General features: G+C 36.7%; 1 protein-coding gene and 2 pseudogenes across 1 annotated transcript; all 3 read right to left on the bottom strand.

Annotated features, from left to right (window-relative positions):
- Positions 15,844-16,906, bottom strand: OR4K6P (olfactory receptor family 4 subfamily K member 6 pseudogene; annotated as a pseudogene).
- OR4N2 (olfactory receptor family 4 subfamily N member 2) lies at positions 33,920-60,403 on the bottom strand. The gene is made up of 2 exons (NM_001004723.3): positions 60,329-60,403; positions 33,920-36,733 (listed from the first exon to the last, which is right to left on the bottom strand). The coding sequence occupies exon 2, from the start codon at positions 36,722-36,724 to the stop codon at positions 35,801-35,803; it is 924 nt and encodes a 307-aa protein (NP_001004723.1). The 5' UTR covers positions 36,725-36,733; positions 60,329-60,403; the 3' UTR covers positions 33,920-35,800.
- OR4N1P (olfactory receptor family 4 subfamily N member 1 pseudogene) lies at positions 66,755-67,919 on the bottom strand (annotated as a pseudogene).

Raw genomic sequence — 69,692 nt, 5'->3', positions numbered from 1 at the left:
CTGAAGTGTGGTTCTGTAGAGTCATTTAATTTATTTCTTCACTTTTTCTTTTTTTAATTGACTAGATTTTTCTGTTCCTTATTTACCTCCATTGAGTTTACATGATTTTAGAAGTTGATTTCTAATTATGGTCTAATAAATGAAACCAGGAGTAAATGTAGAGAGATGTAAAAACACTTCCCATTGTGCAAAAAATTCAATGTATACATGCACAAAGAAAATTGAGAGTTGTCTCAAACTAGATGAGCTTCAAACACTGAGACCTCAGCACCAAACTTCATTCCTGGCATAAAAGTTCCTTTAGTCATACTTCTCTCCCCACAGCAAATACATTGCCTCTACTTAAACAACTACTTTCCCCAGCTCATCTTAGAAGCTGAGATGATAGTCAGCAAAGTGCTCTTCCATATGAGACGTGGTCGGGGAATTGTGAAACTTCACTATAGGAAACTTGACAAAGAAAGAATGTGTTTGATATGCCATTTTTTTCTGGTCAGTTATAATTGTGTCCCACTCTTTTTCCAGAAAATCTATTTTTAAAATAATTTTACAATATTTGTTTCAAAATTTTCAATGGTTTTAGAACTAAAATACAGTGCAGTTTTATAACGTCACCCTTCAAGGTTTAATCTAAGCCCCGTCTCTTCAGGGAATCTTCTTCAATTCTTTTATTGACTTCTCTGTCTTTATTTTTTTCAGAGCTAATATGTCTTACATCATTGATTTTATGCATTGCAATATATTGTTACCTAAACAATTCTTCAGACTGTATTATTTCTTCTCATAGTTGATAAGCATTTTGAGAGCGGACTTTTCCCTTTCTTGTTTTTTTGTTTTGTTATTGTTGTTCAATTGTTGGCAAATTTGTTTTGTTTTGCTTCGTTTTTAGTATCTGCTATAGTATTTGATTCAGTGAACAGTTAAAGTGGTGACTTGTTACACTTTTTGAAGTACAGTAATTATCTTTTTCTAAATAAATGTCCTTTTTATATTTTCCTTATTGCTATTCCATTACTCTTTGAATATAAAATATAGTAATCATAGAAATGTTGAAGTGAAAAGAATTTCAGAGATTATCAAATGTTCCTGTCAAATTCTGTCATTAGCTATGGGACCCTCTGCAAGCCACTGATGTGATTAAATCTTCTCTGAGGTCCTTTCAAGCTCTAATATTCTGGTGTGTAGGATTCCTGCCTTCCAATTCATTTTGTCCAATGGTAGTTCACGTATAAAACTTCCTAAAAGCTGATTTCTAGGGGGGTGACTGAGAGGATCCCAAATAGGAAAAGAGTGGTGAGGAAGTAAGGGAAAGAGAAGCTGATGGGATTTCTATTAATATATGAAAGACCATAAAAATGGATGGAACCACACCTGGTATCTGTGGTCCTCAGAAACCCAGTCACCAGGACTTTACCTACCAAGTTTCTACAGAAAAGGAGGGATGCAGAGAGACATTTTCTAGTGTTTGCTTTTATGTTAATGCTAATGACCCCTAGTTTTCTAACACAGAGAAAAGCAAATATATCAAGAGATGTGTTACACATTCTGTATCATGGCCATGAAAATTTGTTAATTGAGTAGGAAATCACAGTTCTGTGAGTTCAGAGTCTGTAGGAAATGAGACCCCGATTTGATATCCCTCAAGTGGTTCTGGTGAACCTGGTTAATCACCATGTGTCTGTTAATGACACTGAGCTTTGAGAGGAAATGCCCTGAGAAGCCTCTGAGGCAAGACAACAATCTTCTTCAGGATGGAAATTAAACTGTACTAATATGTAACATATAATATTCAATATGCATCACACTCTGCCAGAGATGCTTAATTAATTATATATTAATAAATATGTTGTAATTAATTAAGTTTGTGTGTTAAATATTAATTGAATTCTTAACATTGTATGAGGTATATATTATTATTACTGTTATTATTATTATTATTTTGGACATGGAAAAATTGAGAAAAGTTTAAGTGATTTTTTTTTTTTTTTTTGAGACGGAGTCTGGCTCTGTCCACCAGGTTGGAGTGCAGTGGTGCGATCTTGGCTCACTGCAAGCTCCGCCTCTTGGGTTCGCGCCATTCTCCTGCCTCAGCCTCCCGAGCAGCTGGGACTACAGGCGCCCGCTACCGCGCCCGGCTAATTTTTTGTATTTTCAGTAGAGACAAGGTTTCACCATGTTAGCCAGGATGGTTTCGATCTCCTGACCTTGTGATCCGCCCGCCTCGGCCTCCCAAAGTGCTGGGATTACAGGCGTGAGCCACCGCGCCCGGTCAAGTTTAAGTGATTTAACTAACATTGTACCACTAATAAATTATGGAGCCAGGATTTAATCTGGACTTGCTTTCCTTTCTTCCTTCCTTCCCTCCTTCCTTGCTTCCATTTTATATTTCCAGTATGTTTTTAATAGATAATATGTTCCCATGTTTCAAAAATCATAGTACTGTTTTAAATACTATGAATACATAATAGTTGTATATATTTATACAGTACATGTGATGTTTTGATACAGGCATACAATGTGTAATGATCAAATCTGGGTTACTGAGGCATCTATAACCTCAAGCGTTTATCATTTCTTTGTGTTAGGAGCACTCCAGTTCAACTGTTTTAGTTATTTTTAAATATACAATAAATTATTGTTAACTATAGTCACCCTATTGTGCTACCGAATACTAGACCTTATTCCTTCTAACTGTATTTTTGTACCCGTTAACCATATCCTCTTTATATCTCCCTCCCCACTACCCTTCCTAGTCTCCAGTAGCCATCATTCTACTTTCTCTCTCCATGAGTTCAATTATTTTTAGCTGAGATATGAGAAATTGAGTGAGAACATGTGATAGTTGTCTTTTCATGCCTGATTTACTTCACTTAACATGATGTCCTTCAGTTCCATCCATGCTTTTGCAAATAACAGGATTTCATCATTTGTATAGCTGAAAAATATTTCACTGTGTATGTGTACCACAGTTTAATTATCCATTCGTCCGTTGATAGACACTTTGGTTGATTCCATATTTGGCTATTTGAATAGTGCTGAAATAAACATGAGAGAGCAGATATCTCTTCAATATACTGATTTCCTTTCTTTTGGATATGTACCCAGGAATGGGATTGCTGGATTATATAGTAGTACTATTTTTAGTTTTTTAAGGAAACTCCATAATGTTCTCCATAGTGGCTGTACCAGTTTACATTCCCACCAAGAGCATACGAAGGTTCCCTTTTATCCACATCCTCACCAACATTAGTTAGGAAAAAAAAAAAGAAAAAAATACAATGTATGTTTCTTTAGCCAAGCTGTTCAGAAGCTGTCTATTAAGCTGACTTACACAAATATCACATGTTCTCACTCATATTTGGGAGCTAAAAAAATTGAATTCATGGAGAGAATAAAATGATGGCTACTGGTGGCTGGGAAGAGTAGTGGGGAGGGAGAGGTAAAAAGGATATAGCTAATGGGTACAAAAATACAGTTAGACAGAAGGAATAAGGTCTAGTATTCGGTAGCACAATAGGGTGACTATAATTAACAATAATTTACTGTATATTTAAAAATAACGAAATGAGTTGAACTGGAGTGCTCCTAACACAAAGAAATGATAAACGCTTGAGGTTATGGATGCCTCAGTTACCCAGATTTGATCATTAGACATTGTATGCCTGTATCGAAACATCACATGTACCCCATAATATGTACAAAACATTTCAACTTTTACGTTATATTCAGAGGGTACACGTACAGGTTTGTTTCATGGGTATATTGCATGATGCTGAAGTTTGAGGTACAAATGATCTCATCACCCAGGTAGTGAGCATAACTGACTGCTAAAATATCACTTACATTTTCTTATTATTTTACCTGACAATACTTAAGGTGTTCCCATTGCCCTGTGCAGCTGAGATTATGTCATGAATGTTGTAGACCTATGGTAAAATACTTACACATACACCTAGTTATGTGCTGCATGTCTTCCTGACTAAATTGGAAGATTCTCCAGAGCACTAGATTTTGCCTTCCTTTGCATCCTCCACTACTATTGGCACAAAGTTGGTACATTATTTTTGCTGAAATTGTCATGTTCATAATTAAAAATGTAACTGTTTAAATAAAGATATTGATAAGAAATTCTATAAAGAAAGGGTGTATATCAACCTTGATAAGAAGATAAAACTGAAGCATGGTATAATACTAAAATAAAAATAAGGTAATATAATAAAAAAGAATAAATCAGAATAATATCAAAATATATAAAATTGAAAGTGTGCTTTCCATCCCTGCTCTTATCTCTCCAGTTTCCCTTGCATGTATGCATACACATGCACAAACACACACGCATCTGAATCTACTTTATTAATTTTATTTAATTTTTGTTACCATATCTGTGTTTTCTTTAACCAAATACAAGCAGATTTGGTTAGATTAATACTTTTTGCCTCTTATCATTTAAAATGAGTATTCGTTTTACATATCTGAACTTTTTTTTTGTTTACTTAATAGTATGGAAGAGAGCTTTTAATATCAGTACAGAGAGTTCTAATTATTTTTACCATTTCATATTATTTCACTCTATGGATAATTTATTTAATTTGTATCTTATTGATAGGTAATGAAGTTTTCTCCTATTTATTTTATTATAGTGCCACGATAAGTAATAGTGAACATATACCATTTCTTGCATATCCAGACATATTCATAGAATAAATCCTCAGTAATAAGATTTTATTTCAAAAGGTATGCACATTTGTAAATAGAAAATTGCCTTTATAAGTAGTTTAATGTTTATCTAAATGCCTAAATCTTTAGCTTCATAGCTTACCAGTCTCCTAACCAGCATCTTTTTCTTCTAAACTGATGGATGAGTTCCGCTTCTCAGAACACATCATGTTGTTTTACCCTCCACATTTTGCATATGCTCTTCCTTTTGCCTAGAATGCTCTCCCCTCAATCCTGCTGTCCTAAGATCCTATTTTAAGATTCTACTAGACTATCACCACATTCTGTTACATCAATTAACCTTCCTTTATACCTGTCATAATTGGCCAATCCCTCCTCTATATTCCAAAACTAACCTGCAGATACTTCTATCATTGCAGCTCATTTAATATTTCAACAAGTGCATGAGTATCTGTATGCCAGACCTTCTGTTACTTGTTGGCAATAGAGAGTAAATATGATGTATTTCGCTCTACCCTCAAGGAATTCTAGTCTAGAGGGGGGATATAAAGGTATTCAATAAAGGATAGCATAATCATTTCTAATTATAATTATGCTGTGCACTATTAGGAACATGTATAGAATAGCAAAAGAACATATAATGTTGGAACCTTCCCCGGTTGCTGTGGTCATTGGAAGACTTCTTGGAGAAATTCCATCAAGGTTTAGTCCTGAGGGTACATGTACAGGACACAGGCAGGTTGAGAAAATGGATATCATTACACAGATATAATAGCATTTGGGAAAGGCCCCAACAGCATGGAGCCCGGCACACTAGAAGAAAAGGGAAGTTAGTGTTCAAGGGGGAGAAAAATGCAAAATAGGGCTGTGGAGGTAGGCAGAATCCTACATTGTAGTAATTTGTTGCTTTCTATTTCCAAGCCTCACTGCTATTTTTTCTGTAATCCATAAAATAATGCCCATCACATTATAAACTTTTAGTAATAAATATTTGAGAATAAATAAATATATGATATTCATCAATAGTGGATGAAAATTGTCAAAACTAGTATCAGGTCAGGATACTTCACACCTGGAAAAACAAGTGCTGAGCAGTGCCTCCCTTGTGAGGGATATCTAGATCTCTTTGGCAGTCCTTCCTGCTCCCCTCCAGGTGTTCTATCATCTTAATGTCTAGGCTTCCACCAACTGCCACATCTGTGAAAATGCAAGAATTGCAATGCAGAGGAACAGATTTCTAGAAACCAATAGGTCATTTCAGAGTATGGGAGGTAAAGAGACTCTGAGAATTTGCTTCAAGACATAAGGTGATGAGGAAAGAAGGTAGTAAGAGGAAAAAGAGAGACTTCGGTCTGGAAATTACTAGGCTAATAGTCCACATAACTCCACATAAGCCAAGTCTCAGTATGTGGGTCAAACAAGCAAATTCAAAGTTATACAGCAGGGGTAGAAAGAGACAAGAAGAACAAGGGTAACTTTTCTTCTGTAGCTCCAATATAGTCTTCAAGTGCAGACTATATGTTTAGCACCTTTTTATCCACTACATAGAAAAATAAGATAAAACTTCCTCAGCAAATCACCCGAGAAGTCTGTAAAAAGTTCTCACAGCAGAAACTGGATAAAAGTTAAGCAGCTGCTGGTAGTCTGCCCCCACTTAATCAATGCTTCCCCATCACCTCTACAATAGGCCTAATGTTTTTATTATAGTAGCATCCAAGGCTCTGACCACCTCCTATCAGCACAGATTCTCTTTCCACTACTACTAACTTAATATCTTGTGCTCCAGCAATAGTAAACCAAATGCAGCTCCTGAATTCATTGGGCATTTTATGCTCCTCTGCCTTTGTTCATGCTCTTCCCTTCCTGGCTTATTTTACTCCAACCTGTCATCCAGATCTCAAATTCAGCACTACCTCTGATCTCTAAGCTTACTCTGACTTTGCAAGGGACATTCAGACTTGCCTTTTCCTAGGTTCCCATATCACTGAATGCAAATTTATACCATGGCAATTATCTTTCCTCTTGTTAGAATATAATCTCTTCAAGGATAGGAAAGTTGTATTATCATTTCTGTTTCCTCAGTACATCTCACAGATTCTGATATGTAAAAAGGGCCAAAAAACATTTCCTGGATTATCTTTACTGAGAGGAGCCTAAAAGGCAGAAAATCCAACTTATGACAGTCATCTCCTCCCTACTAATTCTGAGATACTTCATCTAGAGAAAAATCCCATCCTCTTATAATTAGACGTATCCTTGGAAGTGCTAGCATAGCTCTTCAATGTGTAATGAAATGCCAATGACTGAAAACAGATTTCTGCTAGAGTGCAAACAGAAAACGAATCAGGACACAAGGGGAGAGAGGTATAACACAAGAAGAGGATGGAAGTATAACAGATTCTATAACCCTGCTTGACCTAATGTCTCATATAGGATTAATTTGTAAGAACATTATATTCCTGGTGATTCAACGAATGCTATGTTGGTTGAGAGTAAGGCATGAAAGGCTAGGAACAAGGGTGGATTACAGTAAAGTGAGAGTTAGAGATGCAAAAAAAGTTGTAGGCATGGTAGTAGAAAGGGCATGTTCTGTTTTGCACCAGGCTGCTCTATTCATGTAGGCAGAATTGCTGGTGTAATATATATGAATGGAGTGACCTGGTGCAAAACAAAACAGAGAGACGAGGCCTCTGGTTGTAATTCGATCTACAAGCTCAGCTCCAACTTGGAATTCTGGCCAAATATTGTCAGGCTTGTTTGTTGTTTCATTTTTCATGAAAATAAATAAATCTATATTTGTTTGTGAAATTTTCCACTATCTAATTTTGGTAATTAACTTGATTTCTTTAAAAATCTTTGAGGGAACACAAAACATGTTGGGAATAGAGGACAGTTGTGGCTTGCAGCCTGCTAACTTACAAACTCTGCTTAGAAGATGATGAGAAAATTAGAATAGAGAAGCTAATTCACATTCCCCAAGCCACAAACCTGGTAAATGGTGAAAATTTAGATTCAAATCAGGCAATCCAGTTTCAATTATGGTGCTCTCGATCCCCACTGCAGGGGTTCCTAGCTGTGTGTGTGTGTGTGTGTGTGTGTGTGTGTGTGTGTGTGTATGTGTGTGTGTGCATATACAAATGCATCGTATATCCCTTTGGAAGTTTGGTGAAGTCTGAACCCTTCTCAGAATAATATCTTGCACGCATAAGATAAAATATACAGGGAATTACAAATGGCCAATAAATATATGGAAAAAATGCTCAACATCACTTATCATCAGGAAAGTGCAAATCAAAACCACAATGATAGGTTGTCTCGCCCTGGTTAGGATGGCTATTATCAAAAAGACAAAATAATAAATTCTGGTGAGGATGTGGAGAAAAGAGAACTCTTTTTTTTTTTTTTTTTTTGAGACGGAGTCTCACTCTGTCACCCAGGCTGGAGTGCAGTGGTGCGATCTCGGCTCACTGCAAGCTCCGCCTCCCGGGTTCACGCCATTCTCCTGCCTCAGCCTCCCGAGTAGCTGGGACTACAGGCGCCCGCCACCACGCCCGGCTAATATTTTGTATTTTTAGTAGAGACGGGGTTTCACCGTGTTAGCCAGGATGGTCTCTATCTCCTGACCTCGTGATCTGCCTGTCTCGGCCTCCCAAAGTGCTGGGATCAAACGTGAGCCAGAAAAGGGAACTCTTATACACTATTGGTGGGAATATAAACTAGCACAGCCACTATGAAGAATGATACAGAGTTTCCTTTAAAAAACAAAACAAAACTACAAATAGAACTACCATATGATCCATCCATCCCACTACTGGGCATTTATCCAAAGGAAAGAAAATCGATATATGAAAGAGACATCTGTAGCCTCATATTTATTGCTGCACTATTCACAATAACCAAGACATGGAATCAACCCGTGTCTGACAGCAGATGAAGAGATTTTTTTTAATGCAGTACATGTATACAATGGAATATTACTCAGCTATAAAAATAATGAAATCATGTTATTTGCAACAACATGTATGGGACTGGGGTACATTATGTTAAGTGAAATAAAGCAGGAACAAAAAGCTGTTCATCACATGTTCTCATTTTTATGTGGAAATTTTAAAAAGTTAATCTTGGCCAGGCACGGTGGCTCACGCCTGTAATCCCAGCACTTTGGGAGGCCAAAGCGGGCGGATCGCCTGTCAGGAGTTTGAGACCAGCCTGGCCGACATGGCAAAACCCTGTCTGTACTAAAAATACAAAAAGTAGCCGGGCATGGTTGCAGGCACCTGTATTCCCAGCTATTCTGGGAGGCTGAGGCAGGAGAATCGCTCGAAGCCCGGAGGCGGAGGTTGCAGTGAGCAGAGATCATGCTATTGCACTCCAGCCTAGGCAACAGGGTGAGATTCCATCTCAAAAAAAAAAAAAAAAAAAAAAACAAAGAAAAAAAAGTTCGATCTTACAGAAGGAAAAAGCAGAATAGAGATTACTAGAGGCTGAAAAATGTAGAGAAAAAAGGAGAAAGGGAGATATTTGTTAAAGGACACAAAATCACAGCTAGATTAGAGAAAAGTTCTTATGTTTTATAGAACTGTAGGATGACTATAGCCAAAAATAATATTCTTTATATGTTCAAATAGCTAGAAGAAAAGATATCAAATACTCCCAACAAAAAATGATAAATGTTTGAAATGATGGGTATGCTAACTACCTAACTACCCTGATCTGATCTCTACATGTTGTATGTATGACATCACTATGTACCACATAAATATGTAGAATTATTGTCAATTAAAAATAAATTAAACTTAAGAATATAAGAACACAAAGAAAATCAATTATACTAAACTGTAGTATTCAAATATTTTTTCAATTGTGATATAGTAATACAAGTGCTTTCTGAACACACTGAATAAGATCTAGTGAGAATCTAATAGCTAAACCAATTTTAAAATAGTAATGATCCATAAACAGAACTAAAAACAAAAACCACATCATTATCTCAGTAGATGCAGAAAAGGCTTTCAATAAAAGTCAGCATTCCTTCATGATAAAAACACTCAACAGACTAGACTTTGAAGGAACATACCTCAAAATATTAAGAGCCATATATGACAAACCCACAGCCAACATTATACTGAGTGGGCAAAAGCTGGAAGCATTCCGCTTGAAAACTGGCACAAGACAAGGATGCCCTCTCTTACCACTCCTATTCAATGTAGTATTGGAAGTTCTGGCCAGGGCAATTAGGCAAGAGAAAGAAATACAGGGCATTCAGATAGGAAGAGAGGAAGTCAAACTATCCCTGCTTGCAGATGACATGATCCTGTATCTGGAAAACCCCATAGTCTCAGCCCAAAAGATTCTTAAGCTGATAAACAACTTTAGTAAAGTCTTGGGATACAAAATCAATGTTCAGAAATCACTAGTATTCCTATACATGAACAACAGTCAAGCTGAGAGCCAAATCAGGAATGAAATTCCATTCGCAATCTAATAGCGAATGTCACAAAAAGAATAAAATACCTAGCAATAAAGCTAACTAGGGAGGTGAAATATTTCTACAAGGAGAACTACAAAACATTGCTCAAAGAAACCAGAGATGACACAAACAAATGGAAAAATACTCCACGCTCATGGATAGGAAGAATCAATATCGTTAAAGGGGCCATACTGCCCAACACAATTTATAGACACAGTGCTATTTCCATCAAACTACCATTGACATTCTTCACAGAACTAGAGAAAACTATTTTAAAATTCATATAGAACCATAAAAGAGACTGAATAATCAAGGCAATCCTAAGCAAAAGTAACAAAGGTGAAGGCATCACGCTCCTTGAATTCAAACTATATTACAGGGCTACAGTAACCAAAACAGTTTGGCACTGGTACAAAACCAGACACATAGACTAATGAAACAGAATAGAGAACCCAGAAATAAGACCACACACCTACAACTATCTGATATTTGACAAACCTGACAAAAACAAGCAATGGAAAATGAATTCTCTATTCAATAAATGGTGTTGGGATAACTGGCTAGCCATATGCAGCAGATCAAAACTGAACTCCTTCCTTACACCATATACAAAAATTAACTCAAGATGGTTAAAAGACTTAAATGTAAAACCCAAGACTATAAAATCCCTGGTAGACAACCTAGGCAATACCATTCAGGGCATAGGCAAGGGAAAAGATTTCATGATGAAAATGCCAAAAGCAATTGCAACAAAAGCAAAAATTGACAAATGAGATCTAATTAAACCAAAGAGCTTCTGCACAGCAAAAGAAACTATCAACAGAGTAAACACACAACCTACACAAAAGGAGAACATTTTTTCAAATTATGCATCTGATAAATGTCTAATATCTGTCATTTATAATGAACTTAAACAAATTTACAAGAAAATAACAACCCATTAAAAAGTGAGCAAAGGACATGAACAATTTTCAAAAGAAGACATACATGCAGCCAATAATCATATTTTAAAAACTCAACATCACTGATTATTAGAGAGATGCAAGTAAAAACCACAATAAGATACCATCTCACACTAGTCAGAATGGCTGTTGCTAAAGAGTCAAAAAATAACAGATGTTGTCGAGGTTGTAGAGAAAAGGGAACGCTTACACACTGTTGGAGGGGGTGTAAATTAGTTCAGCCATTGTGCAAGACACTGTGGCAATTCCTCAAAAAGACCTAAAGACAGAAATACCATTTAACCCAGCAATCCCATTACTGGGTATATAGCTAAAGCAATATAAATTATTCTATTATGAAGACCTATGCATGTATATGTTCATTGCAGCTCTATTCACAATATCAAGGACATGGAATCAACCTAAATGCCTATCAATGATAGACTGGATAAAGAAAATGTAGTACATATACACCATGGAATACTATGCAGCCATAAAAAGAATGAGATCATGTCCTTTGCCAGGACATGGATGGAGCTGGAAGTCATTATCCTTAGCTAACTAACACAGAAACAGAAGACCAAATACTGCATGTTCTCATGTATAAGTAAGAGCTAAACATTAAGTACACATGGACACAAAGAAGAACAACAGACAGTGGGGCCTTTCAGAGGGAGGAGGGTAGGAGGAGGGAGAGGATCAGGAAAAATAACCAATGATTAGTAGGCTTAATACCTGGGTGATGAAGTAATCAGTGCAGCAAACTCCCATGACACAAGTTTACCTGTGTAACAAACCTACACTTGTACCCCTGAACTTAAAAGTTAAAAAATAAAATGAAATAGTGATCTTTAACAATCCTGTGAGATGTCTGCAACAGCTTTTTATGACATAAATCTATTTGTGATGACATTATTACAAGTATTGATAATACTGATTACATTCATAATTGAAAGAAATGTTACAGGTCAATTAGATATTAGTAAAAAAAATACATGTGTGATTTTTTTCACCTAGGTCCCCAGACCTCCTGGATTCTATTCATAGACCTCTTGAGAGTATATGATATACAGATGAAGAATTCAACCTGTGCTCCACTGTTCCTCATGCTCACATTTATGTTTTGGAAATACTTCTTGCTGTTATGTGGAGAATGAAGATGGGAAACCATGAGGAGAAAGGTAGAGAGGCCAACTCGCAGGTCGTTGCAATGGTATTGACTAAGCAGTACTCTATGTACTACCCTATAATAGTATACTGTGAGGTGGTACTACTAGCAGTGGCAGCAGAGATGAAGAGACATAAATTAAGTCAATACATATTTTTAAAATAGGAGGACTATTTAGTGGATTGTATGGAGTAGTGGATGAGAAAAAAGGGGGAATCAAAATTGTGAATTTATTAATAGCTAATTATTTATTTGACTACATCCATTTTTCCTCTCATTCTACCTCCAATTTCTTTTCTTTGTACCTCTGACTCATCTTCCTTCTTTGATGACAAGGGCTCTAGAGTGAGTCACCTAAACTGCAGTCTGAGGAAGAGTCAAGGGTACTGCAAATGTGAGAGCCATATTCAGATATTGGCATGTGTAACATGTTGAAGAATGGCTAATCTGACATGCTGTATTTATGCAGAAATTTTAACCAGGCTCCATGAGTAAGGCTTTGAGGGCACAGTTCAGGGCTTAACTGATTCCCCCCAAATGAGCTCCACTACCAGAAATTCCCTGGTAGAGATTAGATATTTATTCTCCAGCTTTAGGACTTTATTAGTCAGATGAAATATCTTACTTCATGCTTTAATTTTATGGTTTTATTTTTAACAATTTCCTGAACAGTACATTCTACCATGTCTCAAAATAAAAAATTTATTATATTTTTATAAATCTGGACAAAGTCTGCCTTATTTATTAACGTGTTTTTAAAAAATTCAATAGATAACTATTAAGTCATTTACTTCTCAGTTAATATATATAAGACAGCTTTTCCATTACTATCTTTTGAATGGGTAAGATATGAGGGACAAAATACTTCAGAGTTTTTAACTATGTTTATTTAATTTAAAATCATTGTGAAAAAAACAAAAAACAAGACATTGACCTATTGAACATAGTGTATTTATTATTTTTCCCTTTTATGCAATCTTGGCATATTCTTCAATTCAAAATAAGAAACCCCAAAAGTATAATACTTCTTTGGAAAAATATGCAAAGGCCAACACATACAAAGGACAATGCTAAACAGAAATGCATCAAAGACTAATAATAATTGACAAAAATCCAGTATTTTAACAATAATTAATACTAGGTAAATCGATACATCCTATTACAGTATGAAATTCTGCCATTTAATTTCAAGTAAGAACCCTTATTTCCATTCTAGTACCTGCTATCTTATGCATGTTTAACACAACAGCAAAAATAACAAAAATATAATTAGTTAGTATTTATTAAAGCATTAATGAACACCAAGCATCGTTAAATATATTACATGTATTTTTGCTTAATTTTCACAACATTACTAATGGTTAAATATTATTACCACATTTTGTAGGTAAAAAAACTGAGGCTTAGAAACATTGAAAAAAACTTGCTCAACGTTGCAAAACAAGAAATTTGTGACACTGGAATCGACACCTACCACAGACTGATCTAACTGATTGCTGGATACATGTCCCTCAAAGACAGAGAAACAGATTTTGTATTTTAGTGGATCTCCGGCACCCAGCGAGGGCCTGAAACAGAGTAGATGTTCAACAAATAATTATTGAACTAAAGATTGACATTTCAGGAGCAGAGATTTATATCCAAAAACAAAGATGAGAATTTTGGCAGAAAAGTCAAAATGAGGTAAAAGTACATTTCCACCTTAACCTTTTTTTTATTTGCTTAGCTGACATAAGGAAGAGTTTATAATTTGTTAAAATGAACTAGTGTTTCAAAATTAAAATGTGGTTTTCTATCTAGCTCCAACACTACATTCCTTCATAAGCTTCTGCACATTATTTAATGTTAAATATTTGGCTTGGAGGTTGTGTTGAAGCATGTTTTACAATTATCTTGGACTTTTAAGTGGCAAAACTATTAATGCCATTTCTTTCTTTGCAAGGCAAAGTCGTGTTTTTCTCATGCTACTCGCTGTTCAAATCTATGATGACCGATTGCTTCCAGAACTCTTTTTATATACGTCAGTCATTTTAAGTAGACACATTTTTATCAGTATATCAAAATACCATGCAGTCTAACCTAGTTTTGTCACCCCAACCATATTAGTAATGAAAAACTGGAAAACGTTCTATTCGTTTTTCTGTCATATGTCTTAACAAGCTGCAGTCTTAGAGACATCCTAAAACTAGAATATCGAATTTAACCTGCTAGTGACTTTTTTTGAAAGACGTTATTCTTCAAAGGCATACTACTTTAATATAAGATGTATTTTGGGAAGAAGTTATGGGGAAATAGAAATGACATTTTTAGAACCCATTCTGTGTACTTTCCATAAAACAGTCATGATAAATATTTAATTTACCTTTTACAATCTTTTTAGAGATGAGAAAGGGAGAGAGGTAAAGTCAATCCCCAGGGATTATACAACTAGGAAATGACAGAATCAAGATTTAATTCCAGGGTCCATGTTTGTCTAGAGAAATGTCTTTGCCCCTTACAGTAATTCAGCCTTAAATCTGTCCTGTGAATTCTCTGGACCTTCAATACTTCAGCTGTTAGAAAATTGGATTGGCTGGCTGATTTCCAAAGACTGTCTTGTAATAAAAAATCTATTTAACATGATCAATAATATACCAAATTAGGGAGAATCATGCTATGTATTTCTTAAATTCTTTTTTTCCTTTCTTTCCACAGGTTACATTATGTTGAAAATTAGACACAAAGCTTCTTCTAAGACTAATAATATGCTGCAATATTTATTTTGGAAATGAAAAACTTATGATTAATTTAATAGCTAATATTTTTCCCAAACATTGAGTCTTGGTAGTCAATAAGTTCATCATACTTATAATTTTCAGCCAGATTTTGAAAGCCAGTCAGATTTGAGTAGTTTACTGTCTATGATTTAAACTTTACAAATTATTATTTGATTATTTGCTATATTAATTATGAAGTGTGACAGTGGTATAAACACCTATTAAGAAACTGTATTGTTAAATTTCTGAATCTTTGAACTGTTCTCTTATTTTCAAAGTTGACACAGAACTTGAAAAACTGAACCCCTTAAATCAAGATTGTTGAACATTACCTAAAAGAATCTCTTCACAGTATAAATTTTCCCATAAAAGTATTTCCAGTGTTATACTTGTTTTGTCCTACACTGCTAATTATAGTTCTAAATTAATCTAAACACCATCAGAGTACCACAAGGCTGTACAGAATGGGAATATTCTGGATTAGAAAACAGGAGATTCATATTTTATCTCAGGCTTTTTTAAGTAGTCTTAATCCGAGGTATGTTTGTAGGATCCAGAGGTCTATGAAGTCCTGAATTTATGTTCACAATTTTGATGATATGTTCATTTTTCTATGAAAATAACCTTTACATTTCACCAGATTATCAAATAGACCCATAACTCAAAAGGTTTGTAAACACTGCGCTAACTTTTCATCAAGATGTCGCACGTTTCTTATCCCTGACTTCTTTTCATAAATCTAAACTAAATGATTTGAAAAGTAAATTCTAAGTTTAATTTTTTGATTGCTCTAAGAGCATAACTGTTGATATTATATCTCACAAAGGAGATCTCTATTCATTGCATGAAGAATCACGGAGCAGTTTTCCCAAGACTGAAATACTGAATATTCAGTTTCTTCTTCATTGCTGTCTTCACTTCCTGGTTTCTCAAAGTATAGATAAGTGGATTCAGAAAGGGAGTGAAGATGGTATAGAAAACAGAGAGAATTTTGTCTACCAGGAAGTTTGTGGAAGGCCACACATAAATGAAAATACAGGGCCCAAAGAACATTAACACAACAATAAAATGTGCTGTACAGGTAGAAAGAGCCTTGGAGGATCCTGTGGAGGAGTAGTCCCTGACAGTAATAAGAACAATGATGTAGGAGGTGAGCAAAAGCAGAAAACTTATAAGAGCAATCACACCACTGGTTGAAATCATGAAGATCCCAAGAACATAAATATCCATACAAGCTAGCTGGATGACCAAAGGAAGATCACAGAAAAAACTCTACAACATTGGGACCACAGAAGGGCAAATAGAGGGTAAAAGCTAATTGGCTCATTGTATGCAGAAAGCCCACTGTCCAAGAAACGGCCACAAGCTCAACACACACTCTTTGGCTCATAATTGTTGAATAATGGAGAGGTTTACATATGGCAATATACCTGTCAAAAGACATGGAGATCAGCAGCACAATCTCAGTCCCGGTGAAGAGGTGCAAAAAAAGATCTGAGAAATGCAGCCTTCAAAAGAGATGGTCTTACGCAGAGCAAAAAAGTCCATAATCATCTTTGGTGTGGCAAAGGAGGACAGGCACATGTCAATGAGAGACAGGTTGCTGAGCAGGAAGTACATGGGAGAGTGAAGGTGTGAGGTGGATAGCACAGTGAGCAAAATCAGGCAGTTGCCCAACATGGTCATTAAATAGAAGACAGAAAATACCACAAAAAAGAATCTCTGGAGTTCAGGAGAATCAGTAAGTCCAAGTAACATGAATTCAGATACTCTGGAACAGTTGAACCCCTCCATTCATCTGCAGACTCGGCTTTATAATTGTAAAAGGAACAAAATTACAGAGTTTGAAAATGTGATATTTCTACAACCACATATTAACTTATCATTCGCTAAAAGATTGATTAACTAGAATCCAACTAAAAATTCTCAGGGTAAACATTTTTGGGGGGAATCACTTAACAGTTGCTACCAGATATAATCTGAAAAGTTTAACCTCTTGGTTTTGACCAGCATCAGTACACGTTGAGCTGTAGTCATCACATGCCCACACAATTATATACCTATCTGAATACTACTTAACGAGTTATATAATACACATTTATTGAGGCAGATCATTACATTTGTGTGCTTTACTGAATAAGGCATATAAATAAAACTAAAAATAAAATAAGTGTTGAACTCTCAAAGGTTTCTCTTACACACAAAAATGTGAATATTTTGAATCGACTATTGTTAAACACTAGACTTAACTAAGACTTTACTATAATGATTTCAGAAGATCCATTTAATATCTTATGAGGGTGATAAATTATTTAATTTTTAATTTCTTAATTCCATAAGACAACTGATAACCAAAAGGCATACTTGTAACCTACAAGAGTTATTCTCCACTTCTGGTAATTTATTATTTCATAGAAACATGTTTTAAAAAGAGAATCTCCTTCCTTTAATTCTTTTCATTCTACCCAAAGCTATATTTTAAACTAGAAAAAACAAACAAAAAAGATACATTAAGAACTCAGAATTATTTTTCAAAATTAATTTTTTCATTTACAGTGCTTCCCAAGTTCTAGAAATTTTATTTCCTATGGAATATCAATGTCTTTACCAAACAGTCAAAAATGTGGTACAAAGCAAATGAAACTTAGCCCTAGTAAATGAAAGTTAATTTTGTGACCAGGTAGGGTTTACTTTGCCAGCCACCTAATGAAATTTAAGCCTTTGACTACAGAAATTTTAGCTGGATAACTGGAAAGTTGTCTGGGTTACCGGAAAATTTGATGAGACCAAAATTAATTAAGTAAAAAAATATAGTGTTAGATCAGGCATTTATAAGTCTATATGCATCTAAATCATTTTTTTAGCTAAATTGCTTTTTTCACATGGAAAACTATATGAATTCCCTTGTTATATTACACATTTGAATATTTCACTTTATACATTTGAATATTTATCTAGTTTTGATAATAATTTAACTATAATAGATAATGCAATTTTATCTAATCCTGTATTCTAACTTATCCGTCTTTGAAAATGCAATATTTCATTCCTTCTTCAATAAAAGTTTTCAAGGTACACTAAAAAAGATTTCATTATGTCAGTGAAACATGGTAAACGAATGTCAAAAATTTTAAAATATCAATATACTAATATTTAAGTTATAGTCTATATTAATATGCTCAGAAAAGAATAAAATCATTGTTATAAACTCAAAGAATGAAAAAATGGAAGAAGAGTCAAAAAATGGGCCGGGCACAGTGGCTCATGCCTGTAATGCTAGCACTTTGGGAGGCTGAGGCAGGCGGATGGTTTGAGCTCAGGAGTTTGAGACCAGCCTGGCCACCATGGCGAAACCCTGTCTCTACTAAAAATACAAAAATTTGCCAAGCATAGTGGCACACACCTGTAATCCCACACCCGCTTCTCGGGTGGCTAAGGCAGGGGAATCCTTTGAACCTGGGAGGCGGAGGCAGAGGCTGCAGTGAGCCGAGAACATGCCACTGCACTCCAGCTTGAGCACTGAGTACCTGTCTCAAAAAAAAAAAAAAAAAAAAAGAAGATAAGAACTATTTGACTTTTATTTTCTTCATTCTCTTCCATTAATTTATTCCCAATGATCCTTCCAAAAATTCTTGAAAATAAATAATAAAAAAGAAAATCTTGCATTATGAATGCCTGAGACTACTGACTATTGAAATTTTAGATTGTAGATCAATACACATATAAATTTAACTGTCTGACAGTGCCAATGTATCAATTCCGTGAAAAAATAAGTTTTATGATTATGTGCCCCCTTTTTTCTGAATTAACTGATTGGCTGATTAAATTTGCAGATTAGCTGACTGCTTTTAGTTAAAAGTAGTGGCATGGTTTCTAGTCTAAAGAAAAAGTCTTACCTGATTTGTAGTAAAAACTAAAACAAATGTTCCAAAACAATTTTGGCTTCTTTTTTGGTTAACTATCACAAATTTTACATTGACTACACATTCTGACTTTAGAATAGAAGGATTATAGCAATTGTTCTGTTGCAGCAACTTTCAGAGTCCAGTTAGAAGTGGAAAAATAAAAATGGGAAAAAACCTGATTCATTTTTAAAATTTTTAATTTGTTTTTAATTGTTGCTGTGCAGAAGCAAATGTACTGGAAATGAATTGTACTCAGTTAATTACAATTTACCGTATTATTCCATCCTTAACTCATTCTGTGATTGAACACTGAATATCAAAATTTTAAATATTACCTTCACGGCTAGGTGCAATGGCTCATGCCTGTAATCCCAGCACTTTGGGAGGCCGAGATGGGTGGATCACTTGAGGCCAGGAGTTCAAGACCAGCCTGGCCAACAATGGTGAAACCCCGTCTCTACTAAAAATACAAAAATTAGCCATGTGTGGTGGTGGGCACCTGTAATCCCGGCACCTGTAATCCCAGCTACTCGGGAGGCTCAGGCAGGAGAATTGCTTGAACCCAGGAGACGGATATTGCATGAGCCGAGATCATACCACTCACTCCAACCTGGGAGACAGAGCAAGACTCCATCTCAAAAATAAAAATACAAATAAATGTTACCTTCAGCAATATTTTTCCTTTAGATGACCTCATGTTTTCCCATGTGGAGGAAAATCTGGTTACATCTCCATTTATCTGCACATATTTAAACTGTTTTGTCAATATTGAAAAATTATTTTGGCCGGGTGCGGTGGCTCACTCCTATAATCCCAGCACTTTGAGAGGCCGAGGTGGGTGGATCACGAGGTCAGGAGTTGAAGACCAGCCTGGCCAACATGGTGAAATCCCATCTCTACTGAAAATAAAAAAAATTTGCTAGGCGTGGTGGTGCATGCCTGTATTCCCAGCTACTTGGGAGGCTGAGGCAGGAGAGTTGTTTGAACCTGAAAGGCGGAGGTTGCAGTGAGCCGAGATGGCACTATTGCACTCCAGCCTGGATGACAGAGCTAGACTCCATCTCAAAAAAAAAAAGAGAAAAATTATTTTTAAATTTTGTCGTAGAATGATATTCGAGAATTCTTAAAAGGAGTCTATTGCCCAGCAGTTAAGAGTAGTTAGGGTATTCTTGACTTCACTTATGTCTCAGTAGCCTAAGATTTGACCTCTACTTGTTAGAATTATATTAGATGGTCTATGTAAAGCTTGAAGCATATTTTCTGGGCAAAATTTAAGGAACTTTCTAGGTTTCAAAATCCAAATTTAAGAATGCTGTTCAGAAATAATCAGTGTGTTTTAATATTAATAACATGCAATAAAAATTCTAATCTATTTAACTTCAGAGGTTTAGAAAAAGACCATGTACTACCAAAATAATTTCATCTGTTTGAAATTGCATTTTCCATATGAAAATGGCACAAGTTCCTTTTATATTAAATGCATTGAAAACCCTCAGCTTCACACATTTGAATATTTCTATTTTACTACAATTTGTTTACTAATGGGAACTACACTTATATTGATTTAAACATATACATAAATTTATATTTATATTTTTTCTCCTTTTCATCACCAGAAAGAATGCTTTAATTCCTATTTAATGGAACCATCCATTTTTGTCTTTAAGTCATATATAATTTTTTCTTTACTATTCCTCCATTATTTCTGTTTTATATAATTATTAAATAAATGTCAATTGTTTTGCTATCTGAAGAATGCAAACCACAACTGCTTCTGAAGACCCTTACTATCATATCTAGCTTTTAACCTACCAGTTATGCACCTAGCATCAAAAACACCATTTCCTCCGAGGTTGACAAGCCTACTGAAATCACCATAGTTCTTTAGTAAGCGTCAGAAGCCTGGAGTATGGATGTATATTTTTCTCCTGTCTTTATATAAAACCCCTTAGAAAGCAGTGACATTGATTAGATCAGGGATTAAACACTATAATCTACTTGCAGTGGGAGTCATTAAAATGTTGACCCAACTTTTCACAGAGTTGCAACAAGAATTGTGAAGTGTGTCTTTGCTATTTAAAGTGGGAATGCACTCCTGTGATGTAGCAATGTTCATTGGAGAAAAGCACAACTGGGACTGGCCTAGGAGAAGAAAACATTGAAGCAGTCATTTACAGAGCATATGGGGAACAAAAAATTACTCCTTAATTATGGAAATATTCCCATATTTATGCCCCAATGTTCAAAATACCGTAATTGGAAAATTATTCTTTTAGGCTAAGGCAATTTTTCTCCAGCAAATACTTGCTTACTGGAAGTTGCGTATTAAAGGAAGAATCATGCATTAAAGTTTCTGACAATACATTAAAAAATTAGCACAAACTAATACTGATAGCTGTTTCGAGGGATAGGTGAATCATAGAAAGGGGGATGTTGGAAAGTCCATCATAGCCAGGAGAAGAGAAGAGAGGTAGTATGGAGTACCTTAGACGAATAGTGTAAAAATTAAATTATAGAAATAAACTTTAAACATTCAGTTCATTGCTTACTACAAGGAAAGTATTTAATATAGTAGAAATAATAGCAGAGATGTTTATAATAATTATCATTATTTTTGAAGTGTTCATAATGGATTATCCAGGAAGATATAGATGTGGATTCACAACCTAAAACCATAAACCAAGGGTCTTGCCATATTTACCTGCAGGTCAATCATTTATCTGTGGCTTGCTCTCTAAGCACAACTTGTTTCCCAAATACCTCAAAGACTGAACTCTTCACAACTGTCATATCCATCCTACATTCCCCACAGGTCTGGCAATAGAGCCCAAGAAAATCTTCCCTAGCTGACCACATTTCTAGCACTCTTTGAAATAAGGAAGCAAGTTTAGTTTTAAGATGTTTTTCCTTCTACGAAGAAAAAGGAAATGACTTTTTAAAAAATTAACAAAACTGGTTAAAGATTTAATAGTTTTCTAATTGTCCCTTGGTATCCACAGAAGATTGGTTCCAGGACCCCCGCTGATACCAAAATCCATGGATGCTCAAATCCCTGAGTTAAAATGGCATGATATTTGTATACAATCTAAACACATCCTCCCATATACTTTAAATCATCTTAGATTACTTATGATGCCTAATGCAATATAAATGCTATGTAACTAGTTGTTATACTGTATCACTTTCTGAATTTGTATTATTTGTATTGTTTTTTATTAATATTTTGGATCCACTATTGGTTGAATCCAAGAATATAGAACCCACAGAAAAAGAGGGCTAGCTGTAAATCTAAAATATGTATCCCATTGTAAAACAAAAAATAAGGATATATAATAATTATTAGAGTAATCCTGGAAAACTGTATAAATCCTGGAAAACAGGTATAATTATTATTAGAGTAATACTGGAAAAGGCAAGAGAATAAACAGAAAAAGAATAGAAATAAAAAATAATTCATAAAGAGAGAGCATGAAGGAGTTTTTTGGTATTAGTAACCTGTTCTATATCTTGGTTGCGGTGCTGATTACATAATCTGTATATGTGCTAAAATTAATGGATTGTTTACCAGAACAAAGAAAAGGTCCATTTTACTTTAAGATAATTTTATAAAGTAGAATTTTAAAAAGTAAACCCAGATAATTCAGTACAAGGGCAAATTTCAAAATGAGAATATAAATTCAATAACCTTCTTATAAATTATTCAACAATTAAATATATTTAACTTAAATATATTGAACTTAAATATATTTAATTGTTAAATAAATATATTTAACATTATATTAAATATGTAATATGTTAAAATGTAATATGTTAAAATGTAGCCAAAAAGAATCTATTAAGATGAACAATAGGCTATATAAACTAAATAGGAATAATCTTAAACAGAAATGTGTTGTTTATAAATGACAAAAGCTATACTATTCTAAAAAAAGAAAAAAGTTGACAAATAAATTTAAATACTTATGGTATTGGAGGAAAATGCAACATCATTCAACACATACATTTTCCCTCCTATAAAATAAAATTCAATAAACCATGAGATATTTTTGAGTTCACAAAATAATTTTCAAAATTTGTCTGAAGGCAAATCAGATTAAAGTATTCAAGAATTAGAAATATTATTTCATTTTGTTTGTTTGCTTTATGTTTTGGTTTTTAGCTAACTTAAACTTTTTTTATTCATACAAATTCATGGGATACGTGTGGAATTTTGTTACATGTATGTAATGCATAGTGATTAAGTCAGGATATTTAGGGTGTTCGTCACTCCAGTACGATACTTTTTAAAGTGTAGTTATGCTACTCTGCTATCAAACATTCAATTTATTCCTCCTATCTTATCCTTTAGTGCACTTCTCTTTGTTCTTTCCCCTGCCCTTTCCACTCACTCTTCCCAGTCTCTGTGATCTATTTTTCCACTCTCTACCTCCACGTGATGAAATTTTTTTAGCTCCTGCATATAAGTGAGAACACGGGATAGTTACCATTTTGTGCCTGGTTTATTTCACACCAGTTTTATCCATGTTGCTGCAAGTGACATTATTTCATTCTTTTTTATGGCTGAATAATATTCCATTGTGTATATACACCACATTTTTTGTTGGTTTGTTTTGTTTTCTGTTTTATTTTTTCATGATTTTTATTGCAGGATATCATCATGAAATATTCTGTATTTTGTATGTTACTGGCTTGATAATAGATCATGCTCAGAAATTATTTCAGAGCTTCATCACCTCTTCCAAGCACCACTTGGGACCTGAGTACCCCAAACATTGCTGGGTACACCTGCACATCATGCTACTGCCCCTGCCCACCAGCACATCCCTGGCTGCTGAGCTGTCCACCTTGCCATCCTCACTGGTCAACATTTCTGCATGCAGTTTGAAGAGCTTTGCAAAATCCCTCACCAACTTCACAAACCCTGAGTCTTTTAACTATCAGCTTCATAAGCCCAAACCCCCACTTAGGTTGGTTTCATATCTTTGCATTGTGAATAGTACTGCAATAAACATGTGAGTGCAGGTAACCCCTTGATATATTGTTTTTTTTTTCCCCTTTGAGTAAATACCCAGTAGAAAAATTGCTGGATCCAATGGTAATTTTATTTTTACTTTTGTAAGGAATCTCCATAATGTTTTCCACAGTTGCTATACTGGTTTACATTCCCACCAACAGTGTAGAAGAGTTCCTTTTTCAATCTGTTATATTTTGTTTTGTTTTGTTTTGCTTTGTTTTTGTTTTTGTTTTTAGTAATAGTCATTATGACTAGGGGAAAATAATATTTCATTGTGGCTTTGATTTGCATTTCTATAATGATTAGTGATGTTGAGTATTTTTTCATATATCTTTTGGCCTTTTGTATGTCTTCTTTTGAGAAATGTCTATTTATATCCTTTGGCCACTTTCCAGTGGAATTATTTTTTTTCCTGTGAGTTGTTTAGGTTTTTTGTAAATTCTAGGTATTAGCCCACTATTAGATGAATAGTTTGCAAATATTTTCCTCCATTCAGGAGGTTGTCTCTTCGCTCTGCTGATTATTTCTTCTGCTGCTCAGAAGCTTTCTAATTTAATTAAGTCCCATTTGTCTATTTTTATTTGTGTTGCTTGTGACTTTTGAGATGTTAGTCATAAATTCTATGCCTAGACAAAAGTCCAGGAAATTTTTCCCTAGGTTTTTTCAAGTATTTTTATAGTTTCAGGTCTTATGTTTAAGTTTTTAATTTACTTTGAGTTGATTCCTGTATATAGTGAGATAGTGGTCCAGTTTCATTCTTCTGGATGTGGCTATCCAATTTTCCCAGCACCATTTATTGAAGAGTGTGTCCTTTCCCCAGTGTCAGCTTTGTTGAAGATCAAATCTGCAAAAAAATTATAAAACCGTAATATCTAAGTAATATTGGAGAAGCACAGAAAACAACTGACAATTAATATAAGGGACTTGAGAACAACAAATTATATATAGACCAAGTATATATAAGACCTTACAATATTATACTGTGAATATGTTACCTGAATTGCCAAAAGGGACTTTGTAGATGGATTTAAGGTTGCTAATCAGCTTGCCTTACAATAGAGAGATTATCCAGTATTAACAGAATGAGCTCAATAAAATCACAGAAGTCATTAAAAGTAGAAAAGAGGTTTTGTAGATAGCAACAAACTAACTCAAAAGTTTCATGGAAAGGCACAAGACTTAAAATAGATAACATAATACTGAAGAAAAAGAGCAAATTTGGAGGATTCATACTGCTTGACATCAAGACTTAATATAAAGTTACTCTAATTAAGACATCATGGACTAGATATGGTGGCTCGTGCCTGTAATCCCAGAACTTTGGAAGGACGAGGCAGGAAGATCACTTGAGCCCAAGAGTTGAAGACCAGCCTGGGAAACATAGTGAGATCTCCCATCTCTACAAAAGAATTAAAAATTACTCAGGCAAGGTGGTGCACACTTATAGTACTGACTACTTAAGTGGCTGAAGCAGGAGGATCACTTGAGAAAGGAGGTTGAGATTGCAATGAGCCATGGTCACACCACTGCACCCTGCCAAGGAGACAGAAACAGTGTCTCAAAAAATAAAATAAAATAAAATAAAATAATAAAATAAAACAAAACAAAATAAAATAAAATAAAATAAAATAAAATAACAGTACAATATTGGTGACAGAATAGACATTTAAATCAGTGAAACAGAAAACAGAGCCTAAAAATAGACCCACAGAAATAGAGTCAATTATTTTCAACAAAGGTGCAAGGGCAATTTAATAGAGAAAAGATAGTTTGGGAACAAATGAATCATATACCTATTCTGTTCCATTGTTATATGTGTCTGTTTTGGTTACTGTAGCCATGCTGTTTTGGTTACTGTAGCCCTGTAATATAGTTCGAAGTTGGGTAACATGTTGCCTCTAGCTTTGTTCCTTTGCTTAGGATTGCCTTGGCAGCTTGGACTCTTTGTTGGTTCCATATGAATTTTAAAATAGTTTTTCCTAGTTCTGTGAAGAATGTCATTGATAGTTTGATAGGAATAGCACTGAATCTATAAATTGCTTTGGACAGCATGGCCATTTTACTAATATTGATTCTTCTTATCCACGAAACCTCAGTTTCATGAAATGGTTTCGGTTGAAATGGTATCAGCTCTTATTTGTACATCTGGTAGAATTTAGAGGTGAATCTGTCTGGCTCAAGGCTTTTTTAGGTTGGTAGGCTATTTATTACTGATTCAATTTCAGAGTTCATTATTGGTCTGTTCAGAGATACAAATTCTTCCTGGTTCTGTCTTGGGAGGGTGTATGTTTCCAGGAATTTATCCATTTCTTCTAGATTTTCTTGTTTGTGTGCACAGAAATGTTCAAAATATTCTCCAATATTTATTTGTATTTCTGTGGCGTCAGTGATAATATCCCCTTTGTCATTTCTAATTGTGTTTATTTGGATCTTTTCTCTTTTCTTTTTTATTAGTCTAGCTAGTGGTCTGTTTTGTGAATTTTTCAAACAATTAATTCCTGGATTGGTTGATATTTGGAATGTTCTTTTTGTGTCTCAATCTCCTTTAGTTCAGCTCTGATTTTGGTTAGTTTTTGTCTTCTGCTAGCTTTTAGGTTGGTTTGCCCATGGTTCTTTGGTTCTTTTAGTTGTGACACTTAGTTGTTAGCTTGAGATCTTTCTAACTTCTTGATGTGGGTGGTTAGTGCTATAAATTTCCCTCTTAACATTGCCTTAGCAGTGGCCCAGAGATTCTGGTATGTTGTATCTTTGTTCTCATTAGTTTCAAATAACTTCTTGATTCCTGTTTTAATTTCATTATTTACCCAAAAGTCAGCCAGGAGCAGGTTATTCAATTTCTATGTAATTTTATAGTTATGAGCAATTTTCTTAGTCTTAATTTCTAATTTTGTTGTGCTGTGGTCCAAGAGAATGGTCGTTATAATTTCAGTTCTCTTGCATTTGCCAAGGAGTGTTTTATGTTCAGTTGTGTGGCTTACTTCAGAATATGTGCCATGGGGTGATGAGAAGAATGTATATTCTGTTGCTTTTTGGTGGAGAGTTCTGTAAACATCTCTCAGGTCCATTTGATCCAGTGCTGAGTTAAGGTCCTGAATATCTTTGCTAATTTTCTGCCTCAGTGATCTGTCTAATACTGTCAGTAGGGTGTTGACGTCTCTCATTATTATTGTGTGTGAGTCTAAGTCTCTTTGTAGGTTTCTAAGAATTTGTTTGAATCAGGGTGCTGCTGTGTTAAGTGCACATTTATTTAGGATAGTTAGCACTACTTGTTGAATTGAACCCTTTGCCATTATGTCATTATCCTTTTTTGTCTTTTTTTATCTTTGTTGGTTTAAAGTCTGTTTTGTATGAAATTAGGATTACGATCTCTATTTTTTATGTTTTCTATTTACTTAGTAGATTTTCTTCCATCCCTTTATTTTGAGCCTATGGGTGTCATTGCATATGAGCCTATGGGTGTCATTGCATGTGAGCCTATGGCTGTCATTGCATGTGAGCCTATGGGTGTCATTGCATGTCTCTTGAAGACAGCATACCATTGGGTCTTGCTTTTTTATCCAGCTTATCACTCTGTGCCTTTTAATTGGGGCATTTACCCCTTTTACATTCAAGGTTAGTATTGATATGCGTAGAATTGATCCTGTCGTCTTGCTGTTAGTTGGTTACCATACATACTTATTTGTGTGGTTGCTTTATAGTGTCATTGGTCTGTGTTTTTCAGTGTATTTTTGAAGTGGTTGGTAATGATATTTCCTTTTCTTATTTAGTGCTTCCTTCAGGAGCTCTTGTAAGGCAGGTCAGTCTGGTAGTAACAAATTCCCTCAGCATTTGCTTGTCTGAAAAGGATCTTATTTCTCCTTCACTTATGAGGCATAGTTTGGCCAGATGTAAAATTCTGGGTTGGAATTTCTTTTCTTTAGGAATCTCAAATATTGGCCCCCAACCTCTTCTGGTTTGTAGAGTTTTTGTTGAGAGCTATGCTTAGTCTGATGGGCTTCCCTTTGTAGGTGACCTGACCTTTCTCTCTAGCTGCCTTTTGCATTTTTTTCTTTCATTTCAACCTTGGAAAATCTGATAATTATGTATGCTGGAGGTGATCTTCTTGTGAAGTGTCTTACATGGGTTTTTGTATTTTCTGAATTTGAATGTTAGCCTCTCTAGCTAGGTTGAAGAAGTTCTCATGGATGATATCCTGGAATATGTTTTCCAAGTTGCTGCTATTCTCCCCATCTCCTTCAGGGACACCAATGAATCACAGATTTGTTCTCTTTACATAAACTTATATTTCTCAGAGGTTTTGTTTGTTCGTTTTCATTCTTTCATTCTTTTTTCTCTATTCTTCTCTGCCTGTCTTGTTTCAGAACGCCAGTCTTAAAGCACTAATATCATTTCTTCTGCTTGATCTATTCTGCTGTTAATAGTTGTGATTGCATTATGAAATTTTTGCAGTGTGTTTTTCAGTTCTATCAGGTCAGTTATGTTCTTTTCTATACTGTCTATTTTGTCTGTCAGCTCCTGCATTGTTTTATTGTGATTCTTAGCTTCCTTGGATTGGGTTTCAACATACTCCTGTACCTTGATGCTCTTCATTTCTATCCATACTCTAAATTCTATTTGTGTCACTTCAGCCATCCCAGTTCAGTTAAAAACTTTTGGTGGAGAGCTGGTGGAGGCATTCAGAGGAAAGAAGGTATGCTGGCTTTTTGACTTGTCAGAGTTCTTGCACTGGTTTTTTCTCATTTTTGTGGGCTAGTGTTTTTTCAATCTTTGACGTTCCTTTCCTTTGGATGTTTTTTTTTCTTAATCCTGTTAGATGACTTTGAGAGTTTGATTGTGTTATAAAATGGGTTCAGTCAACTGGCTTCATTTCTGGAAGATTTTGGGGACCACAGTTCAGCTGTCATCCCCCCAACTGCATGTTTTAATTCTGGGGGACTTGTATCCTACCCTACTTTGTTCTCTGACTTCTCAAGATTATGAACAGACTGTGATGGGGGTGCTAAGGTGCTCCTGGACTGCTGGTCACTACATGTTGATGGAATGGTGCTAGTCAAAGGGTTTTGTAGTGTGGTGGCAGTGGGATCTGTCCTCATTCACAGGTGCCCTTAGCAGTACCAGCACCAGCAGTATTAAATCAGGATGCATGCTTGTCAGCTGCAGCAGACTGCTAGCAGGTGCTGAGATGCCTGCCTCCATGAAGGCATTGACAGCAGGGGTAGAGTCAGCATAACTTGGGGGGTCAGCAGGACCCCATTGGTGACTGTGTGCATTGTTGCACTGATGGTGGTGTTAGTATGGGGTTAGGGCACTGGTGGGTGCAGGTGTGTGTTCACCCTCTGTGGCTACTCAGGGCAGGGGGAGGGTTCATTGTTTTCAGTGCCTAGTTTCATTCTGGTGGCAGTGTTGGCACAGGGGCAGGTCACTGACAGAGGCAGGACTGGTGGGCTCTGTGCCCACTACAGCTCGGACTGCAATGGCAGTATGGCAGAGGAAGGGGAGCAGAGTGCACTCCTGCTGGCAGCAGAGGCAGGGCAGGGTTCACGTGCTCACACAAGCTGGTGGGGAAGGGAAGGGAAAATCCACCTGCACACATACAAGCCAGCCAAATGATGTCAGGGGGCAGGGGCGGTTGGCCATGGGCTTGGAAGAAGCTGCAGCAGAGGGAGGGAGCAGGCAGGTTGGTGCATGGCCCTAGGGGCCACCCCATTGGAACTCTCCACCAATCAGATATGGTCTGCCATTGCAGAAGCTAAGATGCGGGTCCCCAGGGAACCTGAGTCTGCACTGCAAGCAGGAAAAAACCAGGCTGGAGCACTGGGAGAGGTCAGCAGACCAGGGGGTACTAAGGTTGTATCTGCCCTATCTGATGGGAAGACTGCCCTGCAGAATTCATGTCCGACAGTTCCCGTAGGGCTAAAGTCTCCTATGAAAGCAAGTCAAGTCTGGAAGGATGGGCATCCCTGGCCATGCTCTGCTATAGATGTTCCTGCAACAAACCCTCTGGGCTCCATATCGGCTAGCGTGCTGCTCCTACCACTCTTCTAAGCACCTCCCCTGCCAACTCTGTCTGTAGTGATTGAGGGGTCTCCTCCCAGTGGGATTCCAGAGGCTTGTGGCAAGAGTAGGTTGCTTCTTGCCAGTTCAACTCACCCATTCCCCCAAAGTTCTTGGGGGTGAGGAACGAGTCCCATTGCACTGTAGCCCCACCCAGCTTCTGCCCAGCTTTTGTGTCTTGAGGACCTGTTAGGACTGTGCCAGTCATCCCAGTCCCACAGTGACAGCTGTTCTACCTGGCTGCAACTAGTCAGACATCTTGACCAAATTGGAAGTTTCTTACAAAGCTGAGCATAGCCTTACCATATGGTCACACTCCCAGGCACTTACCCAACTGATTTGAAACGTGTACACAAAAACCCAGTCATGAATGTTCACAGCAACTTCATTCCCTAACAGCCAAAAATTGGAGACAATCACAATGTTCTTCAACGAGTGTATGAATAAACAAACTGTGCTATATTTACAATAGAATGTTATTCAGCAATAAAGAGGACATTAACTACCAAGCCATAAAAAAGCGTGAATGAATCTTAAATGCATAATGCTAGCTGAAAGAAGCCAGTTTTGAAAGGTTATATACTGTATGACTCCAATTATATGACATTCTAGAAAAATTAGAACTATAGAGACAGTAAAAGACTGGTGGTTACCAAGAGTACAAGGAGAAGAAAGAAGAGTCGAATAATTTAAGTTGAAGAACAATTTAGGGTGAAGAAATTATTCTTTCTAATGCTGTAGAAATGAATACCTGACATTATAAATATGTCAAAAACTATAAAAAAAACTTAATTTGTGTAAGTTTTAACAACTATACTACAACAAATTGAATAACCTTGAAGAAATAGATAAATTTCTGGACACAATTTGTCAAAATTAAATTAAGAAGGAATAAAAAATCTTAACCGATCAGTAAGGAATAAAATTGAATCAATACTTTCAAAAATCTCCCAGCAAAGAAAGGCCCAGGACCTAATGGATTCTCTTTTAAATTTTACCAAACATTTGAAAAAGAACTAATACCAATTTATTCCAAACTCTTCCAAATATTGAAGAGGCAGGAACACTTCCATACTCATTTTAGAAGGCCTGCATTACTCTGATACCTAAGCCACAGATGGATACTAAAATAAAAGTTCAATCCAGTATCTCTGATGAACATAAATGCCAAAATACTAACACATTAAATCTGGCAGCACATTAAAAGGATAATTCACTGTTTGTGATATTTGAACATATGCAAATCAATAAATGTGATATACCACATTGGCAGAATGAAAGGCAAAAACCATATGATCACCTCAATAGATGCAGAAAAGGCATTGACAAAATTCAACATCCTTCATGATAAAAAAATTCCAGCAAATTATGCTTAGAAGGAGCCTACCACAGTGATAAATGCCACATATGACAAGCGCACAGCTAACATCATATTCAATGGTGAAAAATTGAAAGCTTTCCTTCTAAGATCAGAAAGACAATAAGGATGTCCACTCTCACCGAGTCTACTCAAAATATTACTGAAAGTACTAGCTAGAGTAAGTAGGTAAGAAATAAAAGGCAACCAAATTGGAAAAGAAGTAAAATTATCTGTTTGCAGATGACGTGATCTTATATCGAGAAAATCCTAAAGATGTCCTCAAAAAAACCTTTTAGAATAAATGAGTTCATAAAGCTGCAGATTAAAAAATGAACATACAAAAACCAGTGGGATCTCTAAACACTAACAATGAATTATCTGAAAAGGAAGTCAAGAAAACAATCCCATTTATAACTATAAAAAAATTAAAACAAAATACTTAGGAATAAATTCAACCAAGGAGGTGAAAGCTCTGTACACTGAAAACTATAATACATTGATGAAATAAATGGAAAAAGAGAATTAAAAGTAAATATATCTGTGTACATTAATTTAAAAAATTAATATTGTTAAAATATCTAAAATAATTAAATTACCTACAGATTCAATCCAGTCCCTATTAAAATTCCAATGGCATTCATCATAGAAATGAAAAAAAAAAAAACCAAATTTGTACGTACTTGTAAAAGACTCCAAATAGCCAAAGTAATTTTGAGAAAAAGGAACAAAGCTGGAAGCATCACACTCACTGCTTCAAACTCTACTACAAAGCCATATTAATTAAAACAGTATGGTACTATAAAAACATGACATATAACAATGGAACAGAGTAGGGAGCCCAAAAATAAATTCACACATATATGGCCAACTAAGATTTGACAAGGGTGCCAATAATACACAATGGGAAAAGAAAAGTCTATTTAATAAATGCTGTTGGAAAAGCTAAATATCCACATGCAAAAGAAAGAAACTGAAGTCTTGTCTTATGACATATACTAAAACTAACTGGAAATGAATTAAAGATTTAAATGTATAACCTGAAACTGTAAAACTACCAGAAGAAAACATAAGGAAAAAACACCTTGACAACAGTCTTGGCAATCATTTTTTGGATATGACCACAAAAGCACAGGCAACAAAAAATAAACAAGTGGGACTATATCAACTAAAAATTCCACTGCACCACAAAAGAAACAATCGACCACATTAAAAGGCAACCTATCGAATGGGAGAAAATATTAGTAAACCATATGTATGATAAGGGGTTAATATTCATAATATATTAGGAAGTACACAAGTCAACAGTAAAACAACAAACAATGTGATTTTTACAATTGGCAAAGATTTTAACAGCTACATTCCCAAAACAGACATAGAAATAGCCAACATGCATATGAAAAGGTGCTCAACACCATCAACCATTGGGAAAATGCAAATTAAAACCACAATGAGACATCACTTCATACCTGCTGAAATGGCTATTATGAGAAGACACATGATAACAAGTATTGGTCAGGATGTGGAGAAAAGGGAACCCTTTTACGCTATTGATGGAAATGTAAATTGGCACAGGCATTATGGAAAACAATATAGATGTTCTTCAAAAAATAAAAAATAAAACTTCCATATGTTCCAGCAATCTCACTTCTAGATATATACCCAAAGGAAATGAAATCAGTATCTCTAAAAGATAACTTTACTGCTATGTTCACTGCAGCATCATTCACTATAGCCAAAATATGGAAACAACCCAAGTGTACATCAATTGATGAATGAGTATAAAAACTGTGGTACGTATATGTGATAGACTGTCATTCAGCCACAGAAAGAAGGAAGTTTTGCCATTTGCAGCAACATAGATAAACCTAATAGACATTACGGTAGGTGAAATAAGCCAGACACGGAAAGACAGACACTATATGATCTCACTTACATGTAGAATCTGAAAAAAAAAAAAAGCTCATCGAAGGAGAGAGTAGAACAGTGGTTGTCAGAGGGTTTTGAAGTCAGAGAAAAGGGGAATATGTTGGTCAAATGGTACCAACTTTCAGCCATAAGATAAACACATTCTTGGTAACTAATGTACAACACGGATGGTGATTAATGTGTTAATTTGATTGTGGTAATCATTATACAATGTATATGCATATCAAATTATCATTTCATATACCTTGAATATATTTGACCTTTATTTGTCAATTAAATTTTTATAAATTTAAAAATCTACAAAAGAAATCATTTCAATTCTATACAATAAAAAAGAACTATCTAAAAGGGAAATTAAGAAATTAATCTCATTTCCATTAGAACCAAAAAATAAAATATTTAGGAGTAAACTTAAACAAGGAGGTGAAAGACTTGTACACTTAAACTGTAAAATATTGATGAAAGAAATTAAAGCAGATGCAAATAAATGGAAAGACTTTCTATGTTAATGGAATAGAACAATTAATATTGTTAAAATATCCACACTACCTGAAGCAATCTATAGATTCAATGCAATCTCTGTGAAAATCCCAACATCATTTTTTAAAGAAATTTTTAAAAATCCTAAAATTCATGTGGAGACACAAAGACTCATGAAGTGACATGGACAGGGGAAAAGGTGGCAAGAAGGTTTTATTTAGGAGGGAAGAAATGTGGTTACACGCTAAAGGTTACACCCAATAGGGAGGACAAAGTTCATGTTATAGGTGAGGGAAAGGAGAGTTACCAGAGTAATTGCCTTTAGTAGAGAGGAGGGGGATGGAATCTGGTGCACAGGTGGAAGGGTTTACTTCTGTAGGAGCAGGATCAGGTCACTCAGTCTCAGGAGAAGTTAAAGGAAACTTAATCACAGATGCAGGTTGTATAGTGGTAGTGATGGGAGATTAAGGAATTCTCACCTGCTACCTTTCTCACTAAAACAGGAAGCAACGCAATAAACAGAGTGAGAATAGAGAAGGATTATTTGAAGATTCAGACCACTTTTTCTATAGTCTGAATATTTTTACCATGTACAAAATTTATATTCCTAAGTATAAACTTTGGCGATTATCAAAAATAAAATATTTTAAAACTCAATTTTTGACCCCCTTGCATTTGGGGTTCCAGATGTTTTGGATGCTGCCCATTTAATGTACTCATTTGAGATTTGAATATATAGTCAGCTAGTTAAAGGGATGCAGTAGGAGAGGCTTCTGTTATACTAGGGGCGATTTGTTAGGTCCAAAGTGATTCCAGATCATCAACTTGATCCCAGGCACATGGCTAAAATTGTAGTGTTTTTCAGACAAACAGATGGCTAAGATTGTAGCAAGAACAACTTCCCTGACAACATTGGTCACCTGTGTTAGTCTGTAAGGCATCTCTGGACGTCCAGCCTATAGTCTTCTCTTTTAGACTTTCCAGTGATTTTGTGAACACCTAACTCTCGATATTAAATGATGTTTTGTTTAAAATAGCTAGAATGGTTTCTTGTCTCTGACACAAAATCCTGATTGCTCTACCAAAAGACTGTTGTTATTAAACTTAGAGTGAAATCAATTGGCAATAAGGTCAAACATACAGCTAAAAGTCATAAAAATTTGCTAGGAGTAATCATGAAGCTCTAGAAAAAAAAAGTAAAATGTTTTTGTGATCTTTTTCAGTAAAAGTAACCAGCTTTCTTTTGCCACTCTCTGCTTATTTATGTAAGAAAAATTGGTAGTTTAATATCTTTCAAAGTGCACTTACAAATATAATATTTTCCTCTTAATGATATTTTTCAAGTCTTTGATATCCGCATAGAATCTTGAGTTTACAGTGCTAAGTTGTTTATGACCCTTCAGTAGAGGAATCACTCTTTTGCTTAAAGCCACAGAATGGCTTCTTATTGTAATTGTAATAAAATGAAAACTCATATTTACTATGTAGACCGTATGTTTTTGACACTACCAGTATCTCCAACTTTAATCATTTTCATATTAAATTACTATATTCCGGGTAACATGGACTTTATTGTATTCTTCAAATATACCAAGTTCATCATCATCTTTGAGTTTTTGCACTACCTGTGCCCTCCGTCTAGATTACTATAACCACAAATGTTTGCATGTTTGCCTTCTTCAGTTTATCCAGATATCATCCAAAACGTCAGCTCTTCAAGGTCTTTTTTGATTATTAAACACAAATTGGTTACTCCCAATCCAGAGTCACAATTTATCATTTCACTTTTCTTTTTAGTTTTTACAGAGCAGTATCTCTTCCTGAAACTATGCTGTTTATTTTCTACCTTAATGGTGGTCTATTTTTACTAGGTTGTATCTCTTGGAGAGCAGATGGACCTTATCTGCCTCAGTAATTTCTTTTTTCAGTTCCCAGAATAGTCCTGACAAATGGGAGGTACTCAGTGATTGCAGTACTTGGAAATAAACAAATCAATTTCAGATAAAATTCTACAGTCTATTTTTATTCTTTTTTTTTTTGCGCCCTTTTTCAGGCTATGTGCTTATTAAACACCTTTTTCATGGAAGCTTTCACTTCCTGGTTGCGAAGGGTATAAATGACAGGATTCAACAAAGGAAAAATCACTGTGTGGAAGAGAGAAACCACCTTGTCAGCTGGGAAAGCCCTGAAGGGGCGCGTGTAGATGAAGATGCCAGGTCCAAACATGAAGAATATAACAATGATATGGGTGATGCACGTGGACATGGCCTTGTTTTTTGCCTCAGAAGAAGACCCTCGTATGCGACAAAGAATGACTGCATAGGAGGCCAGAAGCCCCAGAAAGCACAGGAGTGTCATCAGGCCACTGTTGAAGACCATCAGAAGCTCCACCACAAATGTGTCGGTGCAGGCCAGCTTGATGACCTGTGGGACATCACAGAAGAAGTTGTCCAGCTGGTTTGGGCCACAAAAAGGCAAGCGGAGGATGAGGACCACCTGGATAATGGAGTGGACAAAACCCCCAAGCCACAGAGCCAACATCATTGCATAGCAGGTTCTAGGGTTCATGACAGTAGGATAGTGCAGAGGCCGGCAGATGGCGATGTAGCGGTCAAAGGCCATCACAACAAGGAGTAATCCCTCCCCTCCTCCAAGGAAGTGCAAGAAAAAGAGCTGAGTGATGCAGCCTCTGTAGGAGATTATCTTCTTCGCAGAGAGGAAGTCCACCAACATCCGGGGAGCCACAATGAAGGAGTAGGATGCATCCAGGAAGGCCAAGTTGCCCAGAAAGAAATAGAGGGGGGCTGTGAGCCCAGGGTCTGACTTTATGGTGAAAATAATGAGAAAATTTCCAGGGAGGATGATGAAGTAGAATATTAAAACTAGCACAAAGACCAGGAGCTGAATATCTTGAGACTGGGTCAGACCAAGGAGGATGAATTCTCTTATCACTGTTCTGTTCTCGCTTTCCATTTCCCTGGCCTGCAGTACATTAAGAAGCAGAATTAATTGTTATTACTATGTCTTCCAACTAGATACTAGTTATACAGCTAAAAAATATTTGGCACATGCAGTACTTCAGCTAAAAACAACATTTCCCATCCCTCTCCTATTCTGGGGAAACTCCATTACCTTAATTTCTCCAAATTTAAAATGAAAAATGAAAACACAATATGGTTCTCAAAGCTACAGTTTTATTCCCATTCAACCATGTGCTTCTACAGAATCATTTTCCATGTTAGGGGTCTGGTATCCTCCACGTTGGGATTCCTACATTCTTAAATCATGGAAGTTTCCTAATGGAGACACAACCTAACTTCAAATCTGAAGGTCTTTGAGTTTTTGTGGATATACTATGCTTGAGGGTTAGCTCTTTTCTTGGGATTAGACCCTTTTTCTCCTTGTCCACACCACCCCAAAATTTTCCTAGACATTTTCTTCCCTCAATTCCTGTGTAATTCCCAGTTCCTAGCTGGTAACTCTCTTCCTTACCCTCTGTCTTATCATCTAATTTACTTCTTATTATACTCCTTTTGGTCTGATATCCTTGTATACTCTTTTCCCAGACTGTTCACGAGAATCCCAAGCTATAGCTCCACTTTTGACCTAACACAGGCACAGTGCTCCAGCTGTAACTCTGTTTGAGCACCACTCCTGTGGCCACTCCACACCTGCATGCAGCTTATTTAGCACTTTTTGAGTTTCAAATATTAATAAACTCACAACACATTTCTTTCTCTGTTCCCAGTGTGACACCCAAGATACAGCCTTTTAACAAACAATATGCTACAATATAAAATTTGCAAGTATAAAACTTTAAAATATCATTATCTCAACTCATAAAGTCATAGCATAGATACACTGTAAGTAGCCATAAAGATACTGTAGTGTTATTCTTCCATTTCAAAGATGAGAAATAACCTGTAGTTATATTACTTAAGTTTAGAGTGAGTTTTATTTTTTGCTCTGCTTGATAAGTAGTAGGATAATGCAAGTGTATACTCTTCAGTTTAAATAGATAAAGAATTTTTTAATCACAGCTTCAATGAATGAATGTTCTTTTTGTGCATTTGGATAACTAAAAATAATATTGTTAGTCTAAAATCACTCCCATATTGCTTTGATTTGTAAGTTCAACCTTGTTTAAATAAAAAGAAAAACAATGTGCATTGTGAAGAAAATTCATATTTAAAATTCAGATTGTTTTCATGGGGTATACTCATTCCAGAAGGTGCACATGATAATCCACTGAAGTATAGAAAGAACATAGTAATTTATCTATATTTAGTCGGTGTATAACATTTTATATGTATCACTACATTTCGTTGTTTTCTAAATTCACTTTTTAATATTTATAATGGATAACATAGTACAATGGTTTATATATACTTTATAAATAAATATGCATACATTTAAGGTTATATATTCAAAAAATGTCTTAGGGGAATAGATTTTTTAAGTTTGAAAATTACTGGCCTACAACAAAATACAAACTGTAATATAAAAGGATATTCTTAATATGATTTAACTAAACAGTGTATTTGTTTTAAATAAGTGCTCTAGCGGCCGGGCACGATGACTCATGCCTGTAATCCCAGCACTTTGGGAGGCCTAGGTGGGTGGATCACGAGCTCAGGAGATCGAGAACATCTTGGCTAACACGGTGAAACCCTATCTCTACTAAAAAAATACAAAAAAATTAGCTGGACGTGGTGGTGGTTGCCTGTAGTCCCAGCTACTCAGGAGGCTGAGGCAGGAGAATGGTGTGAACCCGGGAGGCAGAGCTTTCAGTGAGCCGAGATCGCGCCACTGCACTCCAGCCTGGGCGACAGAGCGAGACTCCGTCTCAAAATAAATAAATAAATAAATAAATAAATAAATAAATAAATAAATAAGTGCTCTAGCACATGGGGTGCGGAAGGAAGGGAAAATATTTCTTTGACAGAAAATGCTACTGCAACAGTACCTAGAAAAGAAAGACAAGAAGATATAGGATGAGGGAAGAAAGAAGAGAGAAATAGAAAATCAAAACAAACAAGCAAACAAACACCAAAAGACAGACAGCACATCTATATAGTGTCATCTTAGGGTACGTATTTTAAGAAGCATTAAAACTATCTGCTTTATGTATCCCTAGAATGGAATAGAGTGGTTAATACAGAAATTTCTGGGTGTTACTGGCAGCCACATGTGGAATTTATGAAAGTCATACTTAGACACATCATCATATATACATATGCAAATACCACATGAACACACACGTATGCACACAAATACATACAAACACACACAAAATTGTAATAGGAAAAAATATTTTGTAGTTCCTTCAAATGAGCTTTTCTGCTCATGTCTTAACCTTTCCCCCTTTGCCAGCCATTTGTCTCAACATTTATTCTACTATCTGCCTATATAAAAATTTCCTTAAATCAAGAGCCCCTTCTACAGTCGACGCTTGAACAATGCAGGAGTTAAGGGGGCAGACCCCCTGTGCAATAAAAAATTAGCACATACCTTGATTCCCTAAAAACTTAGCTTCTAATGATTATTGTTGATCTGAAGTTTTGCTGGTAACATAGACAGTTGAATAACAAATATTTTTATGTTTTATGTATTATATACTATAATCCTACAATAAACTAAGCTACAGAAAATAAAATATAACAAAATCATAAGGAAAGGAAGATATAAATACTGTTCATTAAGTGGAAATGCATCATCATAAAGTTCATATCGTTGTTGTCTTCCCACTGAGTAGGCTGAGGAGGAGAAGGAAAAGGAAGGGTTAGTTTTTCTGTGTCAGGGGTGGCAGAGGTGGAAGAAAATCCACATATAAGTGGACCTGTGTGGTTCAAACCCATGTTTTTCTGGGGTCAACTGTACTTACTCATGTGTTTTATGTATCCCACATGCTAACATACAGTGAGGTATTTCTTGATGTGTTAGCATTTAACAATATCCCTGAGACATTTGAGGATTTCTGAAGGACTTTGAAATTGAAGGTTATAAGCTCTTCCATTCTGCCTGTGTCCCAGCCTCACTGTTATTTTTCTACTGTTTCTTAACAGATGGGATTCTGTACTACTTGACTTCTTGATGAACTTTCTTCCCTGTCCCATTTCCATCTTTCAATTATCTCTACCTTCTCTAAATGGTGGTTGGAATAGACGCAGAGTCTAATCAGATGAGCATTCCTCTAAGCAAAATAAAATAAGTTTCTGCCAAAAAAAAAATCCATATATGATGGCATCAGCAGAGTAAAGTGTTCTATTTTAGGCAAATTAGTAGAGAAAGTTCTGTCAAAAGTCTGTACCATACCCTCCTCACTGTATCTCTAATCCTTCTTGCCATTTCAGCTAATTCGTGCATTGATCAGTTTCTGGCCATGATGACACACTACAGAAATAGGGAAGATGAAGGAGAAGGGTTCACCACATTTGCAGGGTGGAGACACAGAAACATCTCCAGGCAACTCTGTGTGTGCATGCCTGGAGTCTGAGTGTGGTCAGATGAGCTCCTGGAGCCAAGTGTTTAGAGATCCTATGTGCTTACTCAACCTCCTTCCTTATTTTTCTTTTTCTCTCTTTCTTTATTCATCAATAAGCAGTTTATTTTCTTTTTTTTTTTCTGGTTGTGATTTCTTTTCCCTGTTAATTTGTTGCCTGTTCTTTTCCCCTTCTCTGTTTCTTTCTGGCTCTATTTATTTTGTTCTCTTTAAATATTGTTCTTTATTATTTTTTCTTTCTTCTCCCTTACATTTATCTATGTTTTTTCACTCTGATATGTTTTCACTCTCTCCACTTTTCGTCTATGTTCATGGCTACTCCATTCTACCCCACACCTGTCTTGCTAATACATCTAAAAACAAAACAAAACAAAAACCAGAAAATCTTATTGTCATTTTCTTTCCCAACAAGAGTGAGAAATGTGTGTGCTTCCCACCATCTTCCATTTTAAATATTAAGTCTACAAAATGAAAATATATAATTCACTCTTCAGTAATAACCATTTACTTTTAAGTGGTATTCTTGCAGTTGGCCAACGCTGAGTCACTTATCAACTACTTCATACTTGTAAGTGAACCTGATAAAAATGAGATGATTCACCTTTTTTTTAAAAAAAAGAAGTTAATTTCATTAGTAGCATCCTAATGAAATAAATATATTGAATACAAATTTCAAAAATAGGGATGTAATATTAGTAGTAATAGCTCACTAATGATGCAAGGTTAGTAAATTATTTGAGTATGAAATAATAAGTTTTATATTTTCTAAAAAGTGTGAATCAGGCTGAGAACATAATAGAAAATTTAATTTATGCTGATGCTGCTGATGAGTATATAAAGCACTAAACAAATGTATAGATTCTTAGCCAGAAAATTTATTCATCAATCAAATGAGATGGCCAGATTAAATGGCCTCTAAATTCCATTTGAATGCCAGTTTTTTAGGCAATGTAATAACATAAAAGGATCCCTGGTTTGGGAATCATTTATCTGACTCTCATGCCTTGAATGAGCAATTAACTTATTGTGTGATTCTGGGAAAGTCACTTAGCTTTCAGAAGCCTGAGTTGTCATCTACCAAATAGTTTAATGTATTGACTCTTTGGGTCTGATGGGGGTAACATGAGGATCAAATGAGGTGATGATGGTATTAATATGTAATTCATTCAAGTACACTTCAACCAAAGTTAATCCTGAAAATATTTAGATGTTAAAAGTAGTTATATTGAATGGACAGAATGCTGCTAGATCTTTTGTCAATGTCTTTGAGTAACCCCTGGGATAATGGTAGTTGCATAAATCTGAAAAGTTAATAGAGAGAAGTTGTGGAGGGTCAGTAATGCCTTCATGTAAAATTGCCAGTACAGCTAGTGGTTTGTATATCAAGCTTTTTTTTGGTTCTACAACTTTCTGTCAAAATTCTAAGAATGAATGATATAACCACATGCAACAGAAGAAACTTTCATACCTGCTGAATGTGAAAATGAAGAGGTCAAGGACTTATCTTCTGCAAAATCATAAAATCTGTTAAGTTTTTCTCTGGAGCTTTTAGCCTACCATTTCTGCATCCTCCTCCCTTTTCTTCCATATTTAATAAGGAAAATGATACATATCAGTCATTTGTATGATTTTTGGTTTTTAACACCAGATGTCAATTCTCTTGAGTCTATGGAAAATTATAATAGAATTAAAGGTTTTGTTTGCCAGTAAAGTAATCCCAAGCATTAAATGCAGATGGAGATCTATTAGGAGAGAGAGTACATAGTGCCCCACTGCTGAATTTAGACCTTAGCCTGTGGCTATTCCTGCTAATACTCTGACCTGTCTATTCAACTGCAATCTAAGATATCAGGTGAACAAGTAAAATAGTTGCAATATTTTTTCTATTGTCCCTTTCTTCTTGTTTCTTGTATATATATGAAGAGCTCCAGAAATTTAAGCCTTCAGGGATCTTATGTTACTCTCACAAAGTAGGCATCCTCCCTCTCCTAGTAAGACTAACCAGTTTTGCCATTGTTCATAAATGTTCATTGCCACATGAGGAACCTTAGATTTTAAAATCTCTCTATTGTAATGGAGAAAGTTCTTTTGAGATTTGAGACTACCATGACCCACTGAATGCTTCCAAAGGGAGTTATTAGGCAAGCTATATTAGTTATCAAATAAATAAGGCAAAGAAAAATACCAGAGTTTGCAAGAACTAAATTTTTTTAAATGTGCTACATAATACCAAGCTGACTTACTTTCTAGTTCTAAAACAAAAATTCTATCGTGAGAAAGACAGAACCCTATTCAGAAGCATATTTTTTAGTCCAGAAATAAATAGAAGTTTGAGAGAAGTAAATTTACGTGTTATAATAAAATTCAAAAGGAGAAAAATATTAAATAAATGATGAGAGATTATTGCTTTGTACCACGAAAGCAAGCAGGGGTAGGATGAGGCAAAAAATACATATATACATATATATATATATGACTAGACTCAAATTTTTCAATTAAAGGCTTCACCAAACTTTAGACGGTGGCTGGCAAGATGGCCAAATAAGAGCAACTCTGGTCTGCAACTCCCAGCAAGACCAACGCAGAAGGTTACTCACAGAAGATTTCTGCATTTCCAACTGAGGTACCCAGCTCATCTCATTGGGACTGGTTAGACAGTGGGTGCAGCCCACGGAGGGTAAGCCAAAGCAGGGTGGGGCATCACATCACCGGGGAAGTGGAAGGGTTCAGGGAACTCCCTCCCCAGCCAAGGGAAGCCGTGAGAGACTGTGCCGAGAGGAAAGGTGCATTCTGATTCAGATACTAGGCTTTTCCCATGGTTTTTGCAACCTGCAGACCAGGAGATTCCCTCAGGTGCCTACACCACCAGGGCCTTGGGTTTCAAGCACAAAACTAGGCAGCCATTTGGGCAGACACTGAGGTAGATGCAGGAGTTTTTTTTCATACCCCAGTGGCACCTGGAATGCCAGCAAGATAGAACTATTCACTCCCCTGGAAATGGGGCTGAAGCCAGGGATTCAAGTGGTCTATCTCAGTGGATCCCACCCCCATGGAGCCCAGCAAGCTAAGATCCACTGGCTTGAAATTCTTGCTGCCAGCACAGCACTCTGAAGTTCACCTGGGACACTCGAGCTTGGTTGGGGTAGGGGCATCTGCCATTACTGAGGCTTGAGTAGGCACTTTTCCCTTCACAGTGTAAATAAAGCCACCAGGAAGTTTGAACTGGGCAGAGCCCCCCACAACCCAGCAAAGCAGCTATAGCCAGACTGCTTCTCTAGATTTCTCCTCTCTGGGCAGGGTATCTCTGAAAGAAAGGCAGCGTCCCCAGTCAGGGGCTTATAGATAAAAGTCCCATCTCCCTGGGACAGAGCACCTGGGGGGAAGGGCGGCTGTGGGCACAGCTTCAGCAGACTTAAATGTTCCTGCCTGCCATCTCTGAAGGGAGCAGCAGATCTCCCACACAGCTAATGCAGTGTTTAGAGGAAAATTTATAGCACTAAATGCCAACAGCTTAAAGCAGGAAAGATCTAAAATCGACCCTCTGACATTACAATGAAAAGAACTAGAGAATTAAGAGCAGACAAATTCAAAAGCTAGCAGAAGACAAGAAATAACTAAGATCAGAGCAGAACTGAAGGAGATAGAGACACAAAAAACTCTTCAAAAAATCAATGAATCCAGGAGATCCAGCAGATCTCCCAGCAAAGCGCTTGAACTCTGCTAAGGGACAGACTGCCTCCTCAAGTGGCTCCCTGATGCCTGTGCCTCCTGACTGGGAGACACCTCCTAGCAGGGGTCAACAGACACCTCATACAGGAGATCTCCAGCTGGCATCTGGCTGGTGCCCCTCTGGGACAAAGCTTCCAGAAGAAGGAACAGGCAGTAATCTTTGCTGTTCTGCAGCATTTGCTGATGACACCCAGGAAAACAGGGTCTGGAGTGGACTTCCAGCAAACTCCAGCAGACCTGCAGCAGAGGGGCCTGACTGTTAGAAGGAAAACTAACAAACAGAAAGAAATAGCATCAGCATCAACAAAAAGGATGTCCACCCAAAAACCCCAACTGAAGGTCACCAACATCAAAGAACAAAGTTAGATAGGTCCATAAAGATGAGGAAAAACCAGAGCAAAAAGGCTGAAAATTCCAAAAACCAGAACACCTCTTCTCCAAAGGATCACAACTCCTTGCCAGCAAGGGAACAAAACTGGATGGAGAATGAGTTTGACAAGTTGACAGAAGTAGGCTTCCAAAGAAGGGTAGTAACAAACTCCTCTGAGCTAAAGGAGCATGTTCTAACCCAATGCAAGGAAGCTAAGAACCTTGAAAAAGGTTAGAGGAATTGATAACTAGAATAACCACTTTAGAAAAGAACATAAATAACCTGATGGAGCTGAAAAACACAGCACAAGAACTTCATGAAGCATACGCAAGTATCAATAGCCAAATCGATGGAGCGGAAGAAAGGATACCAGGGATTGAAGATCAACTTAATGAAATAAAGCGTGACGACAAGATTGGAGAAAAAAGATTGAAAAGGAACGAACAAATCCTCCAAGAAATATGGGACTATGTGAAAAGACCAAACCTACGTTTGATTGGTGTACCTGAAAGTGACGGGGAGAATAGAACCAAGTTGGAAAACACTCTTCAGGATATTATCCAGGAGAACTTCCCCAACCTAGCAAGACAGGCCAACATTAAAATTCAGGAAATACAGAGAACACCACAAAGATACTCCCCGAGAAGAGCAACCCCAAGAAACATAATTGTCAGATTCACCAAGGTTGAAATGAAGGAAAAAATGTTAAGGTCAGCCAGAAAGAAAGGTCAAGTAGTTACCCACAAAGGGAAGCCCATCAGACTAACAGTGGATCTCTCTGCAGAAACCCTACAAGCCAGAAAGAAGTGGGGGCCAATATTCAACATTCTTAAAGAAAAGAATTTTCAAACCAGAATTTAATATCCAGCCAAACTAAGCTTCATAAGCGAAGGAGAAAGAAAATCCTTTACAGATAAGAAAATACTAACAGATTTTTGTCACCACCAGGCCTGCCTTACAAGAGCTCCAGAAGGAAGCACTAAATATGGAAAGAAAAACTGGTACCAGCCACTGCAAAAACATACCAAATTGTAAAGACCATTGAAGCTATGAAGAAACTGCATTAACCAACAGGCAAAATAACCAGATAACATCATAATTACAGGATCAAATTCACACATAACAATGTTAACCTTAAATGTAAATGGGTTAAGTCCCCAGTTAGAATACACAGACTGGTAAATTGGATAGAGACTCAAGACCCATTGGTGTGCTGTATTCAGGAGACCCATCTCACGTGCAAAGACACACATAGGCTCAAAATGAAGGGATGGAGGAAAATTTACCAAGCATATTGAAAGCCAAAAAAAAGCAGCGGTTGCAATCCTAGTCTCTGATAAAACAGACTTTAAACCAACAAAGATCAAAAAAGACAAAGAAGGGCATTACATAATGGTAAAGGGATCAATGCAACAAGAAAAGCTAACTATCCCAAATATGTATGCACCTAATACAGGAGCACTCATATTCATAAAGCAAGTCCTTAGAGACATACAAAGAGACTTACATTCCCACACAATAATAGTGGGAGATTTTAACACCCCACTGTCAATATTAGACAGATCAATGAAAATTAACAAGGATATTCAGGACTTGAACTCATCTCTGGACCAAGCAGACCTAATAGACATCTACAAAACTCTCCACCCCAAATCAACAGAATATATATTCTTCTCAGCACCACATCACACTTATTATAAAATTGACCACATACTTGGAAGTAAAGCACTCCTCAGCAAATGCAAAAGAACAGAAATCATAACAAATAGTCTCTCAGACCACAGTGCAATCAAATTAGAACTCAGGATTAAGAAACTCACTCAAAATCGCACAACACATGGAAACTGAACAACCTGCTCCTGAATGACTACTGGGTAAATAACGAAATTTAGGCAGAAATAAATAAGTTCTTTGAAACCAATGAGAACAAAGACACAATGTACCAGAATCTCTGGGACACAGCTAATGCAGTGTTTAGAGGAAAATTTATAGCACTAAATGCCAACAGCTTAAAGCAGGAAAGATCTAAAATTGACACCCTAACATTACAATTAAAAGAACTAGAGAAGTAAGAGCAGACAAATTCAAAAGCTAGCAGAAGACAAGAAATAACTAAGATCAGAGCAGAACTGAAGGAGATAGAGACACAAAAAACCCTTCAAAAAATCAGTGAATCCAGGAGCTGGTTTTTTGAAAACATTAACAAAATAAATAGACCACTAACCAGACTAATGAAGAAAAGAAAGAAGAATCAAATAGACACAATAGAAAATGATAAAGGGGTATCACCACTGATCCCACAGAATTACAAATTACCATCAGAGAATACTACAAACACCTCTACACAAATAAACTAGAAAATCTACAAGAAATGGATAAATTCCTGGGCACATACACCCTCCCAAGACTGAACCAGGAAGAAGTCAAATCCCTGAATAGACAAATAACAAGTTTTGAAATCGAGGCAGTAATTAATAGCCTACCAACCAAAAAAAGTCCAGGACCAGACAGATTCACAGCCAAATTCTACCAGAGGTACAAAGAGGAGCTGGTACCATTCCTTCAGAAACTATTACAAACAATAGAAAAAGAGGGACTCCTCCCTAACTCATTTTATGAGGCCAGCATCATCCTGATACCAAAACCTGGCAGAGACACACATAAAAAAGAAAATTTCAGATCAATATCCCTGATGAACATCGATGCAAAAATCCTCAATAAAATACTGGCAAACCGAATCCAGCAGCACATCAAAAAGCTTATCCACCATGATCAACTCAGCTTCATCCCTGGGATGCAAGGCTGGTTCAACATACCCAATCAGTAAACATAATCCATCACATAAACAGAACCAGTGAAAAACACCACATCATTATCTCAATAGATGCAGAAAAGGCCTTCGATAAAATTCACCCCTTCAAGCTAAAAACTCTAAATAAACTAAGTATTGATGGAACGTATCTGAAAATAATAAGAGCTATTTATGACACACCCACAGCCAATATCATACCGAATGGGCAAAAACTGGAAGCATTCTCTTTGAAAACCAGCACAAGACAAGGATGCCCTTTCTCACCATCCTTATTCAACACAGTATTGGAAGTTCTGGCCAGGGCAATCAGGGAAGAGAAAGAAATAAAGCGTATTCAAACAGGAAGAGAGGGAGGTAAATTGTCAAAGTTTGCAGATGACATGATTGTATATTTAGAAAATCCCATCTTCTTAGCCCAAAATCTCCTTCAGCTGATAAGCAACTTCAGCAAAGTCTCGGGATACAAAATCAATGTGCAAAAATTACAAACATTCCTATACACCATTAATAGATAAACAGCCAAATCATGAGTTAACTCCCATTCACAATTGCTACAAAGAGAATAAAATACCTAGGAATACAACTAACAAGGGATATGAAGGACCTCTTCAAGGAGAATTACAAACCACCGCTCAAGGAAAAAGAGAGGACACAAATGAATGGAAAAACATTCTGTGCTCATGGATAGGAAGAATCAATATCATGAAAATGGCCATATTGCCCAAAGTAATTTACAGATTCAATGCTATCCCCATCAAGCTACCACTGACTTTCTTCACAGAATTAGAAAAAACGACTTTAAATTTCATATGGAACAAAAAAAGAGCCTGTATAGCCAAGACAATCCTAAGCAAAAAGAACAAATCTGGAGGCATCACACTACCTGACTTCACACTATACTACAAGGCCGCAGTAACCAAAACAGCATAGTACTGGTACCAAAACAGATCTATAGACCAATGGAACAGGAAAGAGGCCTTAGAAATAATGCCACACGTCTACAACCATCTGATCTTTAACAAGCCTGACAAAAGCAAGCAATGGGAAAAGGATTCCCTATTTAATAAATGGTGTTATGAAAACTGGCTTAGACATATGTAGAAAACTGAAACTGAACCCCTTCCTTACACCTTATACAAAATTAACTCAAGATGGACTAAAGGCTTAAACGGAAAACCTAAAACCATAAAAACCCTAAAAGAAAACCTAGCCAATACCATTCAGGACATAGGCATGGGCAAAGACTTCATGACTAAAACACCAAAAGCAATGGCAACAAAATCCAAAATTGACAAATGAGATCTAATTAAACTGAAGAGCTTCTGCACAGAAAAAAAACAAAAAAAAAAAAAACAAAAAAAAACCTCTCATCAGAGTGGACAGTCAACCTACAGAATGGGAGGAAATTTTTGCAATCTATCCATCTGACAAAGGGCTAATATCCAGCATCTACAGGGAACTTAAACAAATTTACAAGAAAAAAACAAACAACCCCATCAAAAAGTGAGCAAAGGATATGAACAGACACTTCTCAAAAGAAGACATTTATGCAGCCAACAAACATATGAAAAAAAAGCTCATCATCACTGGTCATTAGAGAAATGCAAATCAAAACCACAATGAGATACCATCTCATGCCAGTTAGAATGGTGATCATTAAAAGGTCAGGAAACAACAGATGCTGGAGAGGATGTGGAGAAATAGGAACGCTTTTACACTGTTGGTGGAAGGGTAAATTAGTTCAACCATTGTGGAAGACAGTGTAGCGATTCCTCAAGGATGTAGAACCAGAAATACCATTTGACCCAGCAATCCCATTACTGGGTATATACCCAAAGAATTATAAATCATTCTACTATAAAGACACATGCACATGTATGTTTACTGCGGCACTGTTCACAATAGCAAAGACTTGGAACCAACCCAAATGCCCATCAATCATAGACTGGATAAAGAAAATGGGTCACATATACATTATGGAATACTATGCAGCCATAAAACAGGATGAGTTCATGTCATTTGCAGGGACATGGATGAAGCTGGAAACCATCATTCTCAGCAAACTAACACAGGAACAGAAAACCAAACACCACATGTTCTCACTCTTAAGTGGGAGTTGAACAATGAGAACACAGGGAAACAGCGAGGGGAATATCCCACATGGGGGCCTGTCACAGGGTGGGGGGCTAGGGGAAGGATAGCATTAGGAGAAATACCTAATGTAGGTGACAGGTTGATGGGTGCAGCAAGCCACCATGGCACATATTTACCTATGTAACAAACCTGCATATTCTACACATGTATCCCAGAACTTAAAGTATAATTTTTAAAAAAGACTTCACCAATATTATTTATTTTTCCTGTTGCCTCAGGTTCCAACATGGCTCAACATGGCAGTTGCTGATCCTGCCTTTGCTTAAAATTTGGTACTTTGTTTATCACAAATTTTAAAATTAATTTTGATTTCTCAAAATATTGATTAAAATGTTTATCTCTACTATTGAGTTTTTGGGCACGCCTTTAAATTTTGCATGCGAGATAAGCACCTTACTCAGTAGCAGGATGTTGACGGTGATAAGGACATTAGCAAAGGAAATATTAAAAAGCTCATGAATACTGTTGCATAATTATTCTTAGAGAAAATAGTTTCTTGGTATAGGATAGAACAATTGCTAAAGGGAAGGTGACCTCCTACATAGCATGAAAAGATGCATCATGATCTTGGTATTTGTAATTTGTTCACTTTCACTCTGCTCAACTAAAACAAGGATGAAAAACATTTTTCCATTAAAGATTATTAATTTTAAAAATTAATTGAGTCAGAAAAAATAAATACAAATTTATTTTATTAATTCTATTTTAAAATTATTTTAATCTTTTCTTTGGCTTTAGAGAAAACACTGAGTTTATGGGTCACTTTACAAGTGAAATAAGAACACAGATTTGGGGGTAATAAACATAATTTATCACCAAATATATTTGTTCTAATTTATTTTACATTTCAAAAACAAAGTGTAAGAGTAGAAAAAGGAAAGAAAGAAGAAAAGAGAGAGAGAGAAGTACAGAAAAATTTACAATAATCAAAATAAAGATCAAGAGAAAAGGGAAAAGAAGACTAGCAGAGACATAAATGGAAAGATAGTTGTATGACTTAAAAAAAAAAAAAAGGTGAAGAAACAGAGAGATACTAGTCCACAAGGAGAGCAAGACCATCCAGAGGCGAAATTCCTTATCCAAGGAATTCAGAAGTAATTAGACATCCCTATTATGTAAAGCTGGCATCTGGTATGAGATTTCTTTTCCAAAAATTTGTGAGTAACTAGAATTTCTATACATCTCTGGAATGCATGTATTCTAAACTCATTGTGCAACTCTTGCTGACATCAAGGCACCAAAATGTCTATAAATGTAATTGTTTACCATGACCTATGTGGCTAATATGGTAAAAATTACCCTTAAGCTCCCACTTTAAGGTCCATAAATACCCTAAGGAAAAATCTACTGCAGTGGTGTACTCAGTCCTCTCTGGCTGAGAAGCCCTGCTGCACTCCTCTGCAGCGTTCTTTCCAGCTAATACAACTTTCCTTTTCAAATCTATACAGTTGTTGGTAAATTCTTCTTACTACCCACAAGCCAACCACACTCCACTGCCTGGGCTGTGACAGCTCGCATGGCATTCCATATAAATGCACAGTCTACAAATCCATATAACCACAAAAAGAAAACCATGATAAAGAGAGCTGCACAGAGGAAAATAGAGAAAGGAAGCAAAATACATGAGGTTAGATACGTTCTTAAGTGGAATAACAACCCCATCTTGGAGTAGGTTAGTCTTGCCACCAAAACTTTTAAAAATATGATTTTTTTCATAATTGTGCATATAATCCAGGATCTTACTCACCTCTTAATGTTCACTCTAATTCATAAGATAAAAGTAATCTGAAGATCTAAAATAGTCCTCAAAATGGAGACTTTTTAACCCTTCTAGGAAAGTTTTATCACCTTGGATAGATTTTTTCCTCTAGATAATCTTGAATTAATTTTACAATGAAAAGTATTACTGGTATTTTATTAAATTATATTCAATTTATGCATTGACATGTATATATTCAATAATATTGTTTTTATCCAACAAAAGAGTTTGTCTCTGAATTTATTCATTTTTTTCCTCAAAAAATATTACCACTTTTTATATGAACAGATACTTCCTAAAAGAAGACATGTTTACGGCCAATAAGCACGTGAAAAAAAATGCTCAGCTTGACTATTCATTAGAGAAATGCAAATCAAAACCACAATGAGATACCATCTCACACCAGTCAGAAGGACTATTATTAAAAAGTCAAAAAATGGCTGGGCACGGTGGCTCACGCCTGTCATCCCAGCACTTTGGGAGGCCGAGGTGGGCGGATCACGAAGTCAGGAGACCGAGACCATTCTGGCTAACACGGTGAAACCTCGTCTCTACTGAAAAATACAAAAAACAAACAAACAAACAAACAAACAAAAAAATTATCTCGGCTTGGTGGCGGGTGCCTGTAGTCCCAGCTACTCGGGAGGCTGAGGCAGGAGAATGGCGTGAACTCGGGAGGTGGAGTTTGCAGTGAGCCGAGATTGCGCCACTGTCGAGATCCAGCCTGGGCGACAGAGCGAGACTCTGTCTCAAAAAAAAAAAAAAAGAAAAGAAAAGAAAAGAAAAAAAAAAAGAAAAGTCAAAAAATAACAGAAAATTCAAAGAGAATTTTCTTTTCTTTTTTTACTTCTATGGCATGACTTCTAATATTTTTATACCCTTAACACTTTATATAAAAAAATCAGTGGAAGAAGAATAATAACATTTAAGTTTACTTTGTTTCGTTTTTCAGAGTTAATAGTTGTTTCACATTCTCACCAAGATTTGGTTTTTAAATGTTGATCTTGTATCCTGCAACCCTTGATAAATTTCCTTGTAAATTCTAGTTCTTTAAAGATACCATAGTATGCTCTACACATATATTTCTTCTATGAATAAATAGATTTTTATTTTTTTCTTCCTAATATTAATACCTTTAAAAAACAACTTTCTTTCAATGGTCAGCACATGTTGAATAGAAGTGGTGAGAGCATGTATACTTGCATTCTTCCTAATCTTAAGGGGGCATGCATTCAAGATTTCATCATATGTTATAATGGTTGCTATAGGTTTTTCATAATTGCCCTTTATTGGACTGGAGAGGCTCCCTTTCATTTCCAATCTACTTAGAATTTTTTACAGACATGAATGGATGTTAAAACAAATGATTTTCTGCCTCTTGGCGAGATCATATCATTTTTCCACCTTCATTCAGTGAATATAGCAATTAACTTGATTGATTTTCAAATGTTAAGCCAACTATCGTTTTTGGGATAAATCCCATCTGGTCACAACTTTTTATGTATTGTCATGTTCGGATTGCTAATACTTTGTTTTAAAATTTTATGTGTAGCCAGGCAGGGTGGCTCACGCCTATAGTCCCAGCACTTTGGGGGGCCTAGGAGGGCGGATCACGAGGTCAGGAGATTGAGACCATCCTGGCTAACACGGTGAAACCCCATCTCTACTAAAAATACAAAAAATTAGCCAGGCGTGGTGGTGGGCGCCTGTAGTATCAGCTATTTGGGAGGCTGAGGCAGGAGAATGGCATTAACCCAGGAGGCAGAACTTGCAGTGAGCCGAGATCGCACCACTGCACTCCAGCCTGGGTGACAGAGTGAGACTCCATCTCAAAAAAATAAAAATAAAATAAAATCATATGTGTATGTTTTTGAGAAATCATCTTTCCTTGTAATGCAAAATCCTTGCAATGCAAAATCCTGTGTCAGATTTTGGTATCAGGGTAATACTGAGCTCATAAAGAAAGTTGGGAAATGGTATCCTTTCTTCTATTTTATGAATGAGTTTAGATACAATTGGCATTACCCGTTTCTTACATATTTTAGAAAACTCCCTGGTTGAGCCATATGAACCTGGAATTTTCTTAGTATAAAGTTTTCAGCTCTACATTCATTTCCTTTTAAAATATATTCCTATTTAGATTTTGTATATCTTGATGTGCCAGTTTTGGCGAATGTGTTTTGTCATATTGTCATTCTTTATATTCCCTTATTATCCCTTCAGTTTCTTTAGGACTAATAGTGCTTCTCTTGTTATTCTTAATATTGGTAGTTTGTGTGTTTCTCTTTTAAAATTCATCATTCTACTATGGGTTTATCAATTTTGGTAATCATTTCAAAATACCAATTTCTGACTTTTAAAATTTTTTCTAATGTTTGTCTACTTTATATTTCATTAATTTTGACTCTTTTCCTTTTATCTCTTTCTTGCAAAGGACATGATCTCATTGTTTTTATGGCTACATAGTATTCCATTGTGTCTATGTACCACATTTTCTTTATACAGTTTACCATTGATGGCAACTTTGCTATTGAGAATAGTACTGTGTTGAACATATGTGTGCATATGTCTTTATGGTAAAATGATTTATATTCCTTTGGATATGTACTCAATAATGAGATTGCTAGGTTAAATGATAATTCCCTTTTAAGTTCTTTGAGAAATTGCCATGCTGCTTTCCACAATGGCTGAACTAATTTACATTCCCACCAGCAGTGTATAAGTGTTCCCTCTTCTCTGAAACCTCACTAGCATGTTATTTTTTGACTTTTTAATAATAATCATTCTCACTGCTGTGAGTTGGTATCTCGTTGTGGTTTTGATGTGCATTTATCTAATGATTAGCGATGTCGAACATTTTTTCATATGCTTCTTGGCTGCATGTAGGTCTTTGAAAAGCATTTGTTCATGTCCTTTGCCCAATTTTTAAAGAGATTGTTTTTTGCTCGATAATTTAAGTTCCTTGTAGATTCTGGATATTAGACCTTTGTTGGGCGCATAGTTTGCAAATATTTTATCCCATTTTGTAGCTTGTCTGTTGACTCTGTTGACAGTTCATTCTGCTCTGCAGAAGCTCTTTAGTTTACTTAGGTCTCATTTGTCAATTTCTGTTTTTTTGTGGTCAATGTTTCTGGTGTCTTCACCATGAAATCTTAGCCAGGGCCTATTTGAGAATGGAATTTCCTAGGTTATCTTCTGGGGTTTTTACAGTTTGGGGTTTTACATTTAATTCTCCAATCCATGTTGAATTGATTTTTGTATATGGTATAAGAAGGGGTTACATTTCAGTCTTTTGCATGTGGCTTGCCCATTATCCCAGCACCATTTATTGAATAGAAAGTCCTTTCCCTATTGCTTGTTTTTATCCTCTTTGTGAAAGTTCAGATAGTTATAGGTGTGCAGCACTATTTCTGGCCTCTCATTATGTTCCATTGGTTTATGTGTCTGTTTTTGTACCAGTACCATCCTGTTTTGGTTACTGTAGCCTTATAGTATAGTTTGAGGTTGGGTAATGTGATGCCTCCAGCTTTGTTCTTTTTTGCTTAGGATTGCCTTATTTGCCCATTTTTAAGTGGATTTTTTGTTCGTTTGTTTGTTGCTTTGTTTAAGTTCCTTATAGTTTCTGGATATTAGACCTTTGTTTGGAATCATAGCTTGTGAATATTTTCTCCCATTCTGTAGGTTACTCTATTGATAGTTTCTTTTGCTGTGCAGAAGCTCTTTTGTTTAATTAGGCCCGACTTGTCAACTCTGGTTTTTGTTGCAATTACCTTTGAGGACTCAGCCAAAAATTCTCTGCCAAGACTGTGGCTGAGAAGAGTATTTCCTAGGTTTTCTTCTAGGATTTTTATAGGCTGAGGTCTTAAATTTAAATCTTTAATCGATTTTGAGTTGATTTTTGTATATGGTGAAAAATAAGGGTCAAGTTTCATTTTTTTTTTTTGTATCTGGCTAGCCAGTTATCCCAGCACCATTTATTGAATAGAGAGACCTGAGAGTTAGCTTGGTTGAATGTTCTTAGGCTACAGACTCAAGCCCACAACTTTCCTCAGTAGGGGCTTCTAAACAGAGTCTTTTCTCCATTGCTTGTTTCTGTCAGCCTTGTTGAAGAGCAGATGGTTGTAAGTGCATGGATTTATTTCTGGGTTTTCTATTCTGTTCTATGGGTCAATGTGTCTGTTTCTGTACCAGTAGCATGCTGTTTTGGTTACAGTGGCCTTATAGTTTGAATAGTGTGATGCCTCTAGTTTCATTTTTTTTACTTTTTTTTTTCAATATTTCTGGGTTACAGAGTAGGTGCATATGTTCATGTGGTACATTTTGCATGGGATTGTTTTGACTATTCAGGCTTTTTTGGCTCTGTATGAATTTTAGATCTTTTTTCTAATTCTGAGAAGAATGGTGTTGGTAGTGAGATAGAAATACCATTAAACTGTAGACTGCTTTGGGCAGTGTGGCCATTTTAACAACATTGATTCTTGTAATCTATTAGTATGGAATTTTTTTCCATTCATTTCTGTCATCTCTGATTTCTGTCAGCAGTGTTTTGCCATTAATTTTGTAGAGTTTTCTGGTTAACTGTATTCCAAGGGATTTAATTTTCTTTGTTGCTATTGTAAATGGGATTGTGTCCTTGATTTCACTCTCAGCCTGGACATTATTGATGTATGGAAATGCTACTGATTTTTGTAGAGTGATTTCATGTCCTGAAACCTTCCTAAAACTGTATATCAGTTCTAGTTGCTTTTTTGTGAAAGTTAGGGTTTTCTAAGTATATAATTATATCATCAGTGAATAGAAATAGTTTGACTTCTTATTTTTCTATTTGGATGTCTTTTATTTCTTTCTTTTGCATAATTGCTATGGCTAGGACTTCAAGTCCTATATTGAAGAAGAGTGGTAAGAATGTACATCTTTGTCCTTTTCCAGTTCTTAAGGGGAATACTTCCAGCTTTTGCCATTCAGTATCATGTTGGCTGTGGGTCTGTCATAGATGGCTGTTATTATTTTGAGGTGTATTCCTTCAAAATCTAGTCTGTTAAGGGTTTTTATCATGAAGGGATGTTGGATGTTATTGAAAGCTTTTTCTGCATCTATTGAGATGATCATGTGGTTTTTGTCTCTTATTATGTTTATGTGATGAATCACATTTATTGATTTGCATACATTGAATAAGCCTTACATCTCAGGAATAGTACCTACTTGATCACAGTGCGTTAACTTTTTGATGTGCCAATGGATTCAATTAGCTAACATTTTGTTGATGATATTTGCATCTGTATTCATCAGGGATATTGGCCTGATGATTTGTTTTTTGTTCTGTCCCTGCCAGGTTTTGGTATCAGGATGATACTGGCTTCATAGAATGAGTTAGGGAGGAGCTCCTCCTCCTCAATTTTTTGGAATAGTTTCAATAAAATTGGTAGAGTTCTTTTTTTTAAAATCTGGTAGAATTCAGCTGTGAATCTATCTGGCCCAGGACTTACTTTGGTTCATAGGCTTTTTTTATTATTGATTCTGTTTCACAGCTTGATGTTGGTCTAATCAGGGTTTCAATCTCTTCCAGGGATTCAATCTTGGGAGATTGTGTGTTTCCATGAATTTATCCATTTCTTCTAGATTTTCTAATTTGTATGCATAGAGTTGCTTATAGTATTCTTTGAGTATCTTTTGTATTTCTGTGGGATCAGTTGCAACATCATTTTTATTTCTGATTGTACTCATTTGGGTCTTCTGCTTTTTTTCTATGTTAATCTAGCTAGCAATCTACCAGTTTTGTTTATTTTTATTTTGAAGGACCAATTATTGGTTTCACTGACCTTTTGTACGTATTTTTGCATCTCAATTTCATTAAGTTTCTCTCTGTTTGTAGTTATATCTGTTATTCTGCTAGCTTTGAGCTTTTTTTTTTTCTAGTTCCTTTAGGTGCAAAGTTGGATTATTAAATTCAGATTTTTCTAACTTCTTGATGAAGGTATTTAATGCTATAATCTTTCCTCTTATCTTATTTACTTATTTATTTAAAAAATATTTATTTCCTGCTTTAGCTTCATTTCAGAGATTTTGGTTAGTTGTGTCCCTGTTTTAATTTCAAAGAATTTTTTTGATTTTTGCCTAATTTCAGTGTGCACCCATGAGTTATTCAGGAGCAAGTTGTTTACTTTCCATGAATTTGTGTACTTTTGAGAGATCTTCTTGATGTTTATTTCTAATTTTATTGCACTGTGGTTCAAGAATGTGCCTGGGATGATTTCAGTGTTTTTGAATGCATTGAGACTTGCTTTCTGATCAAGCATGTGGTTGATCTTACAATATGTTCCATGTGCAGATGAGAATGAATATTCCATGGTTGTTGGGTGGAGTGTTCTGTAGATGTTTATTAGGTCCAATTAGTCAAGTGTCAAATTTAAGTCCAGAATTTCTTTGTTAGTGTTCTGCCTTAATGATACCATCAGTGGAGCATTGAAGTCTCCCAGTATTATTGTAGGATTGTCTAAGTCTTTTGGTAGGCCAAGAAAAACTTGTTTTATGAGTCTGGGTGCTCCAATGTTCAGTGTATATACATTTAGGATAAAGTCTTCTTGTTGAATTGAACCCTTTATCATTATGTAATGCCTTTCTTTGTCCTTGGTAATTGTTGTTGGCTTGTTTCATATGCTATAAGAATAGTGACCCCTACTATTTTTGTTTGTTTGTTTTTTGTTTACATGACAAATCTTTCTGCATCCCTTTACTTTGACCCTGTGGGTTTCATTACATATAGATTGGTCTCTTCAAGACAACAGACAGTGGTGTCTTGCCTTTTTATCCAACTTACCACTCTATGCCTTTTAAGTAGGGCATTTAGATAACTTACATTTAAGATTAATATTGATATGTCAGATATTGATCCTGTCATCATGCTGTTAGCTGGATATTTTATAGACTTGACTGTGTAGTGCTTCATAGTGTCTATGGGCTATGTGCTTAAGCGTGTTTTTGTGGCAGCAGATGCTGTTCTTTTGTTCACATGTTTAGCACTCCCTTAAGGACCTGTTGTAAGGCTAGCTAAGTTGAAATGTATTACCTTGGCATTTTATTTTCTGAGAAGGATTTTATTTTTCCTTCACTTATGAAGCTAAGTTTGGGTGGGATATGAAATTCTTGGTTGGAATTTATTTTCTTTAAGAATACTAAAAATAGGCCCCCAATTTTTTCTGGCTTATAAAGGTTCTGCTGAAAGTTCTGCTGCTAGCCTGATGGGGTTCCCTTCGTACATAACCTGACCTTTCTTTCTAGATCCCTTTTCTTTTGCATTAACTGTGGTGAATCTGAAGATTATGTGCCTTGTACATCTCGTACGATATCTAGCCAGGGTTCTCTCTATTTCTTGGATTTGCATATCATCCTCTCTAGCAAGATTAGGAAGATTTTCATGGACTATATATTCGAATTTATTTTCCGAGTTGTTTATTCTCTGTCCTTCTCTCTCAGTAATGGTAATGAGTTGTAGATTTGGTCTCTTTATGTAATCTTTCTCAGAAGTTTTGTTCACTTTTAAAATTGTTTTTGCTTTATTTTTGTCTCACAGTGTTAATTCAAAGAACCGGTCTTTGAGCTCAGAGATATTTTCCTTAGCTTGGTCTATTTTGCTGTTAATATTTCCAACTGTATTATGAAGTTCTTCTAGTGAATTTTTAACTCTAGAGTTTCACTTTGGTTCTTTCTTAAAGTGGTTATTTTGTCTTTCAGCTCTTCTGTCATTTTGCTGGATTCCATGGATTGGATTTCAAATTTGTCCTGAATCTCAATGAGCTTCCATGACATCCAGATCCTGAATTCTATGTCTGTCATTTCAGTAATTTATTATGGGTAAGGAATCATTGCTGGGAAACACACAATCTAACCTTGAATGACCTTGAATGTAAATGAGTTAAATGCTTCAATTAAAAGGCATAGAGTGGCAAGTCGGATAAAGAAGCAAGACCCAACTGTATTCTCTCTACAAGAGACCCATCTCACATGCAATGACATCCAGGGGCTCAAAATAAAGGGATGGAGAAAAAATAGACCAAGCAAAAAGAAAACAGAAAAAAGCAAATGGTCTGATTCTAATTCCAGACAAAATAGACTATAAACCAATAATAATCGAAAAAGACAAAGAAGGGTATTACATGAAGGTAAAGGGTTAAACTCAACAAGAAGAACTAACAATCCTAAGAATATATACATCCAACACAGAAGTACCCAGACTTATAAAGGAAGTTCTTAGAGACCTTTGAAGAGACTTTAATAACCACACAATACTACTGGGAGACTTCAACACCCCACTGACAGTATTAGAGCATTGAGATAGAAAATGAACAAAGAGATTCGGGACTGAGCTCGACATTTGACAAAATGGTCCTAACAGACATCTACAGTACTCTCCACCCAAGAACATTAGAATATACATTCTTCTCATCTGCATATGGCACATACTCTAAAATCAGCCACACAATCGATCATAAAACAATTTTCAGCAAATTCAAAAAATCCAAAATCATACAAACCACACTTTCTCAGATTACAATGCAATAAACATTGAAATCAATACAATAAAATACATCAAAAGCATATGTGAAAATTAACCAACCTTCTCCTGAATGACTTTTGGGTAAACAACGAAATTCAGGCAGAAGTCAAGAAATTCTTTGAAACTAATGAGAACAAACATACTACATATCAAAATCCCTGGGGCACATATAAAGCAGTATTAAGAGGTAAGTTTATATCACTAAAGAAAAAACTACATCAGAAGATTGGAAAGATTTCAAATTAACATCCTAACATCACACCGAGAGAAACTAGAGAAACAAAAGCAAATCAGTCCCAAAGCTAGCAAGATAAAGGAAACAACTGAAATCAGAGCTGAACTGAAAGAAATTGAGATGCAAAAACCCATACAAAAGATTAACAAATCCAGGTTTTGTTTCTTCAGAATAACACATCAGATTGATAGAGCATTGGCTAGACTAATAAAGCAAAAAAGAGAAGAGAGAAAAATAAACACAGTCAGAAATGACAAAGGGAACATTACCACCAACCCCAAAGAAATATTTTTTAAAAACCCTCAGAGACTACTATGAACAACTCTATGCACACAAACTAGAAGAAATTAATAAATTATTAGAAACATACAACCTCCTAAGATTGAACTAGGAAGAAATTGAAACCCTGAACAGACTAATAACAAGTTCCAAGATTGTGTTAGTAATAAAAAGCCTACCAACCAGAAAAAGCCCAGGATCACAGGAATTCACAGCTGAGTTCTACCAGATGCATAAAGAAGAGCTAGTACCTTTCCTCTGAAACTATTCTGAAAATTTGAGGAGGAAGGACTCCTCCCTAATTTATTCTATGAGGCCAACATCATTCTGATACTAAAACCTGGCAGAGATACAACAAAAAAAGAAAACTAGCAAAAAAAAGAAAATACTAGCAAACTGAATCCAGCAGCACATTAAAACTCTAATCCACCACAATCAAGTAGGCTTTATACTTGGAACACAAGGTTGGTTCAACATATGCAAATTAGTAAATGTGATTCACCACATAAGCAGAACTAAAAACAAAAACCGTCTAATCTTCAACAAGGCTGACAAAAACAAGCAATGGGAAAAGCACTCCCTATTCAATAAATGGTGCTGAGATAACTAGACAGCCATATGCAAAAAATGGAAACTGAACCCCTCCCTTATACCATATATGAAAATAAATCCAACATGGATTAAAGACTTAAATGTGAAACCCAAAACTATAAAAACCCTGGAAGATAACCTAGGAAATTCCATTCTCAGCATCGCCCCTGACAAAGATTTCATGACAAAGATGACAAAAGCAAAAATTAATAAATGTGAACTAATTAACCTAAAAAGCTTCTGCACAGCAAAATAAACTATCAACAGGGTAAACAGACAACCTATAGAATAGGATAAAATATTTGCAAATGCATGCCTGTAGTCCCAGCTACTCGGGACGCTGAGGCAGGAGAATTGCTTGAACCCAGGAGGCAAAAGTTGCAGTGAGCCGAGGCCGCACCACTGCCCTCCAGCCTGGTGACAGAGCGAGACTCCATCAAAAAAAAAAAAAAAAAAAGTTGTCAAGGCTGGGCACAGTAGCTCACGCCTGTAATCCCAGCACTTTGGGAAGCCAAGGCGGGTGGATCACCTGAGGTCAGGAGTTTGAGACCAGCTTGGCCAACATGGCGAAACCCCGTCTCTACTAAAAATACAAAAATTAGCCAGGCATGGTGGCAGGTGCCTGTAATCCCAGCTACTGGGGAGGCTGAGGCAGGAGAATCTCTTGAACCTAGGAGGTGGAGGTTGCAGTGAGCCGAGATCACACCACTGCACTCCAGCCTGGGTGACAAGAGTGAAACTCCATCTCAAAAAAAATAAAATAAAATAAGACATACACTTTGCCAAGAAGCATATGAAAAAAATGCTAAACATCACTAATCATTAGAGAAATGCACATCAAAACCACAATGAGATACCATCTCACACCAGTCAGATGGGCTATTGTTAAAAAGTCAAAAAATAATAGATCATGCTGGCGAGGTTGCAGAGAAAAGGGAATGCTTATGCATTGCTGGTGGGAATAAAAATTGGTTCAGCCATTATGGAAAGCAGTGTGGCGATTTCACAAAGTACTTAAAACCAAAGTAGCATTCAACCCAGCAATCCCATTATTGGGTATATACCCAAAGGAATATAAATCATTGTGCCATAAAAACATATGCACAAGTATGTTCATCACAGGCATATTCACAATAGCAATGTCATGGAATCAACGTAGATGCCCATCAATGGTGAACTTGATAAAGAAAATGTGGTACAAGTATACTATGGAATACTATGCAGTCATAAAAAAGAATGAGATCATATCTTTTGCAGCAACATGCATGGAGCTGGAGGCTATTTTCCTGAGTGAACTAACATAGGAACAAATAACTAAATACTACATGTTCTTACTTATAAATTGGAGATAAACGTTGAATACACATAAACACAAAGAAGGGAACAACAAATACTTGGGCATAGTTGAGATTGGATGGTGGCAAAAGGGTGAGGGTCAGAAAACTGACTATCAGGTACTATGCTTATTACCTGGGTGATAAATCTGTTCACCAAACCCCTGTGACAAGCAATTTTACCTATATAACAAATCTGCACATGTATAACTGAACCTAAAAGTTAAAAAATTAAAATTAAAAAAGTAAAAGTTATCCCAAAACAAGCAGACAAATAAGGAAAGCAAATAAAAAAAATATTATCATTGCTTGGGGTCTGGTGGACTCATTTGGAGGTATGGGGAAACTGGCTTTTTGAATTGTCAGAGTTCTTGCACTGGTTCTTTCTCATCTGGAAGCATTGGCGTTCCTTTACCTGTGGTGTAACTTGAGTATAGTCACTTGGCTTTGTTTCTGAATGTTTTCAGATAGCCAAGGCTTTGTGCAGGGTCTTTATTTGTGGCTGGATTCTTGCCTTTGATTTCACTGGGGGATATTAGCAAAATATTTTTGGTGTTGTAGCAGTTTTGGCTGCAATCCAGTAGACGTCGCTTAAGAGTAATGGACAGTAGATAGGCTCTTGCTCAGGCCTGTGGTTCCCTTGTACTTCCTCACATCTACAGCCTGGTCTCCAGTACAGCGGGGAAAGAAGTGACCCCCTCACCAGGTCCGCTCCTGAGCCTTGGGGGAAGCCCCTCCGGTCACTAGCACTGCACCATCATTTCTTTTGCTAGGTGTTCCAGGCTGCGGGGCTCCCTCAGGCAGAGGCCACCGCAGGGAGATAGGCCATACGTTTTCCAGGCGTACCCTGCTCCCACAGCAGCCGAGGAACCCACGCGGTTACCCCTCTCAGTGCTCTGAGAGTGTGGGTTTCTCTTCCCGCTCTAGTGTGGGACCTGGGGCGAGCTCGGGCTTTTTATTCCCTCCCCAGCTTGGGGGAGCAGGGGACGGGACCTTGGCGGTGTCAGTGGCAGAGGGCTTGTCATTTGTCTCTGGGAACTCCACCCCAGAGAAATTCAGAGCCGCTGCCAATCAGAATGACCAGCCCGGGATGGGACGTTTGTGCTGTGGGCCCAAGCCCAGGGCCCTCCCTAGTGAAGAGCAGAGGGATCGGGGGCTTGTTGCAGGGACTGTCTGGCCTCCTCTCCATAGAGCAGCTGTGGCATGCTGGATGTGCAAGCACAGCAAGCAGGCTCTTTGTTCCCTCCCTAGCCTGGGGGGTGGCAGCAGTGGCAGATGGCCTGTCAGCTGCCTCTAGCAACTCCACCCAGAGCTACTGCTACTGCCAAGGGGAAGGATCCAGGGGTGGGGAGGCTGTGCTGTGGGCCCAAGCCGGGCCATGTCTGGTGAAGAGTAGCGGGGGTCAGGGTCTCGCAAGGAAGACAATCTGGCCTTCTCTCCCTAGGACAGCTGCAGTCAGGCTCTTTGTTCCCTACCTAGCCTGCGGGGAGCAAGGAAGGGCCTTACACTCAGCTGGTGATGGCACAGAGCCTGCCGGTTGTCTCTGGGAGCTCTATCCCAGAGAAACTCAGGGCCACTGCCAAATGAAAGATCAAGTGGGGGTGGGGCGGTTGTGCTGGGACCCCAGGCCGGGAGGCCCTGTCCAGTGAGGAGTAGCTGGGACAGGGACCCACGTGGAAAATAATCTGGCCGCTTTTCTGTATGACAGCTCTTCGTATGACAGCTGCCTTGCTGAAGGTCTAGGACAGTTCCTGTGCTCTTCGATCCCTCCCCAGCCTGAGGGCAGCATGTGGGAGACCACAGTACCAGAAATCTCAGGCCTATTGGTTACCTCTGGGAGTTCCTTCCCAAAGAAATGGAGAGCCCTGACTGGCCTGAGTGTTCAGGTGAGAGTGGGGTGGCTGCGTGGGCAACCCAGGCTAGTGGGTTTTGCCTGGTTTGCTAAAGCAAGCGGGGCCTGCAGTCAGTCTGCTCCTCAGCACCGTGGATGCAGCCCCTATTCTAGAGGCATGCAAGAGAGCTGGCCTCCCTTGTTGGTGGGGCTATGGCAGCTGGCACCAAGGTGCTCAGGGCCCCAAAGCTCATGGGGCTCCAGGTGAGCCTAGCTGCAGCTCTGTCCAGACTCAAGTAATCTCTCTGTGTTGGTCTGGAGGCCCCCCGGGGTCACGGGAGATCTCCTGTGCCAGGATTGCAAAGGCCCATGGCAGAAGTGTGGGTCCCAGGAGGTTCTTATTCACCCTTTCCCTATGGTAGGGAGCCTCACCTGGCTCTATGCCAATCCTGGGTGGACTGCTTTCCTGCCTGGCCCCTTTCTGCTGTCCATCGATTGCAGTTGCTTCCTTGATGAATCCTAACATGGCCTCATGGATGAGCCACTTGAAGAGCTAGTGTTTACTCACCACCCTGTCTCCCTCTCCATGAGTGGCACATGATAGCTGCTTCTGGCACCTCTCCCTATTCTGTACTTCTTTATTGATAATACATGAGCAACGTTATCCTACATGCTAATCAAAATCAGTGGTTTTCATTTCTGTGGTTGATTTTTAAGGGTAAGCTTACTTTCATGCTTATAAGCCTTTTCATTTTTTCCTTTGTTCATTGCCCACATTTCCTTCTATGTACCTATTTCATATTCATTTAAGCAAATTCTTTATGTATTAGATAAATTTTTATTATTTATATCAATTTTTAGTAATTTTTATTTTAATTTTTATGCATGGTTGTCCTCTTATACAGTCTTGGAGTAGGGAGAAAATATTCAATTTACATGCAAACCTTATAATCGTGCAGAAAATAATCTCCACATCTATATGCCATAGAAATATTTTCAGCATTTTTCTGCCTTTTGCCCATATAAACTTTTTTCATTTTTACATATCAAAATATGTAGAAGACATCAAGATTTAATGTATCTTTTTATTTTCATTTTCTTTGTCAAACTTCAATGGCCTTTCTCACCTCCAAGATTGCAAACTTTTTATCCTATATTTTACCACCATTTTTGTTTGTTTTCTGAAGAAGCTGTCAACATATAGACAGGTTTGTCAAAGACTTTTGCCACTAGCATTACAGATTCTATCAAATATACTCATACAAAATTTAATTTAGAAAAAATAATTAGAGAGACAATAACATGAGAGGTGCTCTCTACAATTCAGTTCATGCCAGACCGTGGCTGATTGATGTGTTCCTTGAGCCAGGAGCTGGGAAAGTGGCTTCTTGTCCTCTCGGCCTCCTGGTTATTGCAGGGATAGGTCACCTAGCAGGTTAGTTCTACAGTGTTTTTCTGGCAACAACTTCTGTAATAGATGCCCAGCATAAATAATGGTCTTCTATACTTGAAAAATTTTATAAGTACCTAATTTCTCACATTAGACCCCACTATTAATACAGGAGTTATTAAGAAATTATTTTTAGGCAGCTAGAAAGGGTAAAAGAGTCCTCGCAAAGGCTTTTCCTTTTAATAAAAAAGCAGCCCCCAAACTACTTCTTTTCTAACAGAAAGCAGCCTGAAAAGCCATGCTGGAAGCCTAGGTATGTAAATTACAGGCTTGCAGAAGTAAATGCAGGTGGCTAAGAGACAGGTCCACTCAATATGACTGTTCCCACTCACTTTACTTTGTTGCCACATGTGCTGGTGTCATGGCACCAGCCAAGTAAAGCACATGTGCAGGCATCATGGCGACAGCCAGGTAGAAGCCGCATTTGCAGAATAAAAGATTAGGGTGGGAGGTCCAGTCTTTTCATGGGTTGTGTGAATGACACACCTGGTCAAACGAATCCCCTGGGCCCTATGCAAATCAGACACTACCTCCTTGAGCCTCCCAATGTAACTGACTGCTTTCCCCGCAAGTGGGGTTATTCCATTCAGAGCCCGCCTCCCTCTGTATGGGGGAGCTCTTCTCTTCCTTCTTGCCCAATAAACTTTCTGCTCCTTAAACCGCTCCATGTGTGAGTCCGTGTCATTAATCTGCACAGCATGAGACAATGAACTGCAGGTATTTCCCCAGACAACGAAGCTGCTTCACTATGTTGAAAATAACTGGAGTGATTTATGTAATCTATAATATAATATGTAGTACTAAATATCTGATAATGTCTAATAATCATCGTGAAGCTCTGAAGAAAAAATAAGTGAAATAATTTCATGACATTTTACCATGAAACAAATTGGCTTCCTTTCTTATCTCTCTACCAAATTTGGGGGGGAAATATATATTTATTTATATATTGATTAAATGTATAAAAATATATATTTATAAATATATAAAAATATTTTACTTATTTTATATGTATATGTAAATATACATATTTATAAAATATATATAAAAACATTAAAATATATATAATTTTTAATATATTTATGTATAAAAGACTATATATAGTCTTTTTCAGAACATACTTGCCACATACATTTGGTTTTTGATATTTTACAGCTTATTAATCTCTGCCTAAAATCTTGCTGATGTTGCTCTAACCAATAGAGGAAAGCATTGTAGATGACTGCTCCTTTGCTTAAAACATTAAAATGGATTCTTACCACAATTAAGATTTGAAAAAATTCTTACCTCAGACTAAAAGACCCTTGCAGTCACATAAAACTTAACTCCTAAATTTCTTAACACTTACTCATTATACTTCAACCACTCTGGGGTTTCCTTTATATTCGTTAAATAAAATAAGTTTATTCTCTCATTATGCATAACTCTCCCCCATTGCCTACAGTGGTACCTGGCAAATGGGAGGTACTCAGTGAAAAACAGGACTTGTTAAATGAATGATATGAATTCCAGCCAGAATTCCTCCTTCTCAGTTTCTTATTATAAAGTCCACTTGACAGACTACATGTCGACTCAATAACCTCTTCATGGAAGTTTTCACTTCCTGGTTTCGAAGGGTATAAATCATAGGATTCATCAATGGAAAGATCACTGTGTGAAAGAAAGAAACCACCTTGTCAGCTGGTAAGGCCCTGAAGGGGTGCATGTAGATGAAGATAGCAGGTCCAAACATAAGAAGTATAATAATGACATGAGTGGTGCACGTGGACATGGCCTTGTTCTTCAATTCAGAAGCTGCCTTACGAACATGGCACAGGATGACTGCATAGGAAGCCAGAAGCCCCAGAAAGACAGGAGTGTCATCAGGCCACTGTTGAAGACCATCAGAAGCTCCACCACAAACGTGTCGGTGCAAGCCAGCTTGATGACCTGTGGGACATCACAGAAGAAGTTGTCCAGCTGGTTTGGGCCACAAAAAGGCAAGCGGAGGATGAGGACCACCTGGATAATGGAGTGGACAAAACCCCCAAGCCACAGAGCCAACATCATTGCATAGCAAGCTCTGGGGTTCATGAGAGTAGAATAGTGCAGAGGCCGGCAGATGGCGATGTAGCGGTCAAAGGCTACATCACAAGGAGTAATCCCTCTCCTCCTCCAAGGAAGTGCAAGAAAAAGAGCTGAGTGATGCAGCCTCTGTAGGAGATTACATTCTTCGCAGAGAGGAAGTCCACCAACATCCGGGGAGCCACAATGAAGGAGTAGGATGCATCCAGGAAGGCCAAGTTGCCCAGAAAGAAATAGAGGGGTGCTGTGAGCCCAGGATCTGACTTTATGGTGAAAATGATGAGGAAATTTCCAGGGAGGATGATAAGGTAGAAAATTAAGATCAGCACAAAGACCAAGAGCTGAATATCTTGAGACTGAGTCAGACCAAGGAGGATAAATTCTGTCACTACTGTGTTGTTTGCTATCTTTATTTCTTCTGCCTGTAGAATATCAATAAAAGAGTTTATTTTCAGGTGTTACATCTAGATTATAGTTCTTGAACTAAACACAAGGTATGCCACATTTATATTACTCTATCTATCTCAACAACCTGAGAAATCACTATTGTTTATGCTTCCTCATTTCATGATGGCCAACACCCGGGTCCTGAAGCCACACTCTTCCTTCTGTTTCAGTCCTGTGCTTCTGTTTAAGTGTTCACTCATGCAAGATTTGGGTGCTACTGCTCTGAATTTGTTCCTGATTTTTATGAGGCACATGAAAGTTTTTCTGACTGAGAAAAAACTTAACCCCAGTAATTGAGGTCTTCATGTTTTGCTTTGAATGGAAGATGAGCTGGGATTGACAGCAAAGAAGAATGACAGAGCTTTTCAAGGGGACAGAAATGTTCCATTTTTAATTATAATGGTTATATGTATCTATTCTTGTCAAAACTTATTGAGTATTGAACCATACGGCAATTAGTACAATTTGTTTTATATAAATGCTACCTTAGGAATGTTTATCTAAAAACTTTTATAAAGGCAACTGTACTTACCAGAAGTAATTCCCTTTTCTCTATAGAACATCAACCGAATGAACTAGTCTAAATAAAAAGACTCTCGGTCACTCTGGAGAAAACAAGATCTGAGGCTTCTCTGTACAGTGGCCTCCAAATTGAGACTGTGCTCATGTTTGGGGATGTGCATAATAATTTATTGGTATGAAAGCAATAATAGGAGATTTTCTACACTTACATTATTGTATCCTATTCTTTGAAGTTTTATTTTTGAACGTTTTACAGTTTATATAGAATCATGGTATAATTAAATATGAAATGCATAAAGAAGATATGTATGTTTTTGGTGCATGCTCAAAAAATGGTTTGTGGTTGAAATAAAAAAAAATTAAAAGCTAAAGATCTTGAGCTAGAACAAAACACTACAATGTGATACAGAAAAATATTTCATATGCTTCTGTTAAATGGCACAATTGTTTTAAAATAATGTGGAATATGAAGTGTAGAGTAGAGGGAAAGAGGTTCATTAACTAACTGAATGAGGAGACAGCGTGTAAGAGGAGAGGGAAAGAAATAAAAACAATAAAGTACCAAATTAAGAAATCAAAGAAAATATTTATAATGACACATCTATTTGAAACATCAGAAGATATGCTTTTAAAAATATATCTAACCCTAATATATTAATTAATAGCAGAGGTTTTCAGCAGAGGTTTAAATTGGGAATTATGAAAGAAGTACCTAGGCCAGGCACTGTGGCTCACACCTGTAATCCCACCCTTTTGGGAGACCAAGGCAGGTGGGTCACTTGAGGCCAAGAGTTCGAGACCAGCCTGGCGAAACCCTGTCTCTACTAAAAATATAAAAATTAGCTAGGCGTGGTGGCAGGAGCCTGTAGTCCCAGATACTTCACAGGCTGAAGCATGAGAGTTGCTTGAACCTGGGAGGTGGCAGTTGCAGTGAGCCCATACCGCACCACTGCACTCCAGCCTGGGTGACAGAGCAAGACTCTGTCTCACAAAAAAGAAGTATCTTACATCACATGTATGTACATCACACAGACACACATAAATACACACAAACACACGTATTGTATCCTAACCAAAACAGAAGCATAAAGTTTTACATATGGTACCCTTCTTCTTTTCTTATTTCTTATTTTTTTTTGGCACTTGGCAATTTATTGATCTTCATATTTATCAGTCTTTCTGTGCATATAAAACCTGCTCATAGAAAAGTCAGGAATCGCTCTCTGCTTACTCTTAAGTTGTGTGCATCTTGCACGTTATTATGCAGTTTGTTATTTCACACTCTTTCAAAAACTGAGGATGTATTTG

Source organism: Homo sapiens, chromosome 14, assembly GCF_000001405.40.
Source record: "Homo sapiens chromosome 14, GRCh38.p14 Primary Assembly".
NCBI lineage: Eukaryota > Metazoa > Chordata > Mammalia > Primates > Hominidae > Homo > Homo sapiens.
Note: the sequence above shows the minus strand (reverse complement) of the source record. Positions and strands in the feature narration are given on the sequence as shown.

Bases quoted from the DNA above. Each gene is read 5' to 3' on its own strand.
- OR4N2 (NM_001004723.3), bottom strand. From the start codon at position 36,724: ATGGAAAGCGAGAACAGAACAGTGATAAGAGAATTCATCCTCCTTGGT.